General features: G+C 43.6%; 2 protein-coding genes across 3 annotated transcripts in view; both read left to right on the forward strand.

The window, feature by feature from the left end:
• The window catches only part of LOC116818635 (transmembrane protein 129), a 16328-nt gene extending 8979 nt beyond the window's left edge, over positions 1-7349 (forward strand). The window contains exons 3-4 of the mRNA XM_032769710.2: positions 1493-1652; positions 3167-7349. Coding sequence (XP_032625601.1) covers positions 1493-1652; positions 3167-3415 — 409 coding nt within the window. The 3' untranslated portion in view covers positions 3416-7349. The remainder of the gene's footprint in view (positions 1-1492; positions 1653-3166) is intronic.
• Positions 7350-15062: 7713 nt separating this feature from the next.
• On the forward strand, positions 15063-47746 carry SLBP (stem-loop histone mRNA binding protein). Of its 2 annotated transcripts, none has more exons than XM_032769711.2 (8): positions 15063-15276; positions 15929-16066; positions 23484-23588; positions 24475-24534; positions 24808-24939; positions 25238-25387; positions 46531-46615; positions 47270-47746. In XM_032769711.2, the coding sequence occupies exons 1-8, from the start codon at positions 15221-15223 to the stop codon at positions 47384-47386; spliced, it is 843 nt and encodes a 280-aa protein (XP_032625602.1). In that variant the 5' UTR covers positions 15063-15220; the 3' UTR covers positions 47387-47746. The 2 variants fall into 2 exon arrangements, with proteins under 2 accessions (XP_032625602.1, XP_032625603.1); XM_032769712.2 differs by having other exon boundaries at positions 15932-16066.
• Positions 47747-51354: the final 3608 nt, after the last annotated feature.

Here is a 51354-nt window from a genome sequence, read left to right on the forward strand (position 1 = left end):
ATCTGGCATGTAAATATCTTGCAGTGCCAGCTACAAAAGTGTCATGCAAATGCCTGTTCTCACTTTCTGGTGACATTGTAAATAAGAAGAGGGCAGCATTATCTCCTGTACATGTAAGCAAACTTATTTGTCTTAGCAATTGGCTGAACAAGAAAATAGGACTGAGTGGATTTGTAGACTCTGAAGTTTTACATTGTTTTTTTGTTTTTGAGTGCAGTTATGTAACAAAAATCTACATATGTAAGTTGCACTTTCATGACAGAGATTGCACTACAGTACTTGTAAGAGGTGACTTGAAAAATACTATTTCTGTTATTTTTTAAAATAATATACACTTTGATTTTAATCAACACAGAATACAATATATATGAAAATGTACGAAAACATCCAAAATATTTAATAAATTTCAGTTGGTATTCTATTGTTTAACAATGCGATTAAAACTGTGATTAATCGTGATTTATTTTTTTGAGTTAATCGTGTGAATTAACTGTGATTAATTGACAGCCCTAATTTATTTATTTATTTGTATTGCACCTAGCTATGTGATATGTGCCTGACAGGAGCAATAACTAAACTGATATCTGCCCCAGAGAGCTTACAAACTAGAATTAGACATGATGTAAATGGGTGAGTGCAAATGGGTCGGGGAAGGGACTGGGCAAGGTAACATATGTAAATCCTGAAGAGACTCAGTAAGTTGATTTACACTTACTGGTGAACAAGGGTTATTTTGGTTTTATGTAACATTTTGATTTATCTCTTGTATGGCCCCTTTTGGCAGTCTTGGCAGAGAGGCCAAGGAATTGAATGGGCATGAAGTCCGAACTACACTCTTAGCCCTAGTAGCTGTGCATCTCAGTCTAGTTGAGGCATGATGATGGCCAGTGTGAGAAGCACGCACTGTCCAGGTTATAACTGTCCTGTAGCTAAAGGGATGGCTTCACCCTTCAGGATTGTCAGACTAGCCCCTTTCATGCATGCTTAAAACCAACGTTTTCAGAAGTGACTTCAAGGTTGTGGTGTCCCAATTTTTGGAACCCCAGCTTGACTGAACTTGGCCATGATTTTCCATGGTGTCATAGACCTGCAACTCCATTTGAACTCAGTGGGAGTGTTCGTGCACAGCATCTCTGAAGAAACAAGCCAAAGGTGTCTCAAGTTGGGCACTCAAGACAAGAAGCCAGTTTTGAAAATATGGTCCCACATGAACCAACCACAATAATTAAAAAAAGAGTGAACAAGTCTAGGGTTTCAGGGTTTGTCTTGACCTGTGGAAAGGAAAAGTTTTTCCTTTTACTACCTATTTAAAAAAAAAAAAAAGCCCGAAGTTTGTTTATTTTGACTAGATACCAGACTGCACCAAGCTACACAGTTTTTCTAGGTATTCACTTCTTTGATGTTATGCTTCAAAGTAGCAAGCAAGATAAATGTCTTCTTCTTACTTAAATGGATGATGAGATGACATTCTATTCCATCCTTTCTTCTTTAGGTTGAACTCCACAGAGTATGGGGAATTACGAGAGAAACTTCATGCTCCAATCCGTAATGCAGCTAACGTTGTGATCCATCAGAGCCTCAGTGACTTGTTTCTGGAAACCTTTACATCGCTGGTGGAAATTAATCAGACATACCCCGTTCCCAGCAATCAGGTGGGAGTTTCTAATCACTTGACATTATAATAATTGTAGTTTCAGGCTTAATCAAATCTATGATTACTGTGTTTGCATAGTGGTTATCTTACAGTTCAGTAAATATTTAGTAAAGTAAACCTGGCTGTTTTTTCTGCTGTTTGCTCCAAAAGAAGCTATTGATTGATTAAGTTTGCAGGAGGACAGGAAATATCATAATAAGGAGTTTTATTTTAATTTAATGTCAACGGTAGGGCTTTACCTGGGGAATCTGGAAATGATGGAGTTAAATTTCCATGTGTCGTCTAGAAAGCTGAAGTCACAACTCCTATTAGTAATTGAAATTGATGGGCATCAATTTTATCTTGCCTTGACAATTTGCCTTAGCTAGTCTCACACCTTACATCTTGTATTTCTGGAGACCTAAGTTACTTTAGATCTGAGCCCAGATCCTTAAAGGTTTTTAAATACCCAGTGTCCTTTGAAATCATTGGAAATTAGGTGCCTAAACATCTTTATGGATCTTTAATGCATGAAATAATTCCTAATCTAGATCTTATTTTCATTATAAACAGTATTTTGAATCTTTTCTTCAGTAATAATAAGGACCAAGTGTCAGTGGAAACAAACCTTCAGGCTGAGAACTGTACAGCTGTTGGGTTGAGAGAGAGTCACTTTATTTCAGTCCTTTTAGCTTGTGCTATCTTTAAGTGTAAAGTACTTGGGCTTCTGGGTTTTGGCTTGATACTGACTGATACCATAAGTAATGGTCTACATTGAAAAAGAGAGGTGATGATTTGGGGGTTAAAACACAGAAATGGGAATTGGGAGATCTAGGATATCTCAACTTTCTGAGTGACTCTGAGCAAGGTACTTGATCCCTCTGTAAAATGAAGATATCATCTTGCAGGGGAATTATGAGGCTAATTTGATTATAAATAATACTTGACACTTTTCACGTATAAAGTGCTGTACAAAGTATGGTAAGTATGATAAAGGCCATTTTACAGATGAGCAAAGTCAGGCAGAGTGGTTAAGTGACTTGCCCAGGGCCACACTAATGATTGAAAAAGCTGAGAATAGAACTCAGGTGTAATCCTCCTAGTTTAGTGCCCTATCTGCTGGACCACGTAAATACTTTGAGGGTCTGGGCTGGAAAGCCCAATGGTGATGCAAATTATTATTGTTAATAAAACCATTAATAACTGTTCTTCCAGCCTGCACCTTTCCCAGGAGGCTGCAGCTGAACACCCAACATGACTGACTGTAGATAAATGCCCAGATAGTCTGTCCTTTTCAGTTATATAAAATTTGCAGGAAAACTCCCAGTGTGTGGAATCCTGGCCGTCTTGAAAAATGCGCATTAACTTCACTGGAGTCAGGATTTCACCCAATAGATCTTCCTTCCTTTTGGGGGAAGGAGAATACATAACAAACATTACATTTCAAGTAGCTTCGTAAATGTTGTTGAAGAACAATAAAAGCAACAATTTGCTACACGGTTATGCTTCTTTACCCTTTTTCTCTTTCTGTAGGAGCTCGAGCCATGTATAGGGTGTATGCAGACTAATGCAAACATCAAGCTTGTTAAAAATTGCCATGAGCCAAATGAAGGAGAATGCCAGCAATGCTACTGTCGTCCTATGTGGTGCCTGACTTGCATGGGGAAATGGTTTGCCAGCCGGCAGGATCAGCAGCACCCAGAGACCTGGCTATCAAGCCAAGTGCCTTGTCCAACTTGCCGAGCGAAGTTTTGCATTTTAGATGTTTGCATAATACAATGAATAATTTTGGTGCAATTCACCTTTTGAAATCTGAATGTATTCACAGCAGGGTTGGATGCAAGCCCCATTAGATTTGTTTCTTGCTCTTCTGCTTCTGAAGAGGTAAAAGCTCTGGAGTTTTCTTCTTCAGAGCCCTGAAAATGGCAACCCAACATTTTCTTTTAATTTTTTCCCACTTCACAAATGTGTTCTCAGTTTTTATTCACTAACATAACAGTTAAAATTTTAGATTGTGGGGTTTTTTTTGCTTTTCATTTTCAAACTCTTGGATGCACTTTAAACCAATAATAGTGCCCTGTTTGCTTCCCTTATATCAGAGGTGAAATCCTTGTAAACTAATTTTAAGTGCTATTCTAGTTACAGGATTAAGCATTGGTGTTTAATGATTCTTTAGCTAAGGGCTAATTTTCCTTTATAATAAGATGTACTAAGCAGGTTGCTATTGCTAAGGATAGTCGGCTCAAATCGCAACCTACCTTTCTTCATCTTGAATCCGTTTGTAAAGTCCACGTTAATCTTTGTGGGCTTTCCTCAAAACAGATGTCTCAGTATTGTGTTTTTCCTTTCCACCAAAACAGGCCCACAGATCAACTACTATAGACATCTAGGAACTCCCAAAGTTCTGTAACTTCTGCAGGGAGCTTAGCACAAAGAAGAATAGAAAATACAAAATAATTTGTTTCCAGATATATTTAGTATACAAGGAAGCTCATTCAAAAAAGCGTCGTTCATTCAGTTCATTAACCTGAAGTGCTCTTGGTGCTGTTTAGAGCATCTTATAGCTAAAGCTGTTTTTTCCCTGTTTGGAGTCTCAACACTCTCTAGCTAATGCTGATGTTAAGCATGACTTATCCATATTTGGAAGGAGAGCAGTGATCATCTCAATTTTCTGAGTAATCCAAAAGAATGTTCGGCTGTGTCAAAACCTGTAGCTTTTTCCTAGTCAACTGCTTTTCCAAATGAATGAGATGTCAGGACTGGATAAGAACGTGTAGCCATGCTGGCTATTTCAGGGGTGACCATTATTAGTGAAATAGGTTTTGGTTTGGTTTTCTGCTTTATTTTGAAGCCTGATAATAAACATTTATCACTGCTTTAACATGAATAGGAGAATTTTGCATACCTCTTAGTGTGTGTCCCCACCAGGCTCGTTTGTCAGCAGGTTTTGCACTGTTGGTAGCATTGGTTGACGCTGTAGTATAGACAGAGTGTGGATTAGACAACACAGTGGTAAAAATGCCTGTGCTTTCCTATACTACAGCTTCCACAATGGAGCTGCACCAATGCAGAAAGTCTCAAGATTTTTCTGGTGCAGACAAGACCTTAGTACTAGCGCCTGTGTGGCCTTGTCTACTCTGGCACTTTCCTTAAAACCTCCCACTGATGCAGCTCCACAAGGGGTAGATAGTAGCAGTGGGAGTGTAGACAAGGTGCTAGCAGTTGCCAGCATTTGAATCACTGTAGGTCATGTAGGACCACTTTGAGCAGAAGTAGATGGCGTAGTGTAAAAAATAATAGCAGCCACTCTACACTAGAGATCTCACCATTGGTAACAATTATGCTTTTAAGAATTAGATTTTTATTGATAAATGTCAGTAAACGTTGATTTCACCATACATGCACAAACTGATGACAAAATATGTCCAGCAATACTAACTGAAATTTATAGATAGGCAAAGTGAGAAAAATGCTGCTTGAGAACTTATTAGAGTCCCACCTCAATGTGTATAAAGCATGTTGTAATGCTGGCTTTAGCGGAGCTGGAGAAGAATGCCATTTCGGTAGCCTTAACTTTTTGAATCTCAACATCTACTGTCATTAAATAATTATTGTCTGGACCACCACCACCCTCTTCTCTCCCTCCCTGCCTCACTCCCCCCGTTTCCTGAAAAGGTGAACATTTAAATAGAATCATAGAATATCAGGGTCCGAAGGGACCACAGGAGGTCATCTAGTCCAACCCTCTGCTTAAAGTAGGACAAATCCCCAATTTTTTTTTTTTTACCCCAGATCCCTTAATGGCCCCCTCAAGGATTGAACTCACAACCCTGGGTTTAGCAGGCCAATGCTCAAACCAAACAAATAAAAACCTTAAAAAAAAAAGCTTAAAAATAAACCTCTGTATTATCTGCCAAAATTATTTAAAAAACAAAACGATTCTGCCAAGCATAGTAATACAAACAGTGAGCTGCAACAGTGAGAGATTTCATTTAAACTTTGGTGTAGCCACAGCCTGTGTGATATGTAGACACAAACCAGGCATGTCAAGAACTGGTTACAAATATAGTTAAAACTTGTATTGTGGACAGGTTTAAGGGCACTTAGAAATGGCATATAGACCTCTTTTTTGTTTTAATATTCATATATATAAACTGCCAAACTATTTGTATTTGGGGAAAATACTCACTTGAGTATGCAACACAACTGTTAGGCATTCACTCCTTACTATGAAATACTGGCTACTATTTATACTATATATTAATTAATAATGATGATTTTCCTGGGTTTCATATTTCAGCTGTTTCAGATTGTACGTAATGGAAATTTGACACAAAGGCTGACCATGTGGATCTGAATCTCTTTCATAAAAAATTGCTAACTGATATCAGTGTTTTATTTTACTAGAGTCAAATTGAATTCCTTAGCTTCAGGTTTGTGCTAAGTCTGAAAAAAAAAAAATCACAACACTAACTAAGAGTTTAAAATACTCTCCAGTAGTTTATGGGGAGGTTATTTTGAAGTGACATTTACAGTATTTTTTTAGTCTATATTACACAGTCTTAGTGGGCTGAATTCTGCTCTCTGATAGGTGTGTGCATTTGCCCTCTGTAATAATTTTTGCAAATAAGGATAATTTATTACCGTATTTATTTCAATCAAGTTTGCACAACACAGTTGTAAGGCAGTGTGATCTTTGATGGAGTAGGTGTAGCAGGGAAATGGAAGTCTGAACTTGGCTCTCCCACTAACAGTCACTCAATTTCTATGTTTGTTTTCCCATTTGGAATAATCTTCTTCTACTGGAGAGGTGTTATGAAGCTTAATTCATAAGGGATTTAAGATCCTTGGATGAAAAGCACTATAGAATTGCAGAGTATTTTTTAATAAAGTAAAAATAAGATGATTGCCAGTATGTCTTTTAAATAAGCTTTCCTATCTGAGCAGCTTGCTCAATAGATTAATTGTATATTTCTTTACTTTTTTAACTATAAAAAGCCTCTCTTTGAGGTGATTGGAAGTTTTAATTTCAGTGAATCTTTGTGTCGTAAGAATAGAGCTTAGTAACACTTTATAATATTGTAGTATACCAAATGTACTAATACACAGAAATGTAAAATATTCTTGCATGTTTTAAGGGTAGTGCTGTATCTACAGAAGTACAGTGTTTTTCAGATGTGGCCACATGCGGTCACCAGAGTGTTTTCCTGTGGCCATGACAGCCACCTGGGCAGAGATGGGGGAGGGGTCAAACAGAAGCCCCTTCCTGCAGTGTCCAGGTGCTCCAGGAGAGGACATCCCCTCTCCTCCTTCAGCTACAGGACTCCAGAGGTTGCCTTCAGCCCCCCCTGGGGCTCTCGCAGTGGGCTCCATGCTTCAGACCCTCCCCCTGCCAATCTTCAGCTGGGGGGCTCTGGGTTTCATCCCTCCCCTGGCTGATGAGGCTTCAGGCCCCCTCCCACCCTCCCTTGACTCCAGCTCTGGGCTTCAGCCCAGGGCAATGGGGCTTCAGCAGGGCTGGCCTTACCAGGCATCGTGGTCAAGAGGCATGGAGTGGGATAAGCCTGGGGTGTGAGGCCTGGAGGGAGTGATTGGGAGCCTGGGGAGGGATCTGGGGGTGGTAGCAGGGGCTGAGACACCAAAATACAACTGTATGTTATTTTTATTATTGAGTCTGGAACCCTCCATAAATAAATTACAATGATTTGGACATGCATATGTGCTTATTTGTTTGTTTTTCCTAAAGTTAATTAAGTATTTTAGGAAAACTTGTCAGACAGCAAGAGTTGATGGTGACACTCAGAGACCATCAAAAAATGTGTTGTGTGAACCCTTGTCTTGGAAGACTCACTAATATTTACCAAATAAAATGGTTTTTGTAATGTCATGAATACTAACTGACATAAATTCTTTAAAATAAACAACTTCAGAAGTTTAGATTGTTTGAAAGAGTCCAGCATGCCCCTAACTTCTGCAAGCATCTTATTGGATATGTTTGACTACAGAACCAGCTGTTTTCAAACCTCAGTGAGCTTTACCTTTAGAGCTAGTAGAAAATGAAAAATGGGCCAATGGTCTCTTACTACGCAACCCCCCCTAACTTTTTAATTGACTTGCATACTTTAATGGCAACTAAGTGAATATTGTGTAGAAACAGACATCCATTTCTGTGGCTTCATCAGGTCAGCGGCCTGAAGAGTATAAGGAGAAATAAGGTCCTTTTTCTCTTTTCCACAGAAAGTAACAACCTGCATTGAAGAATCGCTTTAAAAGTATTTTCCATCCATCCTGTCCCATTAACATGCCTAAGGATAAAAGCAATATTTAGAACAGTTCTTTTTACTGTTCATCTTTAAAAATAGCCAAACTCATTTTGTAAAATAAAATATTTATAGAATAATCATTTCCTGGAAATGGATTTAAGGTGGAAATCCTAAAAGCGTGTGTGCACGTCTACATTCCCTTGTGCATACACAATATAGGTACTGTAGGTACTGTATATTTGCATACAGATCCCCCGTTTTCATGCACAGTAGTGTTGGGCATGCATTTCTGAAAATGCAGGCATTAGTTACACTAGTTTGTGCCACTGCCATAGTGTGAATATTTAATGTCTAGAGACTTGTGGCATTTATATTCCCACTAATGGCAGAAGTGTGTCCATTCATTGTTGTCAAACATAATGTGCTATGCTACAAATAGCATTTTGTCCAGCCAAGTATGATTTTGTGTCTTATACCAATCCTGTGTTATGAATGAAATTGTAATCTTGAGGTTCTGTTTTACTTGAGACAAAAATATATGGTCCAAAGGCAGAGATCTGTAACCCAGTCACTTCAGATTAGAGTATTTTCATTGTATTAAATATCTGTATACTGCAACTGTGTATATCCTCAGGTTAAATCTGAGGATGTTCCATGACTTTCCATGTGGTTCTTCTCTGTGCCACTTCTCAGGATGGATGAGAATTTGATTTTGAGATATTTCCAGAGTTAATGTTGAATGTCAGTTTAGTTTATGGAAATACTTTTCACACATTACACTTTCTCCCAAACGTTTAGTGCAGTCATTTTAGTTAAGTGCTTTATCTACTTTTAAAATTTTATAGTTTACTTGATTAGCCTTTAAGGAAGCTGTTTTAATGAATGTAAGTAGCTTGGTTTAAACACTGTTTGAATAGCTGAATTTAAAAATTAATTTTGAGAAGGCTTCTGGTTTTCAATTTCAGCTAATATTTACCAGCTAAATACGGTACAGGTGGAATTCAGATTGAATCATACATAAAGGGCCAGATCCTTAGCCCAAGATAAATCAGCATAAAAGGAATTTAACATGCCCAAAGAGCATTGTTATCCTGGTGTACCTCTGGATTAGACTAATCCTGAGTCTGACAGCCTTCAGCACGTGCTGCAAAATGTCCTCCTTTGATAAAGTCTTCCCGCCATAACCTGAATGGTGGAGTGGGGAGAGAAGAAGGGGAAAAAAGGAATGAAATATCTAGATGTATATCTCAAGAAATGATTTGAATAACCAGGGAGGGGAGACAAGCAGAGGCCATTAAATTGGGTAGTGTTGTTATAAGTTGGGGGCTGTAGTGCATCATCAAGGTTGTAATAGGTTAGGATAGTAGGAGACCATGTGTTCTAAATAGACCTACCCTGAACGACGATCCCTCACTCTCACAGACCTTGGGAGACAGGCCAGTCCTCGCTTACAGACAGCCCCCAAACCTGAAGCAAATACTCACCAGCAACTACACACCACATAACAAAAACACTAACCCAGGAATCAGTCCCTGCAACAAACCCATTGCCAACTCTGTCTGTATATCTATTCAAGGGACACCATCATAGGACCTAACCATATCAACTACACCATCAGGGGATCATTCACCTGCACATCTACCAATGTGATATATGCCATCATGTGCCAGCAATGCTTCTCTGCCATGTACATTGGCCAAACCGGACAGTCTCTACGCAAAAGAATAAATGGACACAAATCAGACATCAAGAACTGAAACATTCAAAAAACTGTAGGAGAGCACTTCAGTCTCCCTGGACACTCAATAACAGCCTTAAAAGTGGAAATTCTTCAACAAAAAAACTTCAGAAACAGACTTCAATGAGAAACTGCAGAACTGGAATTAATTTGCAAATGGGACACCATCAAATTAGGCCTGAATAAAGACTGGGAGTGGATGAGTCACTACAAAAGTAATTTTCCCTCTGCTGAAACTCACACCTTCTTGTCAACTGTTGGGAATGGCTGATGTCCACCTTGATTGCATTGGCATTGTTAGCACTACAAAAGTAATTTTCCCTCTTTTGATATTCACCCCTTCTTGTCAACGGTTCAGAATAGGCCATTTCCACCTTAACTGAAATGGCCTCATTAGCACAACCCCCCACTTGGTAAGGCAACTCCCATCTTTTCATGTGCTGTGTATATATATACTGCTTACTGTATTTTTCACTCCATGCATCTGATGAAGTGGGTTTTAGCCCACAAAAGCTTATGCCCAAATAAATTTGTTAAGTCTCTAAGGTGCCACAAAGACTTCTCGTCATATTAACTAGACAGCGCTCTCAGGAGCTATCCACTGATAGGCCAGGGTGGAAATCCAGCTTTAGTAGTTATCCATCTTTAACCACAATTACAGCACCAGGTAGGCAACTCCCCACACTACAGAAGCAGAAGAAAATACTGCATGTATCTGAGAGTACACCATGGGGTAATTCTCCTCACTTTGCTATTCAGACAGCAGACAGAATGTTGTAGGTGAGACCTGTTTAAGCAGAGAAAGAAGTAGAATGCTGTTGAACCCACCACGTTCCATGACAGTTGTGGGGGAGAGCTCTTGTGACTGCTGAACCCAGGCTATTACATGTTCCCTTAGAAAAACATAAGACTGGTGGTGGGAAAGCGACAGGCCAGTGCAGAACTGGGAGGGTTTTAAAATATATTTCAGTGAGACCCATGGTGATAGAGGCAAGGTGAAATATGGGCTATATAAAAACAGATTTACTGTGTTGGCTTTTGGGAGACAGGGTAGGTATGGGAGGGGGCTTAGGGACATGGGAGGTGGTTAAGACTTTGGAAATGAGGAAAGAAAGATCCGTTTCCATTCCCCACAGTATCAGTTTCGGCAAACCAAGTTTGCAGAAGACCTCTCCTTTCCTACCCAGATTCCAAAAGTCCAACCTAATATATCTTTTAAAATAAAGATATTTGCTCTCTTCCTCTTAAAGAGAGAATCTCTTTCCCCTAAAACTACTGCTATTTTTACCACTGATGGAGCTACAAAAAGGGTGAATTCCAGCTCCTAACTTTCCCAGTAGTAAAAAGGCCAAAAACACAACATGATATCTGTTATACAACAGGTTAAAAGACAGGGAACAAAGGGTAGGAATAAATGGTAAATTTTCAGAATGGAGAGGGGTAACTAGTGGTATTCCCCAAAGGTCAGTCCTAGGACCAGTCCTATTCAACTTATTCATAAATGATCTGGAGAAAGGGGTAAAAAGTGAGGTGGCAAAGTCTGCAGATGATACTAAACTGCTCAAGATAGTTAATACCAAAGAAGACTGAAGAACTTCAAAAAGATCTCACAAAACTAAGTGATAGGGCAACAAAATGGCAAATGACATTCAGGACCGGCGCTAGTATTTTTAGCGCCCAAGGCGCACAGCCATTTCGCTGCCCCGCGTGCTGGTCCCGCGGCTCTGGTGGACCTGCCGCAGTTGTGCCGCGGGAGCAGCGGACCATCCGCAGAAATGTCTGTGGCAGCTCCACCAGAGCTGCAGGACCAGGGGTCCCTCCGCAGGCACGACTGTGGCAGGTCCACCAGAGCTGCCTGCTGCCTCCCCCCCCCCGGCAAAATGCCGCCCCCCAATAATCCAAATAAATGGAAGCGCCGGCCCTGATGACATTTAATGTGGATAAATATAAAGTAATGCAAATTGGGAATAACCCCAACTACACACAATATGATGGGGGCTAATTTAGCTACAACTAATCAGGAAAAAGATCTTGGAGTCACCATGGATAGTTTTCTGAAGCATCCGCGCCAGTGTGAAGCGCAGTCAAAAAGAAAACAGGAAATGTTAGAATCATTAAAGGAGGGATAGAATAAGGACAGAGATAGATTATTTTGCCTTATATAACAATCCATGGTACACCCACACTTGAATACATGTGTACAGATTGTGGTCTCCTCATCTCAAAAAAAGAATATACTGGGCAATCAGAAAAGGTTCAGAGAAGGGCAACTGAAATGAGTTAGGGGTTTTTGGAACGGTCCCATATGAGGAAGATTAAAGAGGGCTAGGACTTTTTCAGCTTGAAAAGGGGGAAACTTTAGGGCGGGGATTCATGATAGAGGTATATTTTAAAATTCATAGTGAGTGGGAGAAAGTGATTTTAAGGAAAAGGTATTTACTGTAGTTTCCCATTAATAAGGAACTAGGCACCAAATGAAATTAATAGCAGCAGAAAAAAGCAGCGTAGAGAAAAGAACTATGGTAGTGAGCGGTGGGAATAACAACAACTAGGGGACACAGAATAGTAAGCGATTTTTACTCAAGCCATAATGACCAACAACTATTTAGATCAGACCCCAGTGGGCTGTCACAGTGCAGCTGCCGCTAATGCTAGCCAGAGGATCTGGCCCCAAATTTCCTCTGCGTTGGCCTTGCTCCAGAGCCCACTGAAGTCAATTGTGAAGCGACTTCTCTTGACTGTTCAGCAGCTCATGACTGGGATGCCTGCAACATGCTGACTCCTTCGACTTCAGTGACTTCAGACGGAGACATGCATCAGCGGCCACAAAAGGTGCTCCGCCCTAGACAGGAATCAAGCCCCAGATATGACCAATGTTACTGTAATGGCAACGCTCGGAAGATCTGAGAGCAAAACCCCTCCATACTGGGAATGGTAAAAAAGTTACCTTATCTGTATCGCTAAGCCTTTTATGGCTTAGCCTGTCGCCGCCAGATGCTCTGTTAAACGGCATCATGTGTTGACCACTGCTTTCACTACTAACCAAAATGTATTAATTATTAGTTAATGTATGTAGGGCCTACTATTGTGCTAACAATGGTCAAGAATTCATAAGGAACAGTCACTCTCTGAGGATTTCTCTCACAACCTAGAGACAGAACAGAATGAATGGAGGAAGTTGGGAGAAATGAGATATATACATATTTCTTTTTACATTAGCACAAGACTCACTACAGGCGAGCAACATGTCCAGCCTGTAACCCATCACTCAGATTTTGCTCACCATGTTCCAATACGTCTGTTAGTCTATAAGGTGCCACAGGACTCTTTGCTGCTTCTCCATTAATGCTAACAAATTTTGGCATACACCAGGTCCTGTTGATTAAAAGGATCTTAAAAGAGATATGACTTTTTATGAGTAACACTATATGGAATTATAATAGTAAATATTGAATTGCTAGGCAAGGATGCAATCCCTCATATTGAACAGCCTAAAACCATCCTCTATTCCTGGGCATTTGGGGAAAACTTTCCTGTGGGCAGGGTTTCTTACCTGCCTGCTGTGGAGATTTGTGAACCTTCCTCGGAAACAACTAGTACCAGCGATTGCTTAGATACAGTATGATGTACTAACAGCTCACTCTGTTTCTAGTTTTTAAGAAAAGCACTGGGGACTGCACCTCTCCACCTTGTTAATTTTTTTTTATTTAAAAGGAGAGTTTGAGATATTTTGTTTACATATTACAACATATGTTCAATAAACTTGTTTATGTATTGTAAATGTTACTTACAGAAACTGCACACAATCTTACTGTGTGCAGTTCTCAGCAATATGAGAAACCCATGTGCTTTTAGGGACACGGCTTTTGTTCTTTGGACAGCACACAACCCAGCTATAAAAACACACATACATGCTATATAAATGGATATACGTTACATATATATCTTGTGTTGCAGTGTAATATAGTGTAGTATAACCAGTCCATCACAATATCATCCACAGAAGCATATTACACATCTAGGATAGTGATATAAAATGCTCTCAGGCAAAATACACTTTACAATACAGTTTTGTACACTGCAGTGTAACTCAGCATACAAACTATTAGGGCTTGTCTAAACTTGAAAGTTAATTCAGAATAAGGTAGGGGTGAATGTAAAGTGCAATAGCTATTCTGGAATATCTCTATTTTTGGGCAAGCACTTGCAGCGCAAGTTACTAGCAGTCATAGCACTGCACCATACCCTGATACAATGCACCCACGTTGAGCACTGTGATATGATAAAAACCCAGCAATGCAACTCAGTACCACCCAAGGCACAGTCTAGGGTGACCAGACAGAAAATGTGAAAAATCAGGACAGGGGGTGAGGGCAACGGCATATTATGGCTTAGACCAAAAAGGCTAGGCCTAGGGCAGCAAATTTGCTCATATCCCCTCCTCAACTCTGCCCCTTCCCCAAATCCTCAGCCTACTTTCTCCCCAGGTGCGCTGCGTTTCCATACTTCCATCTCCCTCCCAGGCTTGCTGCTTGAAACTGCTGGGAGGTAGAGAGAAGTGAGTAGCAGCACTTGAAGGAGGCACAACAGAGGTGAGCTGGGGCCCACAGGCACGGGGAGTAACCCGGGGGGCAGGAACCGCTCCCCACCCCAGCTCACCTCCGCTCCAGCACCACAACTCCCATTCTTCTCGCTCCCTCCCAGGCTTGCCACGGGAGAGCGGAGGTGAGCTGGCGTGGGGGGGGGGGGGCAGCAATTTTTTGAGGGCCTAGGGGTGACAAATTTGTTAATTTGCCACTGAGTGGGGGTATAATAGGACCCTATATAAGAAAAAGACCCCAAAATTGGGACTGCCCCTATAAAATCAGGCCATCTGGTCACTAGAGGCACCTGAAGAAAAGAAGGGGCAGCGCGCTATGCGGTGTCATGCAGGAGGCGCGCGCAGGGTGCAAGGACATGCTGTGGCATGAGCCCCACCGCTACCTCGTGACGCAATGTACCCGGCGCGTGACGTACAGCCGCCAAGCCACCGGCTGCAACCATCCAATCCCTTCCCCGCTGCCGGGTTCAGATTCTCCCGCCAACACCCCCCTAGCGGCGGAGCCATTCAGAGGGGAAGAAGGGAGAGGGCGCGCGGCGCTAGCTCTAGGACAAGCCCACGAGGGCACTCATGGGGGGGAGAGAAACATGCCCCCCAGTACGAGGACATGTGTCCGTTCCGAACCTCCATTTTCCCCTCAGGCGCTGATAGGCATGGATCACTTCCCGGGCTGAACGGGTGTAGGCGGGGGCTCTCCCGGCTTGAGACAGCAGGTTCTTTCTCCTCCCAAGCTCGCCCCCCTCTCCTCGATGGTCGGGCCCTGGCCGCCCCCGCATGCGCTCTAACACGAGGCGGGCGGGGTGCGTGCGTCGCGCGGGAGCGCAACTTCCCGGTCAGTCTGGGCGGGAGGGAGGCGCGAGCGGAGTGACCTGAGGGGGCTCCGACAGCGACCCGCCGCCCATCACCACACATTCCGCCCGTGGCACCGGTGCTGCTCCCCTCCCCTCCGCTCCCTCCTATCCGCGGCCCCGAGCCTCCCGAGCGCCATGTCCTTCCGCCAGAGGAGCCCCCACGGCGGCGGCTGCGGCGGCAGCGAGAGCAGGTGGGTGGTGGCGGGGACAGGTGTCTCCGGTCCGGCCGCCTGCGGGGCTTGGGGCGGTGGTAGCAGCGTCGTGGTGAGGGAGGGACGGAGCCGAGTTTCCCCAGAACGGCGGAGAAGCGCGGGCGGGGGATCCCGAGCCCGCCCGCCTCCGTTTTCCGGGGCAGTCCCTGGGCTAGTCCGCAGAGGGGGCCTGGTGTGAATCCTCCCGCGAACCCTGGCAGCCGCGGGCGCCCAGGGCCGGGGCGCTTCCCGGGCCTGGGGGGGCACCACGTCTCCCGAAGGGAAGCGCCACCCGGAGTCGGGGCGAATATCCTGGGGCTCGGGTGAGGTGAAGGAAGCGTCGCGCAGGGGGCGAAGAAACGCATGGTCTTGCCGTGGGCTCCCAGTACGGGAAAAGAGGGGGAGGGGATGCAGACTGGAAAGAGAACACCCAGGTTTTTAGCTCCTGTCCAGGAAGACAGTATTTTCTGTGCAGATTCGGGTTGAGAACTTGAAGCCCTTTCAGGGACAAAGAGAGAACTGCTGGGTGTTGCTTTCAAGGTAAAAGTGGTGCCCGTATGCTTATTATTGCAACCTTTGTTGAATTGTGGCTGTAAAAGGGTACAAAGCCAGCATGTAAGTTTCACTTTTTAAAGACTGACCTATTTCCCAGCAGCCCACAACACCCAGTTCGTTGGTCTCAAGGAAGGAAACGTGGAGCAGATGGGAAATGTAGAAAACAGACTGATTCAGATTCGTCCGTTTTTGATGATGAAAACAAGTATGGATCTTCTGACAACAGGTTGGATAGGTATGTTTAATAAAGGGTTTGTCCATAGTGTATGCAGCTGAAACAGGCCTGTGTTTCTCCTGCATGAGAAACAGTGAAACTAACCAGTATATTTTAACTTTCCAACCTTCCTGTAATATATTACTATGTAGTAACTTTGGGGGGACGGAGAGGCAGGGATTAAAGTACCAGTTGGGTGTGAAAACAAAGGGATGGGAAAACATTGCTTGGTGACTTCATGCGTTTTTATCCTGCAGCTACTTCCTGTGATGAATAAATAGCCGGGTTGTCCTTTTCTGCCCTGTTTTTTGTTTTTTTATTAATGGCACCCTTCCTCCCTGGAAGGCCTGAATCTGCTCAGCTTGCAGATAATTTAGCTTTGTGAGTCTGGACATCATGTGACATTATGGTTGAGATGAGTGAGCAGAGAAGAGGGGCTTGGGGGAGTGACATGAGTTAAAGCTCAGGGGAGCCGTTCTCAGGACTGGATGCTTTAGGGCTACTGCAAGAGCAGGGAAGCAGTGTGGATGGCTTTCCAAGGAGCTACTTTAGCTTTGGGAGGATACGTGAAGGGGATCAACTTGGTCATACTGTTCTCTGTTCATGCTGCTACTTTGTGCCCTGATCCACTAGGATGGGAAACATCGGTTGAGCAGCAAAATAGGTCTGATAAGTAGGAACATTGGGATAAAATTAGAAAAGGTAAATTTGAGCTGAATATTGGAAAACATGTCCTCATGGTGAGGAATGTTAGGTTTTACAACGGTCAAAAGGGAGATTATGGCTTTATTGATTAAAATGCTTAAGATTGATCTGGACAGAGCATGGTGCAACATAGTGCAATGCCATAGATCCAAAGTTTTATTTTGTAATGCAGTTCTGTGACTTCTGTGGCAGCTCTAGAGCTTGGTAACGTGAAAGAGCAAGTGTTAAGTAAACAATTTGGGAAAAATGCGCTTCGCTGATATTGCCTTTCTGTGACAGTTAAATTACATCCTCCTTTCTTTATTTTTTTTGTAATCTGTGTAGTTGAATCAGCACAGTCAATTAAAGAGTGCTCTCATGGAGGGAGGAAAATTGTTCTCCTTAACCTCTGAGGATAGGACAAGAAGCATTGGTCTTAAATTACAAAAAGGGCAGTTAAGGTTGGACTTTAGGAAAAAGTTCCTAAGTGTCAGGGTAGTTAAACAGTGGAATAAATTGCCTAGGGAGGTTATGGAATCTCTATTGTTGGAGATTTTTAAGAGCAGGTTAGACCAGGGGTGGCCAACCTGTGGCTCCAGAGCCATATGCGGCTCCTTATATAGGCACAGACTCTGGGGCTGGAGCTACAGGCGCCAACTTTCCATTGTGCCATAGGGTGCTCACTGTTCAACCCCTGGCTCCGCCACAGGCTCTGCCCCCGCTCCACCCCTTCCCACCCTCACCCCTGAGCCTGCCATGCCCATGCTTCTCCCCAAGAGCCTTCTGCATGCCACAAAACAGCTGATCGGGGAGGGAGGGGAAGGCGTTGATTGACGGGGCTGCTGGTGGGCAGGAGGCTGTCGGAGGGGAGCTGATGGGGGCCTGCTGACGTATTACTGTGGCTCTTTGGCAATGTACATTAGTAAATTTTGGCTCCTTTTCAGGCTCTGGTTGGTCACCCCTGGGTTAGACAAACACCTCTCAGGGATGGTCTTGATCAGGGGTCTCAAACATGTGGCCCACGAGGTTATTTTCTTTGGTCCGCAAACTCCTCGCCCTCCTCCAGCGTTTACCTAGAGCGGCTCCTTGCCTGCCTGCCTTGCCCCCATGCCGCTCCGGGAAGTGGACAGAACCTGGAGGAGGAGAGGCGAGGTTCAAGGGTATATGTTGATATTGCTTCAGGCACCGCCCCCAGCAGCTCCCATTATCAGTGGTTTCCTGTTCCCGGCCAATGGGAGATGCTGCGGGTGGTGCCTGAAACAGTGCCACACAGCCCTATGCCCCTCTTCCCCCATGTTCCAGCAGCTTCCCAGAGCGGCACGGGGGCAGGGCAGGCAAGCAGGGAGCCTGCCCTGCCCCTGGTGTGTGCCGGGCCAGAGCCCGCCCCCCAAACCCTTTCCACGTTTGAACCCCCTGCCCTGAGCCTCTTGCCACACCCTGCACCCAGACCCCCCTGCCACACCCCTCCTGCACCCCAACCCACTGCCCTGAGCCCCCTGCTGCACCCAAACCCCTGCCATACCTGCATCCTGACACGAGCCCCCTGCTGCACCCCTCACCCCTCCTGCACACCAACCCCCTTCCCTGAGCTGCCTGCTCCACCCTGCACTTGACCCCCTGCCACACCCCACACCCCTCCTGCACCCCAGCCCACTGCCCTGAGCCCCTGCCATACCCCTCATCCCTCCTGCACCCCAACTCCCTGCTCTGAGCTCCTGCCACACTCCTCCTGCACCCCCTGGGGGCAGAGTTGGGGTGGGGATTTCGGGGAAGGGGTTGGAATGGGGGCGGGGAAGGAGTTGGAAGAGTAGGGCCTCATGGAAGGGGTGAAGTGGGGGCGGGGCTGAGGGCGGGGGGAGGTGTCAGTAATGCGGCCCTCGGGCCAATGTACTTGTCCTCATGTAGCCCTTGTGGTCATTTGAGTTTGAGACCCCTGGTCTAGATAATTAGACCTGCCATGAGTGCAGGGGACTGGACTAGATGACCTCTTGAGGTCCCTTCCAGTCCTATGATTCTGTGGTTAAAAATAGAAAATAAAAAAAATTCAACATGCATGATGCGCATACCAGGCATAGCTGTATTGGTATGAATTCAGCTGCTTGGAAAAGCTCCTGAAAAGATTAGAAAAGTCCTGAAACCACTTCTGTAGGTCCCAGAGAAGTACTTGTCTACCGGTAGGGCCCTGTGAAAATTGTGATTTCACATACTGCATGGGAATTGTGTAATGAGCCCATTTTTTCCAACTGCTGGGTGGTGGAAGCAGGCATCCCTGCTTTGTCCTTCCCACTGAGGACACATCTGTTGGTGGAGAGATTAGTGGGGCAGTCCCCTGGAGAGGGTCAGGGAGGTGGCAGACTGGTCCTATTCTAGACAGTCTTTCACCAATGGCCAGCATCCAGGCTGCTGCTGCTGCAGCTTGCTGGCTAGCAGGGATGGGGAGTGGGCAGGGGGTGGCACTGACAAGGTGGTCATTAGGAGTCCTGATCTAGCCCACTCCACAGTGACCCACACACGTCCAGGAGAAGACACCACAGTGCTGTCTGATGAGGAATTAAGTGGGTCCACACACCCCACCATAGCCAGCATAGTGGCCACTATTGCTTGGGACACAAGCAGGTGTGTGAGGGTCCCCTACTCCAGTGGGGTTATCAGGGTGGGGAGGTGGATCCCAGTCATTTCTCCTCATTAACTAAACCTGGACCTGCTGTGAATTAAAAAGAAAAAAATTGTGACCCTCCCCCTGACCTCCAACCACCACCACCTCCCTGGGGTCACAGTGAGACCTAGTGCTCTAAGAAGTAGTCTTGCATTAGCAGAGTGATGATCTAGATTGCCCAAAAGGACTTTTCCCATCTCTGATTTTTTCCATAGCCCAGTCCTGGAGTCTTGAGCACGATTTTGGACACCATATTAGAGGAAAGATAGACTATTCAGCCTCCTAGTTGCAGTAACTGAAAAAGAAATCCAGAAATATGCTGAACAGAATTTAGGCAAAATGTCAGATCTGCTGCTTGTAGTGCAGAGGTGGACAAACTACAGCCCAAGGGCTTCATCCGGCCCTTCATACATTTTAATTCAGCCCTTGAGCTCTCACCAGGGAGTGGAGTCCGGGGTTTGCCACCTCCAGCAGGGGTCCGGGTCAGGGGCTTGCCCCATTCTGCGCATGCAAGCGCTCCACGCAGCTCCAGGAAGCAGCAGCATATCCCCACTCTGCCTCCTACATGCAGGGGCAGCCATGGCCAGTGGGAGCTGCAGGGGCAGTGCCTGCAGACAGGGCAGCACAGATAGCCACCTGGGCATGCCTCCGCATAGGAGCTGGAGAGAGGACATGCCACTGCTTCCGGGAGCTGTTTGAGGTAAGCACCGTCCAGAGCCTGCACCGCTGACTCCCGCCTGTGCACTGACCCTGATCCCCCTCCTGCCCTCCGAACCCCTTAGTACCAGCCCAGAGCTCCCTCCTGCACCCTTATCTCCTCATCCCCAAACCCGCACCCCCAGTCAAAGCCTGTACACCCCTCCTGCACCCCAACCCCCAATTTAATGGGCATTCATGGTCCGCCATATAATTTCCAGACCCAGATGTGGCCCTTGGGCCAAAAAGTTTGCCCACCCCTGTTGTTGTGGCTTTTAATGTAATATAAAGCATGTTATTTTTTCCTTTCGCTACCGCACAATCTGTAGTTTTTGTTTAACTGAAGAGGCCAGCATTATAAATGAGAAACTATACTACTGAAATGTTTGTAGTATTTTGAAAACTGAATTGTCATTGAGTTCAGTGTTTGTGTCCCACTTCCATTTCAAGGCTTCAGAATGTGCTGCATTTACAAGGAAGACGTTTCTTACCATGTGACCCTGCAAACACAGTTTAGCAGCTGAAAGTCAAGCTTTGTTTGTGGCTTGTCTGTTGTTGGCAGGACAGATTCTCTCACCTGCACATTTCCCTTGCCTTAAATTACACTTGCATGGTCCTGTTATCAGTTCTGCAATTTGTTGATGCAAGAAACATAACAGAATACAGATCATTCTCCCATGGCTGTGTTATACTGTCTGGAGTGACTCTCAACAGTGAGTGTCTACCTCAAGGCGGACACCTGGTTCACTGTACCAGTCTTACCATGGAGTCAGTCGTAGCCTTCCAGTCTATCTTGCCACCCAGACCAAAAACCAGACCAGATCAGGTTTCTCTCAGTCCCAAGAGCCCACTTACATGAGATCTGTTGATACTCCAGATCTTATACCAAAGACGATGCTGGCAGCCAGTTCTATAGTAAACTAACTATAGATTTATTAGCTAAGAAGAAAAAGTTATTGAGAGGTTAAAGCGGGTAAAATATAATAACAGGTAAATCACAGTTTGTAACTCCAGTAGTGACAAAGATGTAATAAACTTCCAGTTTCCCAAAAGCCTTTCAGGGCTACCTAGATTAATTCTGGGGATCTCCCTCTTCTTGTTCAGTTATTCTGCCCTATTAGAATCCAAACAGTCCAGAGATGATGGATCATTTCTTGAATCCATGTTTATAGCTCCTTTACACAGAAGTATGCTGTTACGTTATTGATATAAACTGGGACCATATAGAACATGGGTTGCAACCAAGGTTCTGTAGTGGCACCAAATTCTATGTAAAGGGGGTCATATAAGGTGTCCAAGACCAGGTTACAGGTTACTGGTTATGATTATGCTGTCTGTATCATTTCTGTAGTTGAAGTTATGAATATTGCCCTTGTGTATTGTCTGTATTCAAACTTGTTCTGTGTTACTTGAAAAAGTCTCAGACAAGCTGGTGTCAGCTCTGCTTAGCCTGCTTGATGGCCCATTAAGACCATCAACTCAACAACTGATCCATCGAAAGAAGGCGGATACGCCCTGTGACCACTGGAGTGAGCAGAACTGGCCCATGTGACTGCAAACCCCATTTTGCTGTAATTTTCCACAGTAGGAACAAAGGAGTGTTCTTACACTGGAAAAGTCTATATAAGGCGAAAGCCTGATCTCCATTTTGGTCTTCAATCCTGCTTCTTACCTCTTACCAAACTCTCAATACAAATTTCAATTTTAGATAGCGTGGGGTTCTGACCCAAAGCTTAATTTGACTGGTTCTGTGGATCCTGCCAACTACGCCACGTGACGATGTGGTTCTGGCGGGACCCAACTGAGAGTGCAAATCAGGACAATTGCTCAAACAGGCAGTCACAGCCCAAGGCTGGGGTTTTTCCACCTCTAAGGCAAACCAAACCAGCCAGACAACAGACTTTGGTGTCACCCCTCTGGCTAACCGCAGTCACACAAGCAATTTCCTTAGACACTCCAGTTCTCCCAGTATCACCACCAGTCCACACGTCCTGGGGATGAATGGTTATGAAAACCAACACCCAGTAAAGAAAAAGGTTCTCTCGATCCCAAAGGACAAGCCCAGACCCAGGTCAATATACCCCTCAGATCTTTACCCACAAATCACGCTGTTGCCAATCCTTTAGATATATCTAAAGGTTTATTCATAAAAGGAAAAGATAAAGATGAGAGCTAGAATTGGTTAAACTGGATCAATTACATACAGTAATGCAAAGTCCTTAGTTCAGGCTTGTAGCAGTGATGAAGTAACTGCAGGTTCAAATTAAGTCCTGGAGTAACTCCCCCGCTGGGATGGGTCATCAGTCCTTGTGTAGAGCTTCAGCTTGCAGCAAAGCTCCTCCAGAGGTAAGAAGCGGGATTGAAGACCAAAATGGAGATCAGGCTTTCGCCTTATATAGACTTTTCCAGGTGTAAGAACACTCCTTTGTTCCTACTGTGGAAAGTTACAGCAAAATGGAGTTTGCAGTCACATGGGCCAGTTTCTTGCTCACTCCAGTGAGTCACAGGGCGTATCCGCCTTCTTTCGATGGATCAGTTGTGTGAGTTGATGGTCCTTATTGGCCCTCAAGCAGGCTAAGCAGAGCTGACACCAGCTTGTCTGAGACTTTTCCAGTAACACAGAACAAGTTTGAAATACAGACAATCACACAGCCAATATTCATACTTCAACTACAGAAATGATACAGACAGCATAATCATAACCAGTAACCTGGTCTTGGACACCTTATATGACCCCTTTACATAGAATTTGGTGCACTACAGAACCTTGTTGCAACCCATGTTCTATATGGTCCCAGTTTATATCAATAACGTCTACACATGCTGATTATGTCTACCCACATGGGCTTTTCCCTTTAAGACAATGTGTGAGGAGTGCACATAGATGTTTGACCTCCCACCATATGCATAATGGCCACTCACTTTGAAATAAGCATTTTCTGTCCATGAGTCCTTCATTAGCATTTCACAAGATTTCCTTGATGGGTAATTTAGTTATCAGGGTATTTACTGGGTAAATGTTTGCTATTACATTATGACAGGAATAGATAAATGAAAACAGTACCAGTAACATTCCAATAGTTTTCATGGAGTTTAAAAGTCTGAATACATGTTTATATATCTAACCATTACTTCGATGTACACAAGTGAATTGACCTGAATACACTCTAGCATAACCAGGCCACCAGCGTCACAAGCTATACAAGCTCTGCAATAGTAACTAATCTGAAACTTTGTAGACTTTTTTTATTAGTGCGTGTAGATATGATTGGATACACATAAGGAATACATTAAGTAAGCAGTCCTATTGAAAATACTTTAAATAGCTATCAAATTAGAGATTAATTAGGTGTCGGAATTGGGATAACATTCCAGTTTTCATGCAGAGATTTTGTTTTTCAGTTTTACAACACCAGAAGGTCCTGGGCCCTTTTCAAGATGTTCAGACTGGGGATCTGTAGTTGAAGAAGATGAAATGAGGACCAACGTTAATAAAGAAATTGCAAGGTATGTAGGTTATATATGATTGGTGTTGCAAAAAAGACCTCTTCTTGTAGAGTCTTAGCTGCTTTTTTACCTTCAGTATTATAGCAGTACAATAATGAAATGTCTCTATATATGACAGCCATAAGTGATAAGTTCTGATTTCTGTTCCCAGGCCAGCTTAGACTTAGAAATACTGTAAAAGTGATGTAGTCCTTTGGAAGGAGGTGGCCAACATCACTGAACTGCCAACAGTCTAGCAGATTCAGGATTGTCTTGCTGTGAGATTGACTGTCTTTGAATGTCATCCCATCCATTACTCATCTGTTTTCATGATAATTACTGTGATAAGACTGTAGGTAGAGTTTTGAAAGATGGGTCTTTCATCTCTCTTTTGGAATCTGAAGATTCATTTCCATGATTGAAAAAATGCTTACTGTGCACCTATGATTTTGAACTTCAAAGATGATTAAGATCAGAAGTAACCCATCATCATCATCTAGTCAGACCTGCACATTGAAGGCCACAGAACTTCACCCACTCCTGAATTAGACCTCTAACCTCTGGTTGAGTTACTGAAGTCTTCATAACTTGAAGTCTTTAAATCATAATTTGAAGATCCACCATTTATACTACTTTAAACCTGCAACTGACCCATGCTGCAGAGAATGGCAGGGACCCTGGGGGTTTTTGCCTATCTGACCTGGTGAAAATTCTTTCCCAATCCCAAATATGGTGATCAGTTAGACCCTGAGCCATGTGGGCAAGACCAACCAGCCAGCCAAAGTTGCAGTGAAGATGAACATTAATAGAAGTTATATTAATTATTCAGTGGAAACAATTTATGAAAGTAACATACATTTTTCTTATTTTAAACAAATATTTATACTGTATAAACTCTCTTTTCTAGATACAAAAGAAAGCTCTTGATAAATGAATTTGCAAGAGAAAGGAAGTCCTCTTCTGGAAGGTAAGTGTAAATTCATCTCTGGAGGTCAATGAAAAAATATCCTGCAATAGTTACTTTTAAATTCCTTGTATATCCATGATTTCCTTGTTGGAAATAATCAATTTGTTTTAATAAGTTCACCTTGTAACATGCTAATTCAACAAAATCCTGAACAGGCATTTTAGAAGTAAACTGAATTGGTGCAGCAGGTCTAAGAATTGCTGTAACTGTGGGGGCTTCTGTGTTCTGGTGCTCACAAGAATATAATGCAATTCAAATCTCTTTTTTCTCTAGTTCTGATTCAAAGGAATCCACTGTAACAGTAGATCTTGAGACAGATGAAGTGGTTCTGATGAGAAGGCAAAAACAGATAAATTATGGAAAAAACACAATTGCATATGACAGATACATTAAAGAAGTTCCAAGGTAAGTTTTGTTAGTGTATTATAAATATGTAAACATTGTGCATGTCTGGTTCTTCACATTTGGTTACTTATTAAATTTGTTTATAGACCAAACTTCCTGGAGTGAAGGAGAGAGAAACCTGAGCTGCACAATAATCAAGCAGCTTAACTATCTTAAATATCTGCCTGGGTTTAAAACCAACCCAAAATATTCTGAGAATGGGATTTAATAGACTTCCAGTGTTAGACAAATTCAGTCACTTTAAAGATTATTTGAAAAGCTATAGTGGAATTTTCATAATAATTTTCTGAATAAATAGGTGTCATCGAGTACCAGGGGTCCATCCTAGGACTCCAAATAAATTTAAGAAGTATAGCCGTAGGTCCTGGGACCAGCAGATCAGACTGTGGAAGGTTGCTTTGCATTCTTGGGACCCTCCTGCTGAAGAAGGAAGTGACTTACAAGCAATGTATGTATCGATCAAGCAATTTTTCTTCTAATACATTACAGTTCCTTCAGAAAATGACTATGCTATCATCTGATTCATCTGAACATTTTAATTTATTCATCCACAGCTTTTCAAAGTGATTAAAGTAGTATTAAATGTTCACACCATATAAACACTTTTTTCTGTTTATAGCTAAGTTCCAATTCAGTTCACTTTCAGTCAGACTATGTAAGGCTCACCTGGCTCTCCATATTTAGCAAGCCTCTGGCATCCACGTGTGTTGTCACCAAGGATAATTTCTGTTCCAAGTCCTTCAGGCTACCTTTTGCCAAATTTGAATGCTATATCTTTGTAAACCCAAGAAGCTACTACTAAGGACTTGAAGGCTCTGCCTGCCAGAACCTAAAGCCCATTCTAGACAATAAGATTAACCAAGCCCCACTGTCACCATTATTTCATATCTGAAGCACTGTTCTAGCACAACACAAATTGGCAGAAGCTATTAGATCTATCTTATGTTCAGAATGGTATAAATCGGCAATACTTGTGGCTCAGGAGACTCCATTTGAGTGGCTCTTTACAGCATATGATATTAAAACGTGATTTTAATTATTAATCGATCAGGAGGCTTTTACTATGTTGTTAACCAATTGTCATTGATAGGCCAGTCAGTTAATCACAGTTAATTCACACGATTAACTAAAAGAAAAAAATTAATTACAGTTTTAATCAGTTAATACATACCAGTTGTACCATATATACTCATTCATTATCCTGTTTGTTTATAAGCTGACGCCCAAAATGGATAGGTAAAAATAGCAAAGACTGTATGACCCTTACATAAGCCGACCCTATATTTCAGGGGTTGGAAAACTTTGGCTCCCGGCCCGTCAGGGTAAGCCGCTGGCCAGTTGGGACGTTTTGTTTACCTGGAGCATTCACTGGCATGGAGCCCCTCAGCTCCCTGTGGCAGCGGTTTGCCGTTGCCAGCCAATGGGAGCTGTGGGAAATGGTGCCACTTCCCGCAGCTCCCATTGGCTGGGAATGGCGAAAAGCGGCCACAGGGAGCTGAGGGGCTCCATGTCTGCCGACACTCCAAGGAAACAAAATGACGACAATGTATTAGATATTCAATTCAATGATTCCCTAGAGTTTAAAATCGTCAAATTTTGGGGTAGACCTGTTTATAAGCCAACCTTCGCTCTTTGATACGTCACTTTGTACCAATAATATTCAGCTTATGAACAAGTATATACAGTAATTTACGTTTTCAAATATATTGATTTCTGTTACAACACAAAATACAAAGTGTACAGTGCTCACTTTATTTTTTGTTACAAATATTTGTACTGTAATTTGTACTGCAAAAAGGTTTTTTTTCAATTCAACCACATAAAAAGTACTGTTAGTGCACCTTACAAATGTAGATTTGTGTTTTTGGTTACATCAACTGTTTTTTTTGAATGCAGTGTAAAACTTTTAGAGTCATACAAGTCCATTCAGCCAATTGCTAAGACAAAACAAGTTTGTTTATATTTACAGGAGATAATACTGCCCCCCTTCTTATTTACAATGTCACCTGAAAGTGAAAACAGGCATTGGCATGGGCACTTTGGTAGATGGCTTTGCAAGGTATTTATTGCCAGATATGCTAAATATTTGGATAATTCCGAATTACATTAAACCGGTTTTATAAAACAGATATTATAAATTCGATTTCACGCGGCCACACTAGGCACAGTAATTCGGTGGTGTGCGTCCATGGTCCGAGGCTAGCGTCGATTTCTGGAGCGTTGCATTGTGGGTAGCTATTCCATAGCTATCCCATAGTTCCCGCAGTCTCCCCGCCCCTTGGAATTCTGGGTTGAATCATTGTCGCGGGTGGTTCTGGGTAAATGTCGTCAGTCATTCCTTCCTCCGGGAAAACAACAGCAGACAATCCTTTCGCGCCCTTTTCCCTGGATTGCCCTGGCAGACGCCATAGCACGGCAACCATGGAGCCCGTTCAGCTTTTTTTTTTTTACAGTCACCATATGTGTACTGGATGCCGCGGACAGAGGCGATACTCCAGCGCTACACAGCAGCATTCATTTGCTTTTGCATGATAGCAGAGATGTTACCAGTCGTTCTGTACCGTCTACTGCTGGAGTAAACTGGCAATGAGATGACGGTTATCTCTCCCCCTTTGTACTGTCTACTGCTATCATGAGTGCCCCTGGCTGAGATCGGCCGGGGGCGCAAAAGCAAAACTGGGAATGACTCCCCGAGTCAATCCCTCCTTTATGGTTTCTAAAAATAGAGTCAGTCCTGCCTAGAATATGGGGCAAGTGTACTAGAGGACCAGTGTATCAGAGAGCACAGCTGCTCCGTGTCAGTATTCACAGGGGGTGCCCCTGCAACAACCCCACCCGTTGCTTCCCTCCTCCCCCAACCTTCCTGGGCTACCGTGGCAGTGTCCCGCCCATTTGTGTCATGAAGTAATAAAGAATGCAGGAGTTTTTAGTGACATAAAATGAGGGGAGGCAGCCTCCCGGTGCTATGATAGTCCAGGCAGGACATTAAGCGGTGTGGGGGAGAGGAGCCCAGCATCCCACTGCTATGATAGTCCAGGCAGTACAGAATCTTTTCTTTACACATGAAAGGGAGGGGGCTGATTGAAGCTCAGCCCCCAGTTGCTATGATGAAGACGGTTACCAGCCGTTCTGTACATCTACTGGGAGTGACCAGGAATCATTCCTGTTTTTTTTAGCCAGGCGCCCCCCCGGGCTGGCCTCATCTCAGGCCAACATGTTAGATATTGAACCATTATCAAGCATTGGAGCACTCGGGTTCATAAGGACCGTTACCAGTCCTACTGCACCGTCTGCCACCGGAGGGGAGAGAGGAGCGAATACTGCGCTTCACTGCTGCAGCATAGCGTCTACCAGCAGCATTCAGTAGACATAGGGTGACATTGAAAGAAGTCAAGAAATGATTTCTTTCCCTTTTCTTTCACGTGTGGGGGGGGGGAGTAAACTGAGGAGCTATTCCCTGAACCACGCCGGACAATGTGTTTGAACCTACAGGCACTGGAGCTCAGCCAAGAATGCAAATACTTTTCGGAGACTGCTGTGGACTGTGGGATAGCTGGAGTCCTCAGTACCCCCCCCCTCCATTAGCGTCCATTTGAGTCTCTGGCTTCCCGTTACGCTTGTCACGCAGCACTGTGTAGCCTGGAGATTTTTTTCAAACGCTTTGGCATTTCGTCTTCTGTAACGGAGCTCTGATAGAACAGATTTGTCTCCCCATACAGCGATCAGATCCAGTATCTCCCGTACGGTCCATGCTGGAGCTCTTTTTGGATTTGGGACTGCATCGCCACCCGTGCTGATCAGAGCTCCATGCTGGGCAAACAGGAAATATAATTCAAAAGTTCGCGGGGCTTTTCCTGTTTACCTGCCCACTGCGTCCGAGTTCAGATTGCTGTCCAGAGCGGTCAGTGGTGCACTGTGGGATACCTCCCGGAGGCCAATAATGTCGATTTCCGTCCACACTAACAGTATTCCGAAGTAATACTATCGATTTTTAGCGTTACTCCTCTCGTTTTGTAGGAGTACAGAAATCGATTTAAAGAGCCCTTTAAATCGATTTAAAGAGCACTGTAGTGTGGACGGGTACAGCGTTAAATCGATTTAATGCTGTTAAAATCGATTTAACGGCGTAGTGTGGAGGGTAAACTACACAGGGCAGAAAATACATACAATCTCCCCCAAGGAGCTGAGTCACTGACTCAATTTTTTAAAATTAATGCATTTATTTTTTTAACAAGTGGAGTGAGGATGGTCAAGCATGTCCCTCTGGAATGTAGCCAAAGCATGAAGGGGCATATGAAATGTTTAGCATATCTGGCACATAAATATCTATGCAATGCCGCTACAAAAAGTGCCAATGCAGTGCCTTTTCTCACTTTCAGGTGACATTGTAAATAAAGCAGGGCAGCCATTATCTCCTGTAAAAATGTAAAAACAAACTTGTTTGTCTTGAGCGATTGTTGAACAAGAAGTAGGACTGAGTGGATTTATAGGCTCTAAAGTTTTACTGTTTTGTTTTTTGGTGAAGTGCAGGTAAAAATAAAAAAAAATCTACATTTGTAAGTTGCATTTTTCACAATAAAGAGATTGCACTACAGTACTTATATGTAGGTGAATTGAAAAATACTATTTTTTCGATTTTACGAGTGCAAGTATTTGTAGTAAAAAAATAATATAAAGTAGTGAGCATTGTACACTTTGTATTCTGTGTTGTGATTGAAATCAATATATTTGAAAATGTAGGAAAACATCCAAAAATATTTATAATTTTAAGTGGTATTCTATTATTTTAGTGCAATTAAAACTTTTTAATTGCAATTAACAATTTTTTAAATCGTTTGACAGCCCTAGTAGTTTATAAAAATAATACTTGGTCAGTCATTTTGCTGTGAGAGTAAAATAAATAAATAAATAAAACTAAACATTTCCCCTGTCATTCCATTCACTCTACTGGCTGTATTGGGTAGTGTTGATCCCTAATGTGGGTCCTGAACCACTGAAGTCTGAGTATCACTGATATGAATAACACAGAGCAATTTAGGCATTAATGCTCTGTTTTGCCATGGCATTACCCCCCATTCCCTCCCCCAAAAAAGGTTATGCCTCCAAATTAGTGACCTCTTACTACAAAATTTTTGCCTGTCAGTCTCCAGGAGGTACCAAATTCGGTGACTGCAGGGTTGTGGAAACAGTGATGATGATCCCTGGCTCTGCATGTTTTGCTGCTTAAGAGCTTTTTGACAGGAACAGCCTACTTCCTCTTACAACTGAAAGGGGAATTATCTGATATTGGCATTGGTGAGAAAATAATTTTCTGAAACAGACAAAATGGACATGGCCCCATGTGATATAAATTTAAGTAGAAATGCAGCTTCAAAAGAAACAAGATTAATCTGTGATTCTGACCTTCACATTTGTAAAGTGGTTTTAGAGCGGGGAAATGAGCGTAAGCATGTTTAAAGTTGAAAGCCATGACTTTCGACTGAGCTGCATTGGACCTCTCTTCATAGATTTCAGGAGAAGTAGGTAATGTTTTTAATGTGTGTTTGAGTGGAACTGAATTTTACCAAGTTTCTAAAAGAGTGTATTTTAACCCCTTTATCCTGTGGCACAAAATTCAGCTACACTTCGTTTCTATCACAGAAGAGTCCACTTGGCTCTCTTCCCACTAAATTGGCCTTCCATAATGCTCGGTTCTTCAAGTATCAATATTGCTATCTTTGACAATTGCATTGCTCTTCAGTCCCAATAATTTAACTTACAACGGAATAAGTGGTAAGGACTTTCTCAGTAGCTTGATTATTGCCTCAGCTGGTCCCAGCAACGCCTCACCAGTGTTCTTGCTGTCCACTGCTAGGGCCTCTTTGCTCTGAGTGGTTCCCCTTGTGCTGTTCTTGACGCCATCTCATGTATAGATGACAGACATGCTACTCTGTTTGCCTCAGACGTAGCAAGAAGACTTTGAAGGCAACACTTAAATGATGCCTAGATTCCTGCTCATTTGAATCTGTTGGAGATTGGCTGTGTTGGTCAGTAGTCCCAAAGGTTATATAACTCTCTATTTTTAGTGGTTTTAGGTATACTTTGCATGCAGTCTTTTTAGCCCGTACAAATAGAAGAATAAAACTGTTTAACCCAAGGGAGTAGAACACAAGGCTTATCTTCTTGATGAAATTAGGAAAAAACTGGAGGATATAAAGGGCAAAGGTTGTCTTGTTAAGGGCTTGTTACGTTGAAGGTAATCACTATTTGGGACAGATTTGTGCTCTTCTGTTTTGAGCTGGCTCATTACAATCTAATATTAACTTTGTGAAATTAAACTCCACAATATCAGTGTGTGTAAGATAAATAGTTGTAGAAATTGGACACAGTACATAAAATGATTAGGACAAAGATGAATGACTTTTGCAAATGTGCAAAACTATACTAATGGGATATCAGTTTAATAATCTTTTGTTTCATCCGGCATAAACAATTTTTCTAAATATTTTAGAACTTGCTATTTCCATCATTTAGTAATATTTGCTTGGCTTGCTCAAGCTGGTGGAAGTAGCAAAGAATGCAGGAAGATGTCGTTGATCCAAACAACTCTGACAATTAAAATTATAATTGTTGACTGTTAAAACCTGAAGTGCGGTGTGAGGGACAATACAATTTAAATGAATAAAACCCCTGGAACTCAATTATGGGTTCCCAAAACAATTAATAGTTTCCCAAATCTGGGTTTAAGTGACTTGCTCTGCATCACATAGGAAGACTTGGTGAAGTGAGACTAGATCTGAGCTCTCCCTTGGCATCAAAGAGACATTATTAAGGGAACAAGAGCAACTATCCCACTGCGTAGGAAAGATAGGAAGTATGGCAAGAGAACACCCTGGCTAAAGCAGGAGATCTTCAGTGATCTAAAAGTCAAAAAAGAGTCCTACAAAAAGTGGAAACTCAGTCAAATTACAAAGGATGAATATAAACAAATAACACAAGTACGTAGCAACAAAATTAGAAAAACCCAGGCACAAAACGAGATCAAACTAACTAGGGACATAAAGGGTAACAAGAAAACATTCTACAAATACGTTAGAAGCAAGAGGAAGATCAAGGACTGAGTAGGCGCCTTACCCAATGACAGGGGGAAAGACAATAACAGAAAATGTGGAAATGGCAGACGTCATTACTCACTTCTTTGTTTGTTTTTGATTTTCACCAAAAAGGTTGGTGGCGATTGGACATTCAACATAGTGAATGCCAGTGAAAATGAGGTAGGATCAGAGTTTAAAATATGGAAAGAACAAGTCAAAAATTACTTGACAAGTTAGATGCTGTTTAGAAAAGACAGGAAGAAAAGCAAAGGTGGTGGAGTAGCATTGTACATCAATGATGAGGTTAACTGTAATGAAATAAAAAGTGATGGAATGGATAAAACAGAGTCTGTCTGGGCAAAAATCACACTGGGTAAAAAAGTGAGTTGTTCTGGATCTGTTGGACCACTCACCCAGCTAGGAGTCACGCCCCGAGTGCTTCCTACCACACTGGCGACCACTGGCCTTCATTTTCACAACATCCTCTCTAATTTCTCTCTTCAGGCCCTGGTACTTCTCCAGCTTCTCATATTCCTTCTTCCTGATGTTGCTGTCACTGGCACTGCTATATCTATCACCACCGCTGTCTTCTGGTCCTCTGTCTATAACCACGACGTCTGGTGACTGCCAGTACCTGCCTAGTCCGTCTCAGCCTGCTGTTCCCACACCTTCTGTTGGGAAATCTCCCATCTGGTCTTGGGAAGGTCTTAGCCCATACGCTGTGCCAGACGTTCCTGGTACACAATGCCAGCACTTGGTTGTGCCGTTCAGTGTAGCATGTTCCTGCCTGCAATCTTACACCCTTGCCACTATGTGTTTGACTGTCTTCTGAGCCTCTCTGCACCAGGTCTTGCACCTTGCGGTCTCTCTCTAAAGTGTGGTAGACCCCTGCTTCAATGGATCTGGTGCTCAGCTGCCTGTTTCCTGTTGCTGCTATGTCAGTGGCCTCAGTGCTGTCTTAGTCCAGCCCTTTCAGCCACTGGTAGGATTTCCCAATTCAGCCAACCTCAGCTATCTGTCGATGGTACATCCCATGCGGGTCTTGTCTTGAACCATGGCCGCTTCTTTCCGCTGGTCTTCTTCCCATGTCTGCTGCTGACCTCAGGCATTCTCTTCAGTAGCTTCCATCTTCGGGGCCATCTTACTGATGTTACTCCTGGATGTTCCGGGTTATTCCAGGGACAGTGGCTCGACGCTCACCAAGGCCCCGCCCGCCTTCTTTCCAGCTGGTAACAGTCTCTGCGTGTGGACTTGAGTGGAAAACCTCCGTGCATTGTGAGGCAGTTCCGGGGTTTTCACATCGGCAAGCCTTCCATGTCCTCCTTTGGTCAGCCTCACTATACCGCGCGGGTATCTTGTTCTTCCACTGAGCTGGCTGTTCAGGACCTGTCTTATTTCCTTTGGTGATCTTGGATGTTTGCTTTCTTCCTTGCTCCTCATCATGGTTCCATGTGACTGTGGGACGTCAAGGTACTTGCTAGCTGGGTCTGTATGTCTGCTATGTGGCCGCTGGGTAGGTTCCACCTCATCAGTCTTGACTACCCTTTCCTCTCGTTCACTACCATCCGGCCACACTTCTCCAGTCCGAAGACATCCCGATATCCTTCACTGTAGATCTTGCCATCAGGGGATTAGCGGGAGTCGATTATCTCGTTCTTCTTAGCATACAGCTTGATTGTCATCCATGTAGGGAGGTGGCTATGGTGTTCCACTCCTGAAACCTTATACCCGTATCCAGTCCTTGTGATTTATCTGGCCGAGGGGGCTTTAAGCCTAATGCAGAACAGACAGCGGGGACAGTGCATCACCTTGGTATATGCCGCATTTGATGGCACTTGCTGGCAAACTGCCTTGAATTGACTTCCAGTGTTGTCTTCCATAGTTCCATCGAGTTTTCTTGAGGAAGGTCCTTAGTGTTCCTGCTGACTTTGTATAGCGCCAGACATTCACAGAGCCACGTGTGCGGCATGAGTCGTAGGCTTTCCTGTAGTCAATCCAGGCTGTGCTCAGGATTGATCTGTCTATGACCTTGAGTCTTGGGCGGACTCTTGTTGGTAGCTGGGGATATATATATCTTCCTATTGTATTTCCACTGCATGCAGCGAGAAGTGGGCTTTAGCCTACGAAAGCTTATCCAAAAATTTGTTTAGTCTCTAAGGTGCCACAAGTACTCCTGTTCTTTTGCTGATTACAGGTACTAAACAGGGCCTACCCACTCTGAACCAGTTTGTGAGTAACACTTTACAGTCTGCTTTGGATCTTAACTACCTTCAGTAATTTTGTATTGTCTGAAACCTCTCCACCTCACTGTTTACTCCTTCTTTTCCAGACACTTTATGAATATGTTGCAACTTCTCTTTTCCTGGCCCTAGTACAGGTCTTTTGGAGACCCCTGCTTATTACCCCACGCAAAAACCATCGTTCTGTCTTTACAGTTACTGATCCATGAATGAACCTCCCTCTAACAAGTAAGTAGGTCAGTTAGGATATACAGATGTCTTTGGTCGAAGAGTGCCTCTTGTAGTGGCAACAGGTCTTGCTCTTGACCACGTACCGCATAAACACCAGTTCATCAGAATCCACCCTCAGATCACTACGAGTTCAGCGCTCCCTCGCGCGAGACAGCTTGTACACGCGTAGTGGTGTTGCTCTACCCTAGGCTCGTAAGATGTGTTCACTGAACTGGGCGTTGTCACCCCACACAGTCATCTGTGCAAGTCCAGTAGGGGAAGTCGTGCGCATCATTCGCGCCCTCGCCCCTGCCTCCAGCCAGAGCCATGGACTTCTCATCAAGAGCGATGTTGTGTGAGTGCTCCAGGCTGCTTCTCCACGTAAACGCGGAACTAGGCCATAAGGACCGCGACCAAGGTCAAGCCTCGCGAGGACTGACACAGGTCTTTGCCATACCAGTTGAACCACTCTTGGCGCAACTCATACGTGCCAATGAGCACGGAAAGAGAGACAGCAGAGAAGCAAAGTGTACACCAGCCTTGGAAAGCAGTGCGACGGCAGTAGAGCCGGACTGACTCACTGCTGTCGCTGATTAGAGATGTTGTAAGCACCTGTTCCTAGGCCTGGGTCAGACCCAACTGGAGCAGGGGCAGTAAGTTGCAGAGCACCAAAAGGATGAGGGACCAAACCTCCTTGGGACAGCACAAAGAAAGTAGCAGTCAAACAAGAGTTTCAGCGCTTGCAGACTTTAGTGTCTTTCCTTTCTCAGTAGGGAGAACAACTCAAGGAGATTGATTGTATGGCTGGTGAGATGACAAAGATAGAACTGACTAACTGAGTATCTATTCTACTGGGATAATTAGTATGCTGTTATGAACTACATGCAGAATCAAGGTGATTTGGCTAGGGTGCAAGGTTCGACCTGGTGTGGCTGGTAGGAGAAGATCGACGTCAAGGCGAGAGTAGTGGTATCGTGGCAATTTGGTCACATATAGGCTATTGGAAGTAGATTGAGTATGGGGTGGGTAGGGAGAAGATGATCGCTGGGCACTGGTAGTGATCCTCCCTATTGGTATGATGAGGTTGTATTAGCAGCGATATGAGAACAAGTGACGCGATTGTCTGTCATACATCGGCTACGGGCCCTGATCGAGTGGTATCTTAGAGCTCAGCTCCTCTCTTTGGTAGGAGGGACCTCGAATGACACGCAGATAGCGTCTTTTGGTAAGCACAGTGAGATGGGGGATGTGCCCAATTTGCTGGGCTTTCGCTTTTGCAGTGTTCCTATCACTGATCGAGCTGCTTTTCGATTCCTAGGTATTCGAAGAGACTCTACGAAAATGTGGAGAGTAGCGCGGAGTTGAGTGTTAAAGAAGTGGTGCCCTTGTTCCCATTTTAAGAATGAATTATACTCGTAATCGAATAGGTCAAGTGAACACACTAATTAATTATCTCATCTCTCACACATGGAGTGTGGTATTTTTATTATAAGTGATTGCTCTCCATCTATTCTTCTGCTTCGCTGGTCTTTCATTTTCTCCTTAGGTCCTACGTCCACCAGATCTGTTTCTCGTATATTTTGATTTCTCATCTATACACTGGTCCGACGTGTGATGGCACTACTACTTTCCTTGTGACAGGTAGAAAGTTTCACTGTGTAGTGGGATTGTAGTTATTATTTTATTTTTTTTGTATTGTGAAGATATTATTTGGTGTGTCCTTTAGTGGCTCATGTGGTTCCTACTTTTTGTTTAGTGCGGATTAGAACTTTCACCTCCCGTTCTTTTATCTCTGTTAGTGAGTAGACAGGCCATGTGAGTTCTCTCAAATTATACTTTGGTGTCGACCACTGTGTAGATATGAAGAATCTGATATATTTAAGGTAATAATGCCACTGTGTTGAGAGGATTGATGTTCAAGTGCTGGGGACTCATTGTCGTGGCAACTCTCAACGGATCGAACGAATAATGTTTGGTATCTTCTTGTTATTTAGTCACTTTATTTATTATCTTAGGTCGCTCTTAGTTTTCTCTTCTTTGTGGTTGGTCAGGATACATTTAGAGAGGGATTCCTCAGTGCTGATTCATATCTAAGAGAGTTGGCTTATCTTATCTGCTTGACAGATGGTGTCATCGAGTACTATATAGGGCCGAATGTTTTGTTCGTGTTAGAATATCGGTGCATATTGTAGTCTTTTTGACGAGATGGGGGTTGCTTTTGTTATTCCGGGGTGGTACGTTTCTAGTATCTGGGGACGAGGGATGGGGGGAGGATTTTGACAACAAAAATTACTACATGAGACCCGGGGGGGGGGCTGAAGCCTGAAACCCACCCATATCCCACACCTAGGGTTGTCAGGGCCAAACCAAACCCTGACTACACTGCCCCTGGCTGGGGGGGCTCAAGCTGAAGCCCAAGGGTTTCGTGCCCCAGCAGGGGGCCTGTAACCTGAGGCCAGTAAGTCTAAGCCAGCCTCTGGCGACCCCATTAAAACTGGGTGTCCCAACGCACAGTTTGAGAACCGTTGACTTAGGCATATCTACATTACCAATGGATCAAGGCTGCTCCAATCAAGTGCCAGCAAGGGCGTCAATTTAAGCAGTCTCAGTTGATAGACCCACTAACATCAACCGCAAGCGCTCTCTGGTTGGACTCCACCCAAAAGAGAGGAGGAGATAAGCAACAAGAATGCAGCACGTGTCCGTTAGACACTCAGTAAGGCAGGCTTTGGAGCTGTGCTCCAGCTCCAGGCAAAAACCATTGCAGCTCCACTGCTCCAGAGCTGCTCTGTGCTTCCAGCTCCACTCCAAAGCCCTGGCAGTAAGTCAGCCTAAGCTGCACTGACTCCGAAGCTGTTTTCACATATAACATAACTTTAGATTGGGAAATTAACCCCAAGTAGTTGTAGACAAAGCCTTAACTCCAGCCCCATAAGTGGCCCAGCAGGAGTTAGGTGGATAGAGAAGCTCTCCCTGCCGACATGGTAACTGTTTCTTACACCACTGCTTAGGTTGAGTTTACTTAACATTGTCAGGAGGGGGACTTTTCACACCCCTGAGCAACTTCAGTTATAAGTTAAATAATATTCCAAGTGAAAACATCCAGTCCAATGTGCGCAGCAGGTCAAAAAGCAAACCAGAATGTTGGGACTATTAAGAAAGATAGCTAATAAGACAGAAAATCATAAATATTGCCTTCTATTAAATCCTGCTATCCTCATATCTTGAAAACTGGGCATTTTTGGTTCACTCCCATCTCTAAAAGAATACTGGAGTTGGATAAATGTTACAGAGAAGAGCAACTTAAAATGACTAGGGGTATGGATACAGGCTTCCATATGAGAGAAATTAAAAAGACTGGGACTTTCGCTTCCAAAAAGAGATGACTTTAAGCGGGGATATGGTAGAGGTCTGCGAAGAATCATGGACTCCTGGTGGAGAAAGTAAATACAGGAAAGTGGTTATACTCCTCATACCACCAAGAACAAGGAAATTAATTTAGCAGCAGAGTTTTAAACAAACAAAACAAGCATTTTTTCCACAACCACACAGTTCAACCTTGTGCAACTTCCTTCTGCCAGAGGATGTTGTGAAGGCCAAAACTATAACAAGGTTTTAAAAAAAACCTAGATAAATTCATGGAGCAATAGGTGCCTCCAATAGTATTAGCCAGGCTGGTGTCCCTAGCCTCTTTTGCCAAAGAAGCTAGGAATGGGAGACAGGGATGGAAGCGCTTTTGAGATCAGCTGTTCTGTTCATCCCTCTGGCGTCATCTGCATTGGCACTGTCAGTAGACAGGACATCTGGGCTAGACTGACGTTTTGTTGACCTAATTTATGGCCCATTTCTATATATTCAAGTGTAGCTAAAGCTTGAGCAGTTCTACCACAGCCCTTCACAAACCCTCCCAGAAATACACCCACATGGAAACATGACCCTAGCTGCCTTTCATGGAGTGGGAGTCAGGGCTCTGATTCAGAAAGGGAAATTGGTTAGGAACGAAGCAGATTCAAGCCACCCCATCCCAGCTCTTCGCAATCAGTGTGTGGAGAGACGAAGCCCAGTCGCCCCTAACACCTCTGCGCACTCAGCGCTCCAAGGGGTGTGGGCGGGGCAACCCCAAGCGGCTCCTCAAGAGGTATACTGCGGCGGCGCGGCGGGCAAAGGCTCAGACCCCGCTCCGCTCACTCCACGCGCACCCGCCTCAGGACGCTCTCCTCGAACCGAACCGCGACACGCTGACTCTGCTACTGACGCCTTTCGCTTCCGGGTTCAATCGCCAGGCAGCTCCCCCCGACCTCACACCCAATAAAGGACTACAACCGCCCTCCCTTTCATACGCAAGTAAGAAGGGAGCTTTTTGCCTACTCACCAAGGTGCGTCCGGCTAACGGATTTGCACGTTCGTATTGGGGCCTGACAGAGAGGAAGCCCCTCCCCTGTTGCCAATGAGTGACTGCCGGGCTCGGAGAGCGGAAGTGCTGATTTCCCGCCGCTCGGAATTGTCTGTGGACCTGTTGTGGAGAGCGCGGCGCGAGCTTTGGGACTGCTCCATATGGGACGTGCCACGAGGGGCCGCGGCCCCGCATCGCCACCAGCCACTTAGGGCGCATCTCGGGAGCCTGTTTGCTTTCGTGGGCCGGACTGGAGAAGGGTAACGGGATACCCCCGACTCTACCAGGCCCTGCCCCTGCCCCCCCGCTGGCCGCTCCCCTGCCCAGGTTCCTCTGACTCCTCAGGCAGGGGTTTGGAGCCCGCTGCCTCCTTGCATGTCCCCGGGTACCAGGCTCTGAGGGACTGTCGGCCGCTGCTGGACTCTGCCCAGGGCAGCATGAGGCTCCCCCAGGCTGCGCAGGCTCCTCTCGTCGCAGGCTTCGGCGACACTGGGCGGCAGGCAGGGAGGCGGCTATTGAATCCCCTCACAGCCCCTTCCTGGGAGCTTGCCCTGGAGGCCAGGGCAGCACCGCGCCAGGTTCTACCCACGGTCCTGTGCCCGAGGTTGTCGCAGACCCAGCGCCCCGTGCCGATCCTCCACCCGGCTCCCCTGAATGGCAGCACCAGCCCCGCGGGGTTCCGCTCGTGCCAGCTCTGGGCTCTGCCACCGGTACCCCGCCCGCTGCCTTGCGGCTATCCTCTCCCGGGCTCCGGGCGTAACAACACTTCTAAAACCACAAGAAGTTTAACTCTCAATGGGGTTCTCTAATAGAAGAATCAAATGGCAGTATAGGACTGAAAGGCCAGCAATGGAGTTGCTAACTCCGATTACATATGCTTTTTAAAAAGAGCTGTCTGCAGGTGCTTGGAGGGTCTCTCTACAAGAGTGCTGCTGGCTATCTTGCTCATGCCTGTGGGTTGCAATTGCTGTCCTGCTGCCTCGTCCATGTGGGATACCGACACGTGCCAGGTCCACTCATTCCCCCAGCCACCTCGATTGCCTAACGTTGTGCAAAATTGCCCACCTCTGCCTAGACTTGACTTCTCCCAGGGACTCCAGTCAACCTTACTGCCACCATCAATGAACGATGCTGCTTGGCAGTTGCTGAAGTGGACTCATTGCATTCCATGTTAAACTTCTATGTACATTTTCTTTTGCTCTCTCACCATCAACCATCCAACTCCTTGAGCTGTCCGCCTGACTCTTGAAAAGGAAAGAACACTCAAGTCTCAACGCATGACTGTTGACTGCTACTCTTCTGTTGGTGTACCCAAGGAGGTTTGTCCCATTCCCTAGTGGTGTCTCTGCGCACTCTGCCCTTCACCCTGGCTCTCAGTCGGGTCGCTTAAACCGCAGGCCCTACGGATACTAGGTGCTAAGTCCCACAATACCAGATGCTCAATCACTGCCCAGAACGCCTCAGTCGGGTTGCTCCCTGAGTCACTTCCTAAAGTCCCTTATTTCAAGGCTGTAGTCTTGTGACTCTGTCTTGTCCATCTCACTCCGTGTGTCATTGGCGAGTCGTCTAGCATTTGAGTGGTCATGTTGAGCCTCAGCCAGCTGAACTTCTGTCTTGGAGTTCGCGGTTTCCGGTAAGCCTGCCAACAACACACGGCTCTTGTTGGAGCATTACCCAGCAGGGCGAGGGGATGTGGCTGTCTGGCTGACAAGTGTAGTTAACCCTTCTGAACCTATGTGCAGGTTAGGTACACAATCCTGTCACTGTATATCTTGCTACCTCTTAGTGTACTTTGGAACTTTCAGAAAAGCCTTTGACAGAGAGGACTTTCACAAAGACTCTTATCCGAAGACTACTAATAATCTTGGTTAAGAGGGAATGGGTGTCATATTCATGCGATTGCGTATAACTAATTGCTTAAAAGAACGAAAGCACAAAAGCATAGCGGAATAAAGTGTTCAAATTGCAGAGAGTGTGAGAGACTGGGTAAATAAGCAAGGGCGGTCTCCCAACAGACCTGTACTAAGGGACGAGTGCTGTTCAACATATTTCAATGAAAGTGTCTGAAAAGAGGAGTAACAGCTCGAGGTGGCAGAGGATTTCAGACAATACAAAATTACTGAAGGTAGTTAAAGTCCAAAGCAGACTGTAAAAAGTGCTTAACTCAAAACACTGTTTCTCAGAGCTGGTAGCCCCTGTTAGCTGTTCAACAAAAAAGAACAAGCGAGTACCTTGGTGGCACTCTAGAGACTGATAACAATGTTTATTTGGGCATAATACTTACGTAGGCTAAATGCAATTCATCAGGCGGACATATGCTGTGGAAAATACAAGTAGGGAAGACATTATATACCAACCACTCTGCAGCTCCAAACCAAGAGTCGCCCCAAGACTCAAGGTCTATGACAGATCAATTCTGAGCACAAGCCTGGATTGGATACAGGCAGAAGCCTAACGACTCTAAAATGCCGAGCATTACTGCTCTGTGGAATGTAGGTGCGCTCATGAGTATAAAGTCAACCAAGGGAAACAACTACACAGGACCATGTCCTCAGAACTCAAATGGAAAATATGCGAGACAAACACTATCGGAAGTCAATTCAAGGCAGTTTGCACAGTTGGCCATCATAATGGCCTGAGCATATACAAGTGATGCACTGAATCCCCTATGAGCTGAGCTAGTTTCTAGACATAGAAAGTCTTAAGCACCCCCTCGAGGCCAATAAAATAAATCGAACAAAAAAGACTGAACTAGGGATAATTAGAAAATATAAGGACAGGGTTATAACACACGTGAGTGGACCTGAACTACACATCAAGCACGAACCTCCTCTACGTGAATGTACAATCAAGCGTGTATGCTAATTTGATGAACGTAGATATCGACTGCTAACGTCCACCTGAAATGCAAGATCTACGCATGAGGATATCTAGGATTCAATTCGGACTGGAGAAAGTGTGGGCCGGCACAGAACGAGAGGGACAGGGTAGTCAAGGACTGATGAGGTGGAACTACCCAGCCGGGCCACATAGCAGACATACAGACAGCTAGCACCAGTACGACCATTGACGGGTGCCCGCAGGTCGGAGCCACATGCGCAACACACTGATGATGTAAGCGAGCAAAGGAACGAAGAGCAACACCGAACGTAGTTCAACCAAAAGGATAAAGACAGGTCTGAACACCAGCTCATGGAAGAACAAGAACCCTCCGTATAAGCCCACTTTGAGAACACCAAGAGGAGAACACCGGAGGGGCGTGACCTAGAATGTGGGAAAAAAACCGAGAAGCTCCACTCACAAGAACGAAGGATGTTGCGCACTCACAACAGCATCCAACACCTACAAGGAAAGAGACTGAGTATAGTCCCAGACCTGGCAAAGAGGCGGTGGCGGATTGAGTGAAGTCCGTACCTCAAAGCCACTGTCCTGCATGCAACCACGGAACTCCAGGAGTACAGTCAGGTGGAAGTCATGGTCTCGTTCACCTTTCCGACGGCACGTAAGATGAGTTAGCCTAGAGAGAGAAACGGGCCGTGCATGCAGCAGGACAGTACATGGACCCAAAACCAAACACGCGATCAGAAAGCGCAATGCGCAAAGACAAGACCCATGCATGGATGTACTCAATCCTCGACAGAGATAGCTGAGGGTGCTGACATTGTGAAATACTAAACCCAAGATGGCGAGGAAAGGGCCTGGAACTAATATAGACAGCACTGAAGGCACTGATCTAGGCAGCAACATGAACAGGACCATGACCACCAGATCCATTGAGAAGCGGGAGCATCTACCCAACACTAGGAAGGGAACTCTCACAAGCGTGCAGACTGTCAGAGAGGCTTGTCAGAAAGGACGATGAGAACACACATAGTGCGCAGGTGGTAAGATCAGCGGAATCAGCCATAAACACCATGACAACGGCACAAACCAAGCCAAAGTGGCTGGCATTGTGTACAGGAACCGTCTGCACAGCGTATAGGGCTACGACCTTCCAACCGACCAAGATGGGAAGATCCACAGAAAGGGTGTGGAGAAACAGCAGGCGACTAAGATTCTGTGGACTCTCAACCGATCCAACGGACATGGCAGTACTGTGCCACAGTCAAACCAGAACGTCGTGGTTATACGAACACAAAAAGACCCAAAGACAATTAGAGCGGTGAGATAAGACTACTAGCAACGTGCCAAGATGGACACAACATCAGGAAGAAGGAATATGAGAAGCTGGAAGAAGTACCAAGGCGCCTGAAAGAGACAATTGGAGAGGACTGTGGAATTAAACATGAAGGACCAAAGTGGTCAACAGATGTGGAAGGAGCACTCGGGCTGTGACTCCTAAGCTGGGGAGTTGCTCAACAGATCCCGAGGAACCGAGCTCTCTGTCCAGAAGAGTGCAGTGCTAGGAACAGCTAAGATACTGCGCAGAACCCTCAAACTCCCAGGCCTCTGGTAGAGGACCCGAGGTTGAGGAAGACACATACCACCCATAGGGGTGAGAGGAGAATTTTTTTTTTTATATATATACACACACATAGAGAACATGAAAAAATGGATGTTGCCATACCAATTCTAACGAGACTAATCAATTAAGGTGGGATATTATCAGCAGGAGAAAACTTTTGTAGTGATAAACAGTTGACAAGAAGGTGTGAGTAACAGGAGAGGGAAAATTAGCATGGGGATATGGTTTTTACTTTGTGTAATGACCCCTCCACGTCCAGTTCATATTCAAGCCTAATTTAATAGTGTCCAGTTTGCAAATTAATTCAAGTTCTGCAGTTTCTCCTTGGAGTCTGTTTTTGAAGATTTTTGTTGTTGAAGAATTGCGACTTTTAGGTCTATAATTGAGTGACCAGGGAGGTTGAAGTGTTTTCCAACTGGTTTTTGTGTCCATTTATTCTTTTGCGTAAAGAATGTCCGGTTTGGCCAATGTACATGGCAGAGGGACACATGATGGCATATATCACATTGGTAGATGTGCAAGTGAATGAGCCTTTGATGTGGCTGATGGGTTAGGTCCTGTGATGGTGTCCCTTGAATAGATATGTGGACAGAGTTGGCAACGGGCTTTATTGCATGGATAAGTTCCTGGGCTGATGTGTTCGTTGTGTGGTCTGTGGTTGCTGGTGAGTATCTGCTTCAGGTTTGGGGGGATTTGTCTGTAAGGAAGACCTGGCCTGTCTCCCAAGATCTGTGAGTGATGGATCGTCCTTCAGGATAGGTTGTGGATCCTTAATGATGTGCTGGAAAGTTTTTTGAGTTGGAGGCTGAAGGTGACGGCTAGTGGCATTCTGTTACATTCTTTGTTGGGCCTGTTCTGGAGTAGGTGACTTCTGAGTATTCTTCTGGCTCTGTCAGTCTGTTTCTTCACTTCAGCAGGTGGGTATTGTAGTTGTAAGAAGGCTTGATAGAGATTTTGTAGGTGTTTGTCTCTGTCTGAGGGGTTGGAGCAAATGCAGTTTTATCTTAGATCTTGGCTGTAGACAATGGATCGTGTGATGTGGTCTGGATGAAAGCAGGAGGCATGTAGGTAAGTATAGCGGTCAGTAGGTTTCCGGTATAGGGTGGTGGTTATGTGACAATCACTTATTAGCACTGTAGTGTCAAGGACGTGGATCTCTTGGGTGGACTAGTCCAGGCTGAGGTTGATGGTAGGATGGAAATTGTTGAAATTATGGTGGCATTCCTCAAGGGCTTTTCCGTGGGTCCAGATGAAGTCAATGTAGCACAAGTAGAGTAGGGACGTTAAGGGATGAGAGCTGAGGAAGCATTGTTCTAAGTCTGCCATAAAAATGTTGGCATACTGTGGGGCCATACAGGTACCCATAGCAGTCCCGCTGACTTGAAGGTATACATTGGCAATTGATCTTTGATTATTAGCAGGTAAGTATGCCCAGTGGTCTGTGATGGGATGTTGGATGGGATGGGATTTGAGTTACTGCAGAGAATTCTTTCCTGAGTGCTGGCTGGTGAGTCTTGGCCACAGGCTCAGGGTTTAGCTGATCGCCATATTTGGGGTCAGGAAGGAATTTTCCTCGGGGGCAGATTGGCAGAGGCCCTGGAGGTTTTTTGCCTTCCTCTGCAACGGGGGGCATGGGTCACTTGCTGGTGGATTCTCTGCCGCTTGAAGTNAAGATTGATGATTTTCTTCTGCAGCCAGCTAATATAATCCCTGGGAGAATGGGCTGCTGGGACTATGTGCTGGGTTTGAGGGGGATGCATTTGGGGTGTGTATGTGTGTGGAGGAGAATCTCGCCTATCCCAGGAGGAAGTTAAGGATTAAGTACATAGTCATTTTTAGCTTTTTTATTCTATTTTTTTTTACTGGTTTATCTGAGCCCAGGAAACATCTGACATTTCCAAAGTATGGTCTCTCCAGAAATGGGAACCCTAGCTTCAAGAAAATCCCAAAGCGTCTTTTTACTTAACTGATTATTTACTTAAGCTCAAATTATGAATTTTCTGCCCCATGTCTTCATTGTGTGGTAGATATTGAGAGCATGTGGCTTGGAGATTAGAACATCTTCAGTCTGGCAGGTGGGGCACCCTTCTTTAGTAATATCTAGCTCTTGTATTGCACTTTTCTGCTGTTGATCTCAAAATCCTTTATAAAGTAAGTCAGTATCATTATCTTCATTCCCCAGGGGAAACTGGGGCACGGAGGCAAAGTTACCTGCTTCTGTGTTGGGGGAGGAAAACATCCTGTGCTTTGCTTTTGAAGGCCTTGTCTACACTAGATCTATTTCTCTAAAAGTTCACTGATTAGTAAATTACTACCATGCTGTCTAAAGTTCTGAGCAGAACTAGATGACACTAGCTAAAATGCCAGTGGGAAGTCAAAGCTAGCTTTCCTACTGTTTGTAGCAACAATGGGAACATTTAAAAAGCTGCCTACTGAACAAATAAGGGAGTGTTTAAAGATAGCGCCACCTGCCCCTCCCCGCCCCCAATAAAAAAAGCGGCTGCTAGTAGAAGGGAAGGGAGGAGAGATCTCTTCATTCACCAACTCCCTGAGCTGAGGGGAACCAGGTTTTTTTGTTGTTGCATCTCTCTGAGAGACCGCTGCAAACTGCTGGCAAAACTCTCTTCTTCCCAGGTTTCTACAAGCTTCCTCACTAGTTTCTATTCCTGCATATTGAAGACCTTCAGAGTTGATAGTCATCCCCTCACCAATGGGTGAAACCTTTTCTGGCACCCCCACCAAGGCTATACAGGTTCCTAGAAGAACAGCAGCAATTCAACGTGTTAATTGGTAGAATCTTGCTTTGATCTCTTGCTCCAAACATTGTGTGAGCACACTGGTTGTTTCTAGCATCAGCAAGTGGATTTTTAGATTAAAAGAGCTTTGCTTATCTTTAATGTGACTTTTGTGAGTGAGACATTCTTTAGTAAGATTCATGTTGTCATTTCAAACAGTTAAACTTACAAAAAATTGACATCTGAATTGAAAAGAGAACACAAGGTTATGATGAATTCCTAAAGCGATTCACCAAGTTCATTGCAAGCAATGCAGGATTTTTTTATTGCATCTGAGTGTTGCATGCAGTGAGTTTCCCTAAGTGCACAGCTGTTGGAATTGCACCACTTCCTTAAACTGTACCATAGTTTAGTAGACTGCATTATTGGGAGATTTTAACTTGCTCTAAATCTCTGAATTGTTTTAATTTTATAGCACTCCTGTTGATCTTGGTGAGATGGAGACAGAATCCATAGGAAGTAATTCTACTGAATCTCAAGCAAGCTCTCAAGACAATTATGTAAGTAATATTTTGCCATAATTATTCAACTAAACTATATTTCAAATTAATAATTAGGGCTGTCAAATGATTTAAATCACAAGATAAAGTTGTGATTCATCAGTTTTAATCACCCTGTTAAACAACAATAGAACACTAATAGAAATTTATTATAAATATTTTTGGATGTTTTTCTACATTTTCAAATATTGATTTCAATTAGAACACAAAATACAAAGTGTACAGTGCTCACTTTATATTTTTATGACAAATATTCTCACTATAATAAAGATAAAAGGAATAGTATTTTTCAGCTCCCCTAAGAAGTCTAAAATGTTGTGACCTCTTGAGCAAAAAAGCAGCAGTACAAGGTCTGCAGCTTCTGATATAGTATTGTTTGTGTAGCGCTTTAGTATAGCCTTGAGATGGATCCATATACATAGGTGCAACATCGCAAGGGCAGTCTTTTAAAAGGTGGTGTATGTTCAAGCATTCACTAATACTAAGTTACTGAAATTTGGTATGGATCTGCCTTTAACACATCACATGATACTTTAGTGAAAATAGGACAGTATAATGAAATACAGAAATAATGAAATGAAGATGGAAATATTAAATAGATGAGGTGCACCCTGACCTTAATTTCTTAATCACTAATGTAATTTTCTGTTCTAGGATACCTTTTCTGGCACTCCCACCAAGGTTAGACATGTTGACTATCAGGTGGAAGGCGAATTTGACTTGGAGGCCTGTTTGAATGAGCCACTTAAAGACTTCAGTACCGTGAGCTAAATGGTGCTCTGTGCAGGCTGTTTTAAGGGAAACATTCTTTTAAAAAATTGTGGAATGTTAGCCTGATATTCTCAAACGGGATGTTGTTCCCTACTTGTCAATAGTGCAGAAGCTTAAGCAAGTTAAAGGGCTGTTCCCTAATTTGTGGTCTGTCTACGTATTTTCTGGACCAAATTTGTGTAAAGAATAGAACTTACGTTGTGTAACTTCCTGTTTGACTTCTAATTTATGTATATCAGATGGTTTTACAAGACTGCTTTTTATAATTATTCAGAAGATGGAACTAGTCATAGAAAAAACAGCCAAAGGCAATGCAGCTACCCTCCAACATAGTTCTGTAAAACTTCAGGTTGTCATTCATTCTTTAGCTCATTATTGATCTAGACTAGATACTTGAACTACTGATCTAGAAGGAGGGCTCTGTCCTTGTTTCCAGAATCACCCAACCTCTAACTTTCCCTTTGATTTCCCTTAATTGGCAAAGATATTTGTGTAAGTGCTTTTTCCATATTGCAAGGTTTTCCTTTTGTCTGATTCATTTAAAGTAAATTCCTTTCATTTGCAAAAGCTTATTTTGTAATGGTGGGAAAGGACACAATATAAGTTAAATAGGGTTTCAGTATTAAACAAAACCGGAAACAAAGGAAAGTTAGAGGTTGGGTGAGTATTCTGGAAACATAGGACAGAGACCCTACACTTCTAGATCAGTAAGTTCAAAGCTATTAGTTAAGATACAAATTATCGCAGCTAAAAGAACCATGAATCCCGAACCTGAAGGTTTACACGAACTCATGTGGAGGGTAGTGCATTGCCATTTGGCTGTTTTTCTATACTGTTCCATCTTCTTAATAATTATAAAAAAGCAGTCTTGTAAAACCATCTGATCCTACACAACATATACGCAGTCCCAACAGGAATATTACACACGTAAGTCTATTCTTACACACAATTTGGTCCAGAAATACGTAACAAGACCCAAATTAGGGGACACCAGCCCTTAACTTGCTTAAAGCTCTGCACTATGAACCCAGAGGAACACATCCCGTTTGAGAAGATAATCAGTGCTAACAACATTCCACAATTTTTAAGAGAATGCTTTCCTTAAACAGGGAGCCTATGCACAGAAGCACCAAATCGTAAGCTCAAACGGTAACTGACAAGTCTTTAGTGGCTCATTCCAAACCGGCCTCCAAGTCAAACATCCCTATCCCCCACTGATAGTCAAAACATGTCTAAACCTGGATGGGAGTGCAAGAAAGGTATCCTCCAGAACAGAAATTAAATTAGTGATTAAGAATAAGGTCAGTGGCACCCATCTATCTAATATTCTCCATCTTCATTCTCACTTATTTCTGGTATTTCATAAATTATGATAATTTCCATTTCACTAAGTATCATGTGATGTGTTAAAGCAGAATCCATACCAAATTTCCACAGTACTATATATTAAGTGAATGCATTGAACATACACACACACACTATTTAAAGACCTGTGCCCTATGCGCGATCGTGCAAGATCCTCTGTATATGGATCCATCTCAAGGCATATACCTAAAGCGCCCAATACACAAACAATACTCTAATACAAGAAGCCCTGCAGACCTTGTATACTAGCTGCTTTTTGCACTCAAGGGTCACACATTTTAGACTTCCCTAGGGAGCTGAAAAACTATTTTCATATTTTATTTCTTCAATATTTGTTCTTATTATTTCCTACTTTATTATAGCTGAGATATTTTCATAAAAAACTATCTAAAGTGAGCACTGTACACTTTGTTATTTTTGAGTTCTCTAATTGACAATTCAAATATTGAATGTAGAAAAAAAATACGCAAAAATATTTAATAATAATATTTCTTATTAGTGTTCCTATTGTTGTTTAACGGGTGATCTAAAACTGAATGAATCCACACTTATAATCTCTGTGATTAAATCTCATTTGACAGCCACTAATTATTAAATTTTGAGAATCTAGTTTGCTTGAATCCCAATATGGCAAATTTTACTTACATCATGTACTTGAAGAGCTCGCTGCAGATTCAGTAGAATAACTTCCTATGATTCATGTCTCCACTCCTCACCACGAAATCAACAGGAAAGTGCTATAAATCTAACAATTCAGAAGATTAGAGCAAGTAAAACTCCACAATCAATGCAGTCACTAACTATGCTTACAGGTTAAGGAAGTGGTGATTCCCCAAATTCCACACTGTGCACTAGGGAAAACTCACTGGCATGCAACACTCAGAATGCAATAAAAAAAATCCTGCATTGCTGCAATGACTTGTGAATCGCTATTTAAAGGAATTCATCATGATGAATTCCTTTAAATAGCGATTCACAAGTCATTGCAGCAATGCAGGATTTTTTTTATTGCATTCTGAGTGTTGCATGCCAGTGAGTTTTCCCTAGTGCACAGTGTGGAATTTGGACACCACTTCCTTAAACTGTACATAAGTTTAGTGACTGCATTATTGGGAGTTTTTACTTGCTCTAATCATTTCTGAATTGTTAATTTATAGCACTTTCCTGTTGATCTTGCGTTGAGATGGAGACAGAATCATAGGAAGTTATTCTACTGAATCTCAAGCAGCTCTTCACGACAATTATGTAAAGTAATATTTTTGCCATATTATTCAACTAAACTATATTCTCAAATTAATAATTAGGGCTGTTAAATGAGATTTTAATCACAAGATTAAAGTTGGATTCATCAGTTTTTAATCACCCTGTTTAAACAACTTAGGAATCACTAATAGAAATTTATTATAAATATTTTTGCGTATGTTTTTTACATCAAATATATTGAATTTCATTAGAACATCTCCAAAATAACAAAGTGTACAGTTGCTCCTTTATATTCTTTGATGACAAAATATTCACCTATAATAAAGATAAAGGGGAAAAGAATAAATAAGAAACAAAAAATAAAAAATAAAAAATTGAAAAAGAAAAAATAAAATATGAAAAAAAAATAGTTTTTCAGCTCCCTAGAAGTCTAAAATGTTGACCTCTTGAGTGCAAAAAGCAGCAGTTACAAGGTCTTGCAGCTTCTTGAATTAGTATTGTTTGTGTAGCGCTTTAGTATGAGCCTTGAGTGGATCCAATATAATAGGATCTTGCACATCGCAAAGGGCACAGGTCTTTTAAAACGGTCGGTGTATGTTCAAGCATCTCCACTTAATACTAAGTACTGGAAATTGGTTATGGATTCTGCTTTAACACATCACAGATACTTAGTGAAATAGGACAAGTTATATAATTTTGAAATATCCAGAAATATGAAATGAGATGGAAATATTAATAGATGAGGTCGCCACCTGACCTTAATTTCTTAATCACTAATGTAATTTTCTGTTCTAGTGTATACCTTTTCTGGCACTCCCACCAAGGTTAGACATGTTGGACTATCAGGTGGAAGGGATTTGACTTGGAGGCCTGTTTTGGAATGAGCCCTTTAAAGACTTTCAGTTACCGTGAGCTACAATGGTGCTCTGTGCAGGCTGTTTTTAAGAAACATTCTCTTAAAAATTGTGGAATGTTTAGCATGATTATTCTTCTCAAACGGGATGTGTTCCCTACTTTGTTCATAGTGCAGAGCTTTAAGCAAGTTAAAGGGTCTGCTTCCTCCTGAATTTGTGGGTCTTGTTACGTATTTCTGGACAAATTGTGTTAGTAAGATAGATTATCGTTGTGTAATTTTCCTGTGTGGACTCTATATTTTGTATATCAGATGGTTTTACAAGACTGCTTTTTATAATTATTAAGGAAGGATGGAACTAGTATAGAAAAACAGCAAATTGGCGAATGCACTACCCTCCACATAGTTCGGTAAACTTCAGGTGTCATTCATTCTTTAGCTCATAATTTGTATCTAGACTAGATACTTGAACACTGATCTAGAAGGAGGGTGCTCTGTCCTATGTTTCCAGAATACTCACCCAACCTCTAACTTTCCTTTGTTTCCG

Source organism: Chelonoidis abingdonii, chromosome 5 (assembly GCF_003597395.2).
Source record: "Chelonoidis abingdonii isolate Lonesome George chromosome 5, CheloAbing_2.0, whole genome shotgun sequence".
Taxonomy (NCBI): Eukaryota; Metazoa; Chordata; order Testudines; family Testudinidae; genus Chelonoidis; species Chelonoidis abingdonii.

Excerpts from the sequence above, each read along its gene's own strand:
- SLBP (XM_032769711.2), top strand. The coding sequence starts at position 15,221 with ATGTCCTTCCGCCAGAGGAGCCCCCACGGCGGCGGCTGCGGCGGCAGC. Across the intron at positions 24,535-24,807 it reads AGGAAGTCCTCTTCTGGAAG|TTCTGATTCAAAGGAATCCA; the intron begins GTAAGTGTAAAT and ends TTTTTTCTCTAG. Across the intron at positions 25,388-46,530 it reads GGAAGTGACTTACAAGCAAT|CACTCCTGTTGATCTTGGTG; the intron begins GTATGTATCGAT and ends TTAATTTTATAG.